General features: G+C 34.1%; 1 protein-coding gene and 2 long non-coding RNA genes across 3 annotated transcripts in view; 2 read left to right on the top strand and 1 right to left on the bottom strand.

Annotated features, from left to right (window-relative positions):
- LOC138705897 (uncharacterized) overlaps positions 1-341 on the top strand; it is a 13,622-nt gene extending 13,281 nt beyond the window's left edge. Inside the window, exon 2 of the long non-coding RNA XR_011333849.1 lies at positions 1-341. This exon is cut by the window's left edge and continues 983 nt beyond it. This is a non-coding gene — a long non-coding RNA (uncharacterized lncRNA).
- Positions 342-3,498: 3,157 nt separating this feature from the next.
- LOC138705898 (uncharacterized) lies at positions 3,499-9,615 on the top strand. Its single transcript, XR_011333850.1, has 6 exons — positions 3,499-4,162; positions 5,126-5,282; positions 5,389-5,639; positions 5,902-6,027; positions 6,249-6,456; positions 6,697-9,615. It is a non-coding gene; the product is annotated as an uncharacterized lncRNA (long non-coding RNA).
- Positions 9,616-20,005: 10,390 nt separating this feature from the next.
- On the bottom strand, positions 20,006-48,471 carry Usp5 (ubiquitin specific protease 5). The gene is made up of 14 exons (XM_069834644.1): positions 48,261-48,471; positions 45,933-46,058; positions 45,192-45,374; positions 41,289-41,395; positions 38,214-38,401; positions 37,222-37,367; positions 35,309-35,502; positions 35,084-35,155; positions 34,780-34,987; positions 34,105-34,316; positions 31,116-31,238; positions 26,280-26,665; positions 21,966-22,184; positions 20,006-21,112 (listed from the first exon to the last, which is right to left on the bottom strand). Exons 1-14 carry the CDS (start codon positions 48,363-48,365, stop codon positions 20,940-20,942), a joined length of 2,442 nt encoding a protein of 813 aa, XP_069690745.1. The 5' UTR covers positions 48,366-48,471; the 3' UTR covers positions 20,006-20,939.
- Positions 48,472-72,089: the final 23,618 nt, after the last annotated feature.

Below are 72,089 nucleotides of genomic sequence, written 5' to 3'. Positions count from 1 at the left end.
GTATGGAAAATTAAACTTATGTATCTAAATATAATTATGCAAATTTTATTTCATTATAGGTTACTTAGAAGGCGACAACAATGTTAGAATTCAAATATAGCAAGCTAAAATTATCTTAAATATTTCTTCACCTGTAGGTTCTAAAATGAATTACGAATTCACTTCAGTTATTGGTGTATGTACATACATGACTTAAGGTGAAGAATTTCGAGATCTCTTGTACAGCATTTGAAAACATAAATACAGAGTGTACAAAAAGACATGTCAAAACTTTAGGGAAACGTTTCTCACGTGTAAAGAATGAAAACATGTTACATAAACATGGATCCAGAAACACTCCACTTCCGTGTCACAGCCCATTTTCTACAACTCTTCCTACCCGAGTTTACAAACAAGAGCTTGTTTGTAATCTGACTGTAGTAGTGTTACTGCATATACCTAAATTTAATTGTATATGTTGTAGGTTGCATTGGCCCACTGCTACTAAGGAGTAATGATATGTTGCAGGTTGCATTGGAGCATCTTGCTAAGAAGTGAGATGCACGTAGAGTAGGTATTACAGAAATGGTAATGAATATTCTTCCTGAACAGATGCCCACTACATTAATATAGAAAACTAAAAGTAAAATTTCTGTATATCCTTAAATGTAATTATTGCTTATTCAACTGTCTGAAGACAGGTTGAAACCTTACAAGTGACACCAATAAGGTATCATTTATGGAGCAACTAAGCTAGGAGATAATGTGATAGGATGACCAGATCCTTTCCTCCTCCATTGCATACATCACTGACTAGTAACATATTTCACTAATCATACTTAAGATACATACGAATAAGTAGGCTATTCTTAATTAAAATATTAATAAGATATATATGGAAAGATTTAAAATGTACAGAATATCATAAAAATAATGAAAATATTAAAAATGTATTGGCATTAAGTTACACAACACAGAATTGCACGCATTGTATTCTTCTCCTGACATAATTAGGAACATTAAATCCAGACGTTTGAGATGGGCAGGGCATATAGCATGTATGAGAGAATCCAGAAATGCATATAGAGTGTTAGTTGGGAGGCCAGAGGGAAAAAGATCTTTGGGGAGGCCAAGACGTAGATGGGAAAATAATATTAAAATGGATTTGAGAGAGGTGGGATATGATGACAGAGACTGGATTAATCGTGCTCAGGACAGGGACCAATGGCAGGCTTATGTGAGGGCGGCAATGAACCTCCGGGTTCCTTAAAAGCCAGTAAGTAGTATCTTAACTGCAGTCTTCATTAAACAAATATGTAAAACTTTGTCATTTGTTTTTATTATTAATTTTGTTCTGGAGGCCTGGCTTGGGACCTTGCAGATTGAGAATGATCATGGAGTGGGGTAAAATTATGATAATGGTGAGGGAAAACGGAAGAACCCCGAGAAAAACTACTTGCACCTGCTTTGTCCACTATCAGGTGAGGATCGAACCTGGTTGCTACGGCAGAAAGCAGAGAGGCTAACCACTTGGCCAAGGGCGATTGCATAACCCTCTTGATTTCTAGTGCACTGGACTTATAAGCCAGGGTTACCAGATTCAAATCGTGATCCATCCTGGATTTATAACTTGTGTTGGTCAAGCTCGTGGTCCAGACAATACAGAGGTCTCCTCCAAGTACCCTGGTTCCCCTGTGACATCCTAACAATTCTCCATAATCATAATTCATTACGAGCGTACTGTAGACCATCATCTGTGGTGCACTCTGAATAGTCTGTGACGAACTACGTGGTCTGGATCTGCATATACACGGTTCAATCAAATACTCAATTTTCCATGCGCGTACCCATGCAATCTGGGAAGAATATTAAAACAATCAGAATTAAAACACGCGTTCAATTAAGATGCATGAAGATTTTGTATCTACATGGTGCACTGTTTTGAACGTCATCTTCACTACGTATACCTATATATTAATTAATATTAAATATGAATCTTGCATGTCTTGCTTGAAGAAAAGTTGAACCGTAGGCCTATAGATGCACCTTAAATGCTTCTCGGCACTAGCAACATCTATGAACCATGCTCGTAGACCTGGGAAGAATAAGGGCAAAACAAAAATCTTGTTCAACTTCATTATAGGGTTCATAAAAATTTGCACGAAATTGTTGCATCTCGAACATCCGCAATTTGCAAATCAGTCAAGCAAGTTTTAACATTTTCCGTCAAAATATATGAAAAAAATGTGTTCCATCATTAATGGTTTAATAATACAGCAAAAGGTAGCAGTAATTCTATGACGAATATTAGAAAGTATACGTAGAAACGTAAGTTTTATTCATTTTCTTGTTATTTTTCTTTCAGGAATCTGGTTTACTTTTCAGTTTTCTTTCATTTCCTTTTGCAACAGAATTCTGTCATCTTTTAATTAATACTAAACATGTATAATTTTTATTTCATTAACAGCATTACGAAAACAATGTGTAGAGACAAACTAAGAACAACTGACACTGTGAACTGACATAAACTGCGGGGGAAATGTGACGTCATTTCACGTGCTGAGAACTCCATTTTTTATTGGCATATTGTGTAAGGCGAATTATGGAACAATACTGCAAATTTAGTGACATTTCTGTGGGGAAAAGCAAGTTTTAACATAATTGTTCGCGATACATTTATTACCCGTGCCTTACGAACAAAAGCCAGAGACAGGACAATTACTGTAGTCATTTTTTTAAGTGGACAAGACAAGTTTCGGATCGAACTGTAACAGAAACTAACAGTAGTATGTGATATTTTAAACGTAAAACCGTATGTGCTTCATAAATTGAAATATACAGTATAAGTGAATGCAGTAGAACGAGCAGAAACTAGTTTAAAATCATTAAGTAAGAAGTCCGCCATGCTATCTCGCAGCATATAGGGTGAGAATGCCGAGTCTTGAAGTAGGGTAAGTTAATTAAATGGAGAATTTAATAAGATAACACTGAAATGTTGGAAGTGGGGTGCTAATATAAATGGTCCTATATGAAAAAAAATCACTTCATCCTACGCTGAGATAGTGCATTATACGAATATTTATTGATGTAAATTTGTTAAATCAGATAACCTATCTTTCTGTGATTAAAAACCTAATGTGTGCAGAAAACGAAAATGTTAATACCGGCACCTTATTTGAATGAAGTGATGGTTGAAGAAAATTGAGTATAATGAAAATATTATTGGTACAATAACAAAGTAGCCTACTGGGTAGGCCTAATTGAATAAAATTATTATGAAATGCATATAATGTACCGTAAAATGGGGTGAATAGGATCAAAACTTCATTCTTGGTTATAAAGTTTTGTTATAAACTGCAATTGAGCGGGAAGACGGTCATTGCTTACTATAAATGACGTTATATAAAATAGTTACTTACCTAGACGCATAGTGAGCGCTGCTGTGCTGTACAAAATTGAAACCCTTCGCGCATCGTCATCATTGTGGCAAGTGTGGTCACAGTATATAGGGAAGATCAGGTAACTTGATACCCTAAGGGTGAAACCTAACCATTTTTCCCCCATTACTACAAATGCTAGTGGATTATGGTGATTTTCTAGTTTGAAGGTTGAATTTTCTTTTGCCAACTTCGTTTCGAATTTCGATACTGACAAATACTATAAATGGTAGTGATTTTGTAACCGGTATGTTGGCAGCTGAGGCAAATATCGACAATGTTTGCCGGTACTGGAGTTCCATGAAATTAAAATTGTACTAGATTTCTCAGCCGGTTACTGGAAGATAGTGAAATTCGAACTTATTAATAATTAATTAATATTAGTATTAATATTAATACATAATAGTTATGTTATGTGTTGCGTTGTGGTTATAATTCAAGAATAGTCAGATAAGTACGAATGAATATAATATAGCCTACTTGGGCGTGATAATGCACGTGGGTAATGGATAGAAATATTATTTCAAATTTTAATGAATTTCTTTCGTGTTTAGATTTTTATTACTATGTGAAAAAAATGAAATAGTATTGCAGTGACTCCTCCAAGGAAGAAAATGTGTGGCATTCAGAGTACGCTTCAGAAATCTGTAGTTCACGTGTATAATGAGTTGAAGAAAGAAGATAATTAAGAAGGAATTATGCTAACGGAGACAGCAATTTCAACCAGAATAGGACAATTATTAGGAGTAAGTATTCTTAAGCATACATTTCAAAGTGGTATTCAGTTTTAGGAGTTTGCACTAATAATTTCATGATTGTGGTCAAACAAAACAAATTTTTAGGTTAGGCCTAATGTTTAATCAAGTCAGTGATTTTCATATTGCCAAACTAAATACATTTAAGATACTGTAATACTGCAGTAGGTGATAGCTTAAATACATTTACAAATTAGACGAACAAGTAATCAAACAGCACGAAAGTAAATTTCCAGTTTTCTCTTTTGGTATTAAATTAACCGTTCAGATCACAATTTACATGCCACATCGGCCGAAGAAAATACAAGTCATATTGTAATTATTAACTTGATATTGCAGCAAATATTACATGAATGTTGGCCTGTTATGGTGCTTAAAAATAATTCAGTTTTATATAATAACTATATAACATACTCTATAAAGCATAGGAACGTTGACTCTGGCTGAATAATTTATTCATGACTGGTTTAAGTAATATTAAATATGGTGTTTCTTCAGAAAAGCTACCCCACCCAAAGTACTTGTTAAGATATAACACTCGAGAGGACGAGGACGCACTACTGGGAAACTAACCATTTCTCTTCGTCCTGGACCTCTCGCATGTTATATTGGTAATTAGTAACAAGTTTGAGGGAGGGACTACAACAATGCATTAGAATATACAGGTAAGTGTCAAAGGATTTTTGTGCTGAAAGTATTTGTGGCTGTGCACTAAAACCACGTGTTCATCACTATGTAAATATCACAGAAATCAATTAAACAAAATAAAATTATGCCTTCTTTGGTGTAGCTTTTCTGGAGAATTACCTAAATATTAGCCTACTTAAACCTATCGTAGACCCAACCTAACATGTTGATCATTTTCTATTCATATAGCTGTAAATGTTGGTATTATGCATGAATTTTATGATATAACAATTTTTAGAAGTATTATGTTATTGTTTGTTATTACAGCTTGGCTTAACTACAGCCACGAAAGTGATAAATTCACACAAGGGGACCCCACTCGTGACACCAGGAAAACATAGACTACGTAAACATCCAGTGACTGATGCTGATGATTTTACGAAAGATGCAATTGCGAGATTTATTTATGACAAGTTACATAAAGGTAGGGAAGTTACAGGAATTATTGTGTTGATTTATGCAATGTAATTCTGATATTAGTCATAGGCCTATGTATAAAAATATGGCATAATTTTCATTTACTGTTACAGGGGAAGTACTAACAGCAGCAAAAGTTCTGGAACATATGAATGATGATTATGAAACATATTTATTTAGAGTATCCTTATCATCGGTGAAAAAAATTTTGAAAGAGATGAAATTTCTATGGAGCAAAGGGGATCCTTATACACATGTATGAGAAAGTGATGTTATTCGTTTTTAAGAGAATATATAAGAAATGTGGAGCGTGAGAACCCTAAACCCGTAGTATTCTTGGATGAGACTTGGATTTTTATGAATGGTAAATTTCAATGTATTGTGAGACATTGAGTGATTGAATTTTTTACTAACAAATAGATTAACACTTATGTGGAATATGAAATTGCAATTAATATAGGCTACTAGTAATGAATTCAGGTGGGAACAACATGTTTTGCAATTAATAGTTTCATATTATAACTAGAGGTTAGTTATAAAATTCTTGAACGGTTTTCCTGTCTTTAAAATTTTTGTGTCTCTTAGAGTGTCAATGTGAATTGCTTTTCTCTCTCTGTTTTTTTAAGTATGATCACCCACTTATTCATGAAATAAACCAGGTGAAGTTTCCAGTGACATGAATGGTGTTATTCATAGACCAACAAATGAGGGTGGAAGATTAGATGCCGGAATGAAAGGTGGATTTATACTCGGTAAGTTATATTGATTTATATTTTACATAAATTTGGCAAGAGTAATTTTTTAAATCAGGGTACAAAAATATAAAAATTGGTGACTAAATAAAAACGTGGGAAAGCCTTTCACCAAAGGGGATCTCATGTCATGTCATGTTATGTTATGTTTTATTTTCTTTATTTAAATGCTGTGAATTCATGTGACGTAATTATATGCCCAGGTATAATTTTTATTGCAGGTGCTGATTTAATTTTTTCATGCAATTGAAAGAAAAGTCAGGACTACCATAGTGCTATGAATAGCCCTGTAGTTGAGAAGTGGGTGCAAACACAGTTGTTGACCTGAGAACATTAGGGCAATGCGTTATTGTCATGGATAGTGCTGCATATCATAGCAGACTTGTGAAAAATCAGCCAACAACAAAATGGAGGAAAGAACAGCTACTGGTGATTGCAACTGAATATAATAGATTTATTGTACTAAATGATAAGAGTTGTACTAATTGATAAGAGTTGATGGTGTGAAATCACCTTTTGATATAACATTGCAATATTAATTTCCATACTTCACAGTCATTATTATTATTATTATTATTATTATTATTATTATTATTATTATCTTTACTACTACTACTACTACTACTACTACTACTACTACTACTTATAGATGCTACTTTTTTCTTTCAGGTGAAATTGAATCTACATAAGAATCCTAAAACAACAGAGCCTTGCCAATTACTGTTCTGAAGCGGCCTTGTCTTATGTGTTGTGTCTATATACAATTAATTCTTTCAGTTTTTTTTCCCCTTTAATGTAATGAAGTTGTTGGTTGATTGATACCAAGTGTTCAGCAGTTGATGTCATTTGTTATCTTGCACTCCAATATTTAACCAGATGATTGAAAGCTGTGTAAAGTTAAACAGTCAAGACAATGATCCATATCTTCATTGAGATTTCAGAAATGGCATGGGGAGATTCTGAAATATCAGTTCTTTGTAAATATTTGAGACAATCATGGCCTGTGATAATATGAGTACTGCCACTGTAGATTTTCATAGAAGTTCAGTTATTAAATTAGGTGTATTATTTTTACTATGTATTGTACTATATTTTTGTTTCGCTTAATTGATGAATTATATATGCTGTAAATTGAATAGTAGACTGTAGGTCTATAGCTTAACTGATGAATTGTATGTGCTGTAAATTAAATAGTAGGCTGTATACCACAAGTGATGAATTGTTTATGCTTGTAATGTGAAGTAATTTGCATGATATTTATTATCAGTTTCTGTATATTTCAACTGATTGAATTGTTTATACTTTTAAATTGAATTAACTTGCTTGCTATGTATTATATTTTATAGCTTAACTGATGAATAATTGTTTAGGTTTGTCAATTTAATAATCTGAGTGCCATGTACTTCATATTTTTAGTGGAGCCACCAATGTAGCTTAGTCGGTAGACTCGTTGGCCTGCAAATTCAGAGCTGCACTCGAGGATAGTTTGGATCCCCCATTTGGTCTGATTAGTTGGTTTCTTCTGAGGATTTTCCTCCATCGTGGAGCAGACGCCGGATGGCCTATTGCAATTTTTTCATTTGCTTTAGAATCATTCCGATTTTTGTTACCACATTGTCATGTTCTGATCTTGTTATTCTTTTAACAGTGTGGTAAGATGCAGGTATAGATAACCTTACAGTAATTTTGCTACCTTTCAGCTACCTCATTACCTCCCACTCCATAAAGTTCATGGATCCACGGAAGTACCAGTCGTCGATGTAATTCGACCATTTTGCTTAAAATATTAAAACACTGTAAAATATTGAGATTTCATGCTGTTACGTCCATTACTGCAGCAAGAACATCTGATTTTGAATCTGATAGTATGACAGCCTTCTCAGATTTATGAAGTCGATACTGGAGATTTTGTAAGCTTAAAAGTGTATCTAAATTTTCACTATCAAAATTAGTCAGTGTTTGAAGTTAGTTAGTTAGTTAGTTAGTGGCGTTTAAAAAGGGCGCGTCAGCTACTATGGCTATTTGCGCCCTTATCTAAAATCTTTCACTAAACACAAACACAATACAATAACCAGAATGTTTAAAAAGCTAAAAAGCGTTGTCACGGTTAAAATGGGGCAAACAAGTGTTTGAATATAATTCCCTGTAAAAGGGAATATACTGGTATTGTACTACAACACCACTACATCTATGGCTTGGTAAACAGGATCCATCTATAAAAAATACTGTATGTAGTCACTCACTGACCAGATCATTTATCGTTTCTAATGATTTTTAAAATGTCTGGAGAAGTATCACATTTCTTAACATCATCTGTTAAAGTTAACTTATATACTATTCATTTTGAAATAACTTGGGATTGTGTTTTATTAGTAAAGTTTCCCTTAATTGAGCAAGTTTGAGTTCTCCAAGTAGAGTCAAAAAGTCTGTTGGGATTTTGGCTCAGTTTATTAATATTTGTGGACTGTGATTTTTTGTTCTAGACAACCATATTATCTGCAAATGATGAGATTATCATAAGATCTATTTCTTTAGTTAGACCATCGACATTAATATTGGAAAATGTATTCCTGAAAACAACAATGTGGGAAGCCCAGATGAATCTGTCTCTATTTACATATTTGTGACAATGAATCAAATAATCAAGTCACTGACCCAGTGTAACACTTTATCATGGACACCCTAAGTTTGCAATTTCTTAAGTGATTTATATCTACAGAGCCATATGATCCTTGAAAATAAATTAAAATTGTTAAGTTGTTTTGTTTTCTGTTTAAAATATCTTTAATATCTTGACTAAAATTTAAAATCTGTCCATTTGTTTAATGCAATTCTCTAAAGTCAACCCAATAAAATGAAAGTTAGTTACTAGATTCCAGGAACCAATTCAATCTATGAAATCATCTCTTCCATAATTTTGGCTATCATACTAGTAAGTGGTATCTGTCGATAACTCGAAAAGATATTAGTTGAATAATTGCTTTTCAAAATTGATGTTATGATAGATTTTCTCCAGACAGATATTGTATTTTAGATGAGATTACAAGATAAAAGTAGTGAGTTTGCTTGTTTGCCAACATGTTTAAGAAAATCAGCATGTGTATTGTCTGGACTTGGAGATGTTTTGGGTCTTATGTTATTAAATTAATAGTAATATTCAGTTCTTGATTAAATATTGTTATATAAAGTAGATAGTAGATTTAATATTTCTTTCAGTTTTTCCTTAATAGTCTGACGTACACAGATAAAACTAACAACCACACCACCAACTAATCTAATAGAAATTAAAATATAATTAAATGTAGAAAAAGTAATTAAAATTATAAATACACGTAATAAACCATAACCCCCTAATTTCAACAATATACTATTTTATTCCCTTTTACAACTTGTAGATAATTATTAATTATAGTTATTACTTATTAGCATAATATTTATTGAACTTATTGGCTATTTCACTTCGTTTGAAAGATGTTATTGTGTACAAAAAGCATTTTTTGATGATCGTTTCATGCTGTATGTTGTGTATAAATCTATGATTTCTGGCCATCTGTTCTGTGTAATCCATCTTTTGTATAGAATTAATAAAATATTCTTTTGGTAGTAATTATTTTATTAATTGAGTATTTAATTTTCACCAGCTCACATTTCTTGAATCATTTGCTTTTTCTTATTTAAATTTAGGACACAAGAGCCAAAAAGAGACTTCACAGTTATGTATCATACATTTTTTCAATGACAGACGTGGAGTTGCAGAAATAATAAGTGTAAGTGTAGCATTATTAAGCAATTTACAAACAAATGAAATCTTTAAAAAGGTATCTAGAAGTGAAATTACTTATGGCTTTTAAGGACCAAAATTATTTTTGTAAGTTGATTTATTATTATTTCAGTTTTAGCCTAGTTGTATTATCCATTTCCTTACTAATTTCAAAAGATAATCAGAAGTTCATTCGAATTCCAACCAAAAGTCAATTGGTTATTAATTTATCTACCTTTAGGAAGTACAGTATATGTACGCTGGAATCTTTGAAGTGAAGTGACAATAATTTAATTGGTCTTGGAACAGATTTGATTCTTGAATATTATATACTATACTTTGTTGTATATTTACGTCTAGTAACCTATTAATGCTAATACTAATAATAATGTAAAGGAATAAAAGAATAGAACATAGCAATACATTTCTCATTATTATTGAAACTATTTAGAATAACCTTCCAACATTAAGGTAAAGTACTGTGAGTAAAGAAGTCATTCAGTACATAGGATCGTGATTTTACTACATGTGGTGATATCTGGTAACAGTTGGCAACACTGACAAGGCGGAAATATTTGCTGTTTGGGAACTGAACTTACGTGATCCTCACTATAGTATGTTCTCTATACTGTGGTGTGGTATTTAGCAGGTGGTTGTGATAGTGATTGCGAGCATATCCAGTGTGCATTTGATAAATCTATCATAATGATACATTCTTGTAAGGCTTGTAACTGCACAAATCGCTTCAGGAAAGTCTATAGCACTACTTTTCATGCGTAAATAACGATATTTAAATGCATCTAATAGTTTAACGTTCAATTAATAGGGCAATAAATAGCACTTTCATGTAGATTGAATTTATTCTGTCAGCTTACACTAAAAATATTTCGGCAAACATATTCCTGGTATTTTTTTTTTAAATATGATAGGGACATTATAATAAAATGTGTGTTATTTCTAGCTTTCCCCTTAAAAAAAAACAGAACTACTGTTTAGATGGTTATCAGCCATTAGAAGAGATAATTTTATTCAAACAAATTATCACACACAAATTGTATTCTGAACATTTCACAGAAGATTGCTTCTGGAAATCACATGAATGACGCAGTTTCATCCCTCTTCAATTTTCCGAACATCTTATGCGGATAGGTTCATTGTTGAAACAAGTCAAATTCATATAGATCTAATTTCCGTTGGCTTGAACTTCATCATTTAAAAGTATATTTATTAGTTTTTTTTTTCGTGGCATAATATTATTTTTAGATATAAAAACACCCTATGAGGACTCTGAAAAGTAGTAAGTTACTGGAATCAAAGGAGAACATACCGGACCCATACAGGAGAACCCGAACAAATACTGAAATTATGCTTTAGCCTACATGATGAACCTACGATTGTCGCTGAAATAAAATTACGAAGACTGCTGGTTGGAACATTTGGAACGAATGACAGAAGACAAAGCAGCCAAGAAGGTGTGGAGATAGAAGCCAGATGAAATAGCAGAAGAAGGCCCAGAGCAAGATGGAGTGGAAGCTGACCTCAAGCAGCTGGGTATGCAAGGATGGCGGAGGCGTGCTTTGGACAACAATGAATGGAGGAAGTCGTGCAAGAGGCCTGAAACCTCCAGAAGGTTTAGCACAGAATATAATGATAATAATTTAGAATACGAAGTGATAGTAGGTTTTTTTATAACACAGTCTCAGGTAAGAAATGTTTAAGAAAATTATATGACGTGATATTTCGTGTAGAAAATGCTTTCAGATTTGTGGCACATAGATCGCAGAAAACTGAAATTAGTAGTAGTTTCAAGGATTTTGCAGTTGTTCCCAACTTCCTGTTCCAAATTTGCTAGGTACCTCTCTCGATCTAGAGCATCTCTCTCCCCCTTGGCAGAAATAACCTCTGACAGCATACCATGATCTCCTTCGTCAACTACATACTTTTCTTTCAGCTGACGATCCCCAAACATTCTTTTAGTCCATCACTGTTGATTCAAATTCATAAGATGTCCAAACCATTTCATTTCCATCTGTAACGGTCTCATCTGCGATCATGTGAATTTTTGCAGATGAATATTTATTTTGTAGTATCAGGAAGTACTAAATTTACGATTCAGAAGGAAAAAAGAAGTTTTACAATTTTGAAGAAGGTGCATTAACTATGTCGTGAGGCTGAACCAGTATGAGTAATGTAGCAGCACTGCTGTGATGAAAAGAAATGAGTTAGTTGTAATTCTCAAACTATATCTTACAGTTCAGGAGATATGTTAAACACTCAGAATGGAAAAAATAAAATACTTTGAATTATAGTAATCTTAACGAATTAATTAAAATAACAGCTATGTCTTCAACAATTTACAAAATTCTACACAATGCAATACACTAGTGCTCGACAATTCAAAACAGTATAATTGTGCTTTCTGAGGGTTGTATGCATGCACTTTGTGGACAGTCTGTAGTTATGGCAGTTCGTGAGTTAAACAAGTAAGCAGTGGCAAACTTAATGCTATCAGTATGTCACAGAAGTTTACATATTTGTCATACTATGTTAGAAGATAAAATTGTTCTAACATCTGATGACAGAACTTGTCTTTTTTCAATAGATCTTGTCAAATTGAACTGTAAATTGAGCTTTCACCTCAAGTTCTGAAAATTAATCTTCAACAGTCAGGTTGCCAATATCCATACCCACATATAGTTTTTATGATCTGCTGAAAATTTCCCACTAATGGTTATTTTCTTCTGATAAATGGACATTTCTGTATATGAGTGGATGGAGATTTGATGTATCATAGTAGAATATTGAGTCCGCACAGTAATTTTCATATATATCTTACAAAGAAGTTCTAATAATATATGCCTATTGGTATCCTCATCACATAAAGATTTTAATCAGAATGTCATGTTGTGTGTATTTGCTCATGCTTAATTAAATACTACCACATACAAAAAAAAAAAAAAAGGTACAATAACAATAGAATAAAAAGTACAATAACAACTTAACGCTGACTGAATATGATTTTACCATGCTTCACCAGAAAGACTGATTTATTTCACAGCGAGATGCTGTTCACACATTTAACTTTAGATTGCTGTAAATACAGTGGAGACTTCCAGTGGTGGCTCCCTTTTTGTGATAATTTTTTCTCATATTGACCAAACTAAACTTATAATGAGAATGTCTAATACTGGTAGGTAGTTGTGTATATGAAACAAATTGATTGATAGGTTGGGGATGAAATGGAAGCTGAATAAAACTAAATACTGGAATTTTAGATTTCTACGTTTTCCTTTCATTTTGTTTTGTTATAAAATATAGGTCTAATATAATGTAACATTAGTTAATCCGTTTTACACACATGTGCTTCGTTGCGAAGTATGTGATACAAGAAAATGTAAAACATGATGACTGAATAGTAACTGTTACAGTGAATTTTACTCCAATTTTCATTAAATGATATTTACATAGTAGGTACTTAAAATGAAACAGACATAAATGCACTATTGGACCACTAGTGAAAATATTCCATGATCTTCTGTAATACTAGTTTTAAGGGATTTTTGGGCCCCTTTATTGCGTACTAATTGCCCAATAGTATGCACTATGGTCCGGGCAATGCATGAACTGAGGAACTTTTGTAGATGTTGAGATTTACATATTTTCATGTTCGCATATGTTTGTGAATCTGAACATGCAGTGTTGGAAGCATGCTGATGAAGCCTGACAAATCTGATGTATGGAAAATGTGAATAAAAATCACACAAACTTTTCCCTACACAGTAAGTCTGCAATTTGTAGCTGAAACTAAGCAGGAGCACAATCTACATCCACAGCGGATGGGTCTATGATAGAGATGGGGAAATATAACACAACAGTATTTTCGAAACAGTTTCCAAGAAAAGAACAGTAGATCAGAACACTCTGTTACAAAATAATGAGATTTTCTGACGGATTGTTCCTCATGGGAACTGGAGTACTGTATAATGTACTGCCCAACCATCTTGTCTCGAACACTCAAGATACTTTTTAGAGACTGTAACAGTCCAGCCAAGGTGTTCTTGGATGTACAGTAGTTCCTTCACTGGGGAATATGATGGGAGAAGCGCGAAATTTTGAACTCCTTTGAATGTGTGGGGCGCATTTCAATATTAAAAAATTGTTGCTAACTGAAATTAGTCTGATTGGCAAATCAGCTTCATTTACATTGTTTGATAATAATATAGCAACAAGAATAAAGAAAAATCAAATATTAAGATTGTGTCTGTTATTATTATTATTATTATTTTTTTTTTTATTATTGGGTTATTTTACGACGCTGTATCAACATCTAGGTTATTTAGCGTCTGAATGATATGAAGGTGATAATGCCGGTGAAATGAGTCCGGGGTCCCGCACCGAAAGTTACCCAGCATTTGCTCGTATTGGGTTGAGGGAAAACCCCGGAAAAAACCTCAACCAGGTAACTTGCCCCGACTGGGATTCGAACCCGGGCCACCTGGTTTCACAGCCAGACGCGCTGACCATTACTCCACAGGTGCGGACTATTATTATTCCAAAGTCATTGTTTTATTATATCCAATGGTGAAACGTATAAACATTTATGTACTTTACTGTATTGCATTATAAATTTTGTAGCTAAATGGTAACATAACAGTGCAAATGTAGCCCAACTAACCTCAATGTTTATTACAAATAAAATTATACAGCTTTAATAGAGATTAATATCACGCAGGCTAGCAGTAATATTTTTTTAACAGAAGGAATGATCAAACCATTGCAATGTTTTATAGTGTGTATAAATTATTGCACTTACAGCTGGCTGTAACATCTGTCGTGGTTCAAATTGCATTATGGTCTAAGATTTTGTAAACGGAACTAGTTCTGAAACAATATAATATTTTGATGATTAGTACATTGTATCAGACGCTTGCTGTTATTTCGGAACTGTTCTTTGAAACTAGTAGCTTACTTTCTTGGAACCAGAACACTCGGAAAAAATCCGAAAAAGGAACGACTTCTCCAATCACTAGGCTATGAAAATCTTAAAACCTGACTCCAAACATCCAAGTCTTAAAATCATGAATGAAATTTTCTCCTGAAGGAGCCGATGACCGTTGAGAAATGCTACTTCTATTCAACATTGCAGCTAGCTTCTGCCAAAAATTGCTACTGAACAGGAGACAGCATTGCATAATGCCAAGAATGAGGTAATGCCTGCTTGCCCTGCATGGGAGCAGTGTTGAGTGCCCACGCCCTCTATTGACCGAGTTGATGATCATTGGACTAGGCTATAATTAATTCCATCTCTTCCTAGGATGTCTCACATCTCTCTTGCCTTTAGGTTGATATTAGTGCTGGAATTCGTTCATAAGTCATTTGAGACAGGTGTTCCTTCAATTTTTGTCTACAGTCTTCTGTTATTATATAGTTAGTGTAGTTTATTTGTAGCATTTTTATTGAGTCTCTTTTCCTAAAATGAGTAACACATTGTGTACAAGTGCTACAGCATACTTGAGTCTTTGATATGCTGATGTTTTTATTAGCTTCCTCATTTGACTTGATAAAGTTTCTCACATTAAAGATTCATATACGATACAATACAAAAAGGTATAATATGCTTAAGATTTGTCTTGTAATAATACACAGGTATATTGTTACTGTTTCTTGTTCTCTAAATAATATATATATATACTAGCTGAAAGTACCCGGCATTGCCCGGGTTTTGCTTTCTGCTGGTTCTTAAATTTTCGGAAATTTCGGAAACCCAACTATAGACAACCAAAACGAATTTTTTTACTAAGCTTTCCTCGCACATAAAGATGAATCTTTACTTAACTTCACTTACATGAATTAATACTCCTTAGCCAAATGCCTGCGAAGTTTAACTAAATTTAAAACAATTGTAGATCAGGCACCGAAAAGAAAATATTTCATCATGTGCCTGACGTTCAACTTTGTTTTAAATTTATATATTTATTTGTTTTATTTATTTATCTCTGCTGGTCAGTTACCGCTAAATTTCAAGTGCTTTATCTTAGTCGTGGCTGTCAGCGTATTAAACAGCATTAATTTTTCTGCTGTCTCCTTTCTCCCCGCCACAAATGTGACGTTATACAGAGGCAGAGAAAAAATAATTATAAGAGCTGTACATTTAACTGAAGCTGTGCTGACATACATTTCACGTAATTTCATGTCTATGTGTGCTTTCACTTGAACTTCAGAGACAGCTGATGGTAATTAGAGAATTCTCTTGTTCCCAGTCTGAATCGTTGGGGTGTCATCGTGAGCCTAAATTTATCTATTGGTCGTACCAAAGAATCAATATATACGTATGTAATTCAATTTATATTGGAATATTTTTTACCCTTTGACAGCTGTACGCCCGCTTATATCATACCCGGCCTTTTTTTTAAATATTACTTGAGATATTAGCCAATATCTAACAAATTCAGAACATATTAAATATATTACTTTTTACTTTATATACAGAATGCAGGTAGAGTATAATTTTGCAAGAAGTCATTGTTCAGTATAAGTAATAATATTCTGAAAGACATCCTATGTTATAGAAAATGAAGTCACCGTTCTTTCCACAACGCTTGACATACTACACTGTCAACCTGATTACACAGATAAAATTTCGCAATAACACATTATTGGACATGGGCAATAATATTTTGAAAGATATATATTTTAGAATTAAGTAGTATATCGAAATGATAGCAGTCCAAATCTTGGATTTAAAATATCGGCATTCCAATCAATTCAAATGAACAAAGATAAAGAAAATGTAAATTAATGTCTTATTTTCAGTGGGCTTACGTATATTCACATACTACATTAGGAACATGACAAAAGTCTCATTGATGTGCATACAATTCGTTTTCCCGTCTTTTGTATAAATGTGTATATATGTTTAGGTGTGCTCACTTGAAAGCAAGTTACGCAATTATTGACAATGTGAAAAACACGGAGATTTAAGTGAATCTCTGCAACTTTGAGCGACTATCCTTGAGCTTTATTTTACTACGGTCATTACGAATGCTAGTTGCACTGAAATGGCAGTTGCTTAAAATCGAATGGCATGTTACTGGCTATCATAAGAATATGTGGGATAAAAACATCTTTTTCTTTCATTTTGCCAGTTAATACTGTCACTTCTATTACGTTTGTCATGAGTTTTTTCAAACCAATTCCTGCTCCATTGCATAATTCTTGTGGATCAATATTTCGCAATAGTACTATTGGTGATTCAATATTAAGTATTAAATTATGTGTTGGCAATCCTTGCGATTTCAAAGAATTTAAGAATTCAGTTTGATAAAACACAGTCTGTTCACTATCTATAACTGTCTCGAGAAACACATACTACGGTTCTAGACTGCATAAGGATACTTATTGCATGAATTGTCTAGATTTTGGCCTTCATGATGTATCTACAATGTTATTTTATATCGTTTTGCTTTTTCCATGGCCTCATGAAAGTGGATGTTGAATACAACAGACAATAATAAAGAACAATTAACTATAGAAGATTGCATTTTAGTATTATACATGAATGTTTGATCGTATTTATTTTTATTTTTTTAATTGATTTAACGTCCATTTTATCAATTTTAATATAGCCTATGTTCTTCTCCTGGTTATGAAGGTTAAATGTGCAAACTTTGGTACATATTGGTCAAAGCGTGTAGATTTGTATAGGAACATACATACATACATACATACATACCCACATTCACTTTTATATATTAGATATAATTTTCGGTGGATCACTGACTAAGCATCATTCGCCTCTATTCTGTGAAGACATAACAAAAATAAATATTCTGTCTCACCTGTTCAGTCTTGCTTTGTACTTCGTTTGTAAGAACTACGTTTTACTCAAGTGACCAAATTATTAAGCAAATCATTGACAAGTGAAGGAGTTTATGTTTTATGCAGTCTCTTGCCAAAATACATCCAAGTGAGGAAATGTTAAGACTTAACTTGTGAAGCATGGAGTGCACAAGGCCACTGTGTCTAGATTATTATATTTCCAAGCAAGGAAGTGTAAATCAACGTATGATCTAATACAAGGACTGAATGACAAAACTGGATGCAAAAACTCCAGGCCATTGAAAAATTTAGGTTTGAGGTATGTGGAAGGAAATGTACCTGATTTTATTTTTCAGCATACTGGTAGTTAAAATTCATAGAGTTTCATATAATACGACCAATATTAATATAATACTTCAGTGAATAAAAACTGCACACCAAAAAATGCCTGCCAAGATTAAAAAAAAATTGTTACTAAATTGTAAACAGCTTATTTTTGTCGTTTATAATCTGAAAGACAGTTTTTATACTATAAAATGGATATTTATGAATAAGTTCAATTTAACTTCTGATTTTCATTGGGGAGTAACTCATATAATTAAAAACTAGTTCTTAAAGAGTTTAATTCTTTACTAAGAAGGTCGTGGAATAGTTATTGATAATGCATTATTCAGTAACGATATTTCATAGACTGCCCAGAAAAGACGATAAAGTATATTCATAAACAGCAACAATACCAAAAATGATGAGCGCCTAGCCATTTCATTGGAATATATACATGTGTTTTCAATTTCTGAAGTGTGCTTTCAGGTGGCAGCACCATGCTATTGTTACATTCATGTCCATAACACTTTAGATATGAGTGTTGTATCATTCAAGTGTACACTTATTACTTCCTGGAGCAAATGGGCACCTGCTAAAGGTGTACTTTGCAGTAGAGTAATGGTTTTGTTCTGTAACATATGACGTTCCAGAAAAACCTCTAATTTAAATATGTTATACAAAGTCTGTGAATATGTATGGAAATCAGTTTATATTGTCCTCAATGGTACGGTGTTTACCATGCTTGTCATTTGATTCTTATTTGTGTGTACAAATCCAAGAGGTAGCATTTAATTTGTAAGAAAGGTAAAATTCTTAATATGGCTGCCTTCAAAGGGAAAGTAAAGCTGAAGTCCTGTGTTGTAGATTTACTGTGTAAAAAAAGAACTGATGTCCTTTAATGAGGGCAGTAGCTATTTGTCACCAATTTTAAAATTCAACTCTGGTAGTTATATCAGTGGGGTGATTCCTCCTTATAGGCACTCCAAATTCAGAAATGAAATTCAACATTGCAAGTCTTGGCAAGTCCATATCTGGAGGCAGTAGTAACAAACTACCAACCAATTTTAAGGCAAACTTCAAAATCGCGTTTTTAAATCAGTTCACCTGATGCAATGAATTGCACTTATTGTGGGAAATGAGTGTGCATGGAAGAGGTCTGCTTGCATGAACTGGATGAGTGCTATGTTACCAGGCTCAGCTGTTATGAAACAACTGAGGTATCAATTTTTTGTTTTTCATATGGTGATAATTTGTAGTTACAGACGAACAAGACATATTCATTGCATGTATTTTAATTCCATGATGTCCATTGATGTAGTTCAAGTAGTAGAGCATTTCCTTGGTGATCCAGAGCTTACTCAGGTATGGATTTAATTTCCACTTGGGCTGATTACCTGGTTGGGTCTTTTTTCCTCCAAGGTTTTCCCTAGCCTTGGTAATGCCTTGGCTTCTTCTGGCCAAATATTACATCATATGTTAATGTGGAGCCGGCTTGAAATAGATGTGAGCCATTTCCTATTCTCATCACTCTCACCTTCATTTCGTTAGTGACTGCTCAGGTACACTTAAAAACAACTGCAATTTCCATTGTTAAATTTCGTAGGTGAATTTTAAATCTGTTCCAGTCTTAAGTTTTGAAAATTTATAAAAATTCATTAAATCTATTTGTATTAAATGATTATTCCGTACTGTTATGAATAATTAATAAAGTTTTCACTTTTATTTTTATCACACTGTACACATATCATTATGAATCGTATTTACATTGTCATTTTGTAATGGTAAGTAATGTGTCATCTTTTTGTTGTTAAAAATATTGTCGTAGAATATAAAGACAATTCGTTAGTTTGTGAGTTGAAAATACGTAGCTTCTCACGGTGCTTACCCATTGCCCAACATCTAGCAACAAAATACAAACTAGTACTTACTGTTGGGAGGAGGGGACGGATCTGTACAGACCTTGTAAATATACTTACACTTTAAATACACTGAGATACTCTCATGTCTACAGTAAAGCGAACTTAAACTAAAACAAATCATTTGTAGCATTTCAATAACAAGCATATGCTAATGGACTGAGTTCACTCATCTAAGAGGGATGATTTTATTACCGACATGGTTACCACAAGCCAACTCACAATGTAACTGTGGAATCAAACGTTTTTAAAGAACAGGATTCCACTAACTGTTTCATTAACATCAACCATGTATCCTCTTCATTAAATTCGTACACAAACTTTCCGCACATGAAGATTAAATGTAATTTGTTCTCTTAATTTTTTACAAGACAAGCTAAATACCAGATTGTCAAGATAAAATTATTCACAGGAATATTTTTCTGTTCCACAAATAATCTACTTATAATAAATTAAAATATTCGAACTGAACTTTTCTTTATAAGACACTTGCCATAATTCTTTTCAGTAACATATTTTCAACCTGGCATGCTATGGATAGTTATTTAAAGACACATGAACACTATCATCTTAACAGTTGTCCTGCCCCCTTTCTGCACAACAGCAGCCACAGCATAAGATGTGGTTATTACGAAGTATTTTCCACAAAAGTGCTTCAACTGTAGAATCCGAGATTTGGGAAAAGCAGTGAATGCTTTATATTAGGTCAGTGGGTAAGGAGTATTACAAAAGTACAAAAATATTAATTTGTGAAAGACTAGCATCACAAAACTCTTGCTCCATTATTTGATCCTAAAAGCTATTAAATTTAATCGAATCTGTTTTATGATACAAAGCAATTTTATGGCAGTTAATCGTTTGTATAATTGAACTAACATAATTAGTTGAATCATAAAGTTAGGTACTATCAGCATAGTGAATTCACAAGGATTTAGTTAACATTCAGCAAGTGTAAAAATTTCTTACATGTACAATTCTTGCATTGATGACAAATCATTTCAAAAAACAATCTTTACATATTATCTTAAAAATTTTAGTTTACAAAATTATTACAAGAATGAAATCAAGAAAAATGTTTTATTTCTTTGCATATTCTATAATCGTTGGTACAAATAGAGGTAGCCCAATTCTTTAGGAGGATTCTCGGACAGAGCCACTTTATTATCATTGTAGATGACCCAATGTCCATCACGTAAAATATGACACACATAATGGCCGACCATAGTTGAAGTGCCCATATGAGAAATAAATGCTATTAATTGATATTCTGAAACAAAGATAAAAACCATAAATTAAAGTCTGTTTTGAAGCACACTACACTAAAATATAAAGATGCTAACCTTGCTATGTAAACATTATTTGCTTTAGATTATGTTAATTTAAATTGAGACGAACAATTTTCCAACTTAAAATTGACTTTCAAAGTGAACATTATCGTTAAGAATTTTGATTCATACAAAAGCACGAGATTATAAAATACTTAACTATACGAAAAGTACATAATCAAATTGTACTTATAAATTGATATGATTTCATGAAAATTTATACTGATCATCCAAGTCCATTTCTTATGCAAATCAAGATAAATTTTCAAATAAACATCTTTATCTTTCTGGTTATTGAACTGCAATTTTAACAGAGAAATGAGCAAAATGTAAACTAACTAACAAATGCTAAACCAAATGCACAATAATAACACTTTTAACACAGAATTGAGTAACATGTCAACTCACTAACAAACCTAAACTAAACTGGCTGGAGTTGACTCAGTGTCCATTTCATTCTGATTACACCTGAACTCTCACAGTAAGGAGCTGTGCTCTAACAACCCAGAATGATACTAATGCTCTCTACATAAACTTTATTTATTGAGAAGTAAATAATATTACATTTTTTTAATTTATTTAGAACTCATTAAGTAACTGCAATCTCTGCAATAATGATTTGCTTCTTAGTTTATGCATTAGATAACAAGAAAGTTTTGAAAATTACATCTTCCAAAAAAGTCTTCTCCCCCTCCTATTAGCTTTTAGTTCCAGTGTATAAATTTCTGTTCTGTTAAACATGTACCACTTTTCTATTTGGCGTAATTAGTCAAATTAGAATCTTTCTGAACTTACTACTGCTTCCATCCCGGAAAGCTGGTTCAGCATTTGCTGCCTGTGTGTCATCAGACTCTTCTGAATCCAGCTCAGCTTGGTGGCTAAAGATCCAGTCTGCAGCACGCTCAATATTATTGTCAGTAGCTTTTAGTGCTCGAATGGACTGTGCTCTTGTAAATCCCATCATCATGATCATTGACACAGCTTCTTCATTTGGAACAAAACTGCTTTTACCGCCTAAAACAATAATTAAATATATTTTAAATTTCTCAATGAACTCTTATATTCTACTTTCTCATTATACAAAGTATAAAGAGAACGTGTGATGTTGCAAAATATTGATTTCCGGATTTTCGCAGCCTTGGTATTAAAAAAGTGGTTCTGGCCATGCCATTTGCTTGTCCATGTACAGCAATTTCTAGCAAATCAGAAGACCGATTTTGTTTATATTCAATATCTACAAATTAATTTACTAATCTATTATAAACATGAAATGTAATAATTTTTAATAAAAATTATAGATCTTTATTTAAAATAAAAAAACAATATCACCATGATTCGAAATCCATATTAACGATTTTAAAATTGTTTTTGAATTAAAATGAAGAGGGAAACGAAATAAGCAGTGTAGTAGGTGCCCCAAGTTCCTATGCTTCATAGAAATTAATTATTACACGCAAATTATTTCTATTTTTTTTTTTTGTTGCGAATATTCAAAGTCCAAATAACTTCCACTAAATGGGATATTACTCGTAGATTAATAAGAGATTTTATAGTTGTCAGTGTTGATGAGATCCTTAGTTAAGTGGAACTCATTGTACCTCAGGTATGACAGTAGTAGGATTAGGATTTCTTTTCATGAACCCATCTGTTACACTCGTGGTCAGTTTCACCAACGTCTGTCAAAGCATAAGAATCTGCTGAAATCAATTTAATAGATGATTTAATGAAAAGAATGTCTCATCAACACTGACAACTATAAAATCTCTTATTAATCTACGAGTAATATCCTATTTTTGTGTTGTTGTATAGCAAGTAATTTTTTAAGACAGTGAAGAATATAAAAGAATTGTGCCAAGAATACATTATTATGTTAATTTATGCGAAAACAAATGTCTCATAAATATTGGCTGTGAGAAACTGAGCAAATGTGATACAAGAAATCCAAGTGGTTAGAATATCCTGCAACTTATCTAGATTTTAAGGATATAAAATTGTCATGTTGGGCTTTTAGAAGTATGTTTAAGGATTTTATTAGTTTCATTCCTTAGATATTAATTTGAATTTTATTATGTTATAATTATTTAACAAAGAAAGAAAACCTGTAGTACATCACTATGTTTAAGGCACTGTGTAGCATATCACATACTCGAATCAGTAGTTTAACATCTTTTGTACAGCCTGAAAAAGTTTTTGTTGTACGCAGTGGGTCACAAAAAAAAATACAAAATTTGAAGTACTATCCTAATATAAATACACAACATTCTTTACAATTCATATGCCATTCTATCACACACACATATTTTGTTTACTGGAACACGAATCGTAAATGAACATGGAAATTTGAAGATTAATAGAACAGGAACAGAATTCGTTCGAACCCCAGGATTGGCCCTCACAGACTGGATAATGCATACAGTTCCTGCTGCTACTGCTGCTTTGAGAATGCGATATATTTACTTTTTTGCAGGATGCAGGACATCTGAAATATTTGTACAACATACTGCATATAGTTTAGGTGCAATTGCATGCATAGTGAAATTTTACAATCTGGAGGAAACATAAGCAAAATCTACTTGGGATTTTAAAACTTTATGGGTCATATGAAGAGACAAAGGAAGGCAGAAAACAGGAAAGACTGGAGAATGCTGGGTTTGCAGTGAAAGACATGTCCTTGGGCAGAACACTATGAATGAATCTTTTCATTCTGTGAACAGGTTATATGTTTTTCTATACATAAATAATACTTGCATGTCATGTATGTTTTTTCATTGAGAATTAAATGAAAAATACTGTGTTCCTTAAACAATTTTGATGTATATACATCTGGTGCCTCCCTTCACCCCTGCCTGGGAATGATATTCATGTCCAGGTTATAGAATTTCAGAGATATACTCTCTGGCCTACGTGCTCGATGGCAGACAAAAGCAAAGATCAATATTGTGCATATATGGTTCGCAGTATGTTAGACTGTACAAAAACAAAGTTCCTGGCCACGACCTGAAGAATAAATCAAAATCTGGAAAAATGTATTTATAATGGAATTAAAAGTATTATGCATTCTTCGAAATCAGTCATATTTCACTCATTCATTGCGGTATAGCATTAATTCACATTAATGAAACTTGGCTTCAAAGGGTTGCAATTGGGGGGCGGGGAAGCCTACTTCTTACTTATGTTGCATTTATCACAATTGCGATATTTTCATGTCTCTATTTATTGATTATCGTAATATTGGAAATATTGAATAAAGATTTGCACTCACTTGCCATTAAAAATTCGTTCATTGGATTCGGATTTTTATTATAGTGTCACTCGTCTGCATTTCCGAATTAATCATCAAATAGTGTTGTAATTTACCACTAGAGCGCATTATTTCATTGTAGTGTTCAGAACTGAACCAGAAGTTTAATCATCAAACATAAATAATAAAACCCAAGTTATACCAGCCATATCTTTTACAAATTCATCATGGTTTAACATCAAGGACTGAAGAACTAGACTGAACAATTTCAAAGTGTTATAAATTAAAGGAGGAGTCAAAAGCAAGTCAGCTTGATCTCCGGTCATATAAACTTTCAGTGCAACAAGATGTTGGTTGGTTGGAACTGAACCTGGAAATAAAATGAATAGCTCTGCGACTTAAACTATGAAGGACATACTAGTTAATTTAGTATTTTCCCAATCTCATCCCATATGTTCTTTCTCCATATTACATTGCTATAATTCTGATTTCATAAATTATAAAGCTCTTCATACTGTTAGACTTAATAAAATAACCTTTGTGTCATCCATTTCATTGTGGCTTCAATATTACCACGATTGGAGACCTTGCAATCGATACATTTGCCATGACATTCTTTATTTCAATCTTGGACTGTACGGAAATCCCTTTAGAATTCCCTGGCAAGAATTCTGATAGGAATCCAGTCACGCGTACAGAGGCAATATGGCCAAGTGAGTGATGCTCCATTTAAAGTAATACAAAGAATAAAAATCCGAATGTGCTGTACGGATCAATTCCAGTAAGTGGGCGCCCACCTTAAGAAAATGCTACACAGTACATGTGCTATAGCATGACTCTTGGCTTATTATCTTAATACTGGTAGTATTGAATAAGACACTCACAAAACACCGAAAAATGATACTGAAATAGATTAAACAACATATTAAGTAAAAAAAAAGGGGGGGGGGAGACCCTGCCAATACTTGAAACCGAGTCTTTAAGGAAATGGACATGCAAGTATTGTAAACAGATATTCTTGATGCTGCGATTGATGCTTAATTCTTTGACTTAGAAATATTTTAGCCAAGCAATCCTTTTGCATATACCATTGTACATGATAGCAATTTTATGTAAATTTATGAAACATTAATTACATCTACTTAACAACACAGTTTATAAATTAAGTTAAATATCTTCGTTATTTCTGTATTTGTTATATCCTTCCCTCTTTCATCCCTTCCTTCTCTATTTCTGTTTTCCTAAAATATCTATTTCATATATATCTGTGACTGTGTACATTTGGAAGTGTTTGTACCTTTTGAGAAAGGTAATAGAGATTGAACGTACAGCATAATATAAGAGAGTTGTCATGTAACATAGACAGGAATGTAATTGATAACATGAGAACCTAGATTGTTTTGAAATACACAAAATGTATAACAGGCAAGAATGTACAGAGAGTTCCTATGCAGACCAGTCCAGGTAGTTATGTTATGTCAGCTTACTGACGGTAGTGTGGAGTGCCTCCCCCAAGGAAGCTAAGTGGTAAGGGATGGAGTAGGACCAGTTTATGTAGGGAAGCGTGCTTGGACCTGTCCATATGCTGATGTACGACCTTTCGCCGCCTGACAACAGATTTTGTTAGGTAGAAATTGGAATGGGACCAGTCTACATAGAAACACTATTTTTTTTATATCACGGTTTATTTTTCTTAGGTTTGTTGAAGTGCCAACATTTTGTACCCCTTTGTGATCCCAAGTATTTGCATTTTCCTCTTAAAGCAGAGTTATCACTACCGGCTGACTATGCATATCTTAATATTTAAATCTGAACATCTAAATATGGCAGTCTGCTTGTACACGTCTGTTAACAATGTTTCTCATTACCTGAAGTTCGATCTGTACCAGGGGGAACAAATGGATCGGCGAAGTCAGAGTCTCCAATATGTTCCATGACCCAGTTAGTAGCAGGCTCAAGACCCTTATTGTCAGTGAAATACACAGCCTTCTTACAAGCTTCTGGAGGAAAACCCATGTCAATCAATTGTTTGAGAACTTCTTGATCCAATACAGGAGAAGGAGGTCGTGCTCCCATAATCTCTGGCAAGGGCTCCTCCCCAGGTTGAGGACCAGTGCCTCTCAAGGGAGACAAATCCAATATATCAGGCATTTCCACTGCTACATCTAGTTTTATGGGTACCCAATCTTCTCTAAGCGTAAACTTCTTTAAGTGAATGAGGAGGTAGTCTGGAAATGATGCAAGGCGTGTTGTCCTGAAGTAAAGGGAGAAATGTTGAAGTTTTACATTTTACACATACAAACATAATTTACTGTATGTTTTAACCAGTAAAAAAGAAATGAAATCAGCCTATAAGTGATCAGTAACAGACAATATAATTTATGAAAAAAGTATCTACAATAATAACACTTTTCAATATAATTTTATACAGCCCATGTTGTTCTCAGTGAGCTAGTGGTTATCATCTGTACTTCTGAAAGCTATTATTATTATTATTATTATTATTATTATTATTATTATTATTGATTCAAATCCAGTTAGAGCAATACATTTTCAAGAGTAAATATCCTTAATTATGGGGATTCCTTTGAAGCAAGTTAAATGACAAAATAGTGAGACTGCATGGTGAAGACCTAATAAATTATAATGGAATGATACTTATTGATTCCTGTGATCAAAAACAGTGTCAAATATGAAATGGGTTCTATGCACATGAACAAATACAGTACATAAATACACACCAAGCTACTCTAAATTTAAAATCTATAATAGATTATATTATTACAAGACAAGAATCTACACTTACAACATAAAATGTTAGAGTAAAGAGAGGTTATGTATTGGAGCTCATTTCCTCCTTTTAAATAAGATTTACGTTAGTTCCAGAAAGCAACTGATTTGAAATTTAACTTTGAAAAATGACACCGCGGATATAATTAAACAGGGATTTAATTTACAAACTAGCTATATGAAATGAATCCACAGTTTATTTATATAAGAGGAGACTTGAAATGAAATTAGATAAAAAAAATGGTATATCATCAGAGGTGTACATGATTATTTTAAAAAGTGTGTACATGAAGCTGCCAAAGAAGATTTCAGAGCAGTAAATGATTTTAATCTTATTGATGGACGACTAAAATAGAAAATAAAATTGTAATGAAAAAATCAGCCTGTAAGTGATGCTAAATAAACGGAACTAATGTAAATTATTTTAAATATAGAGAACTTAATAGAGAAGTAAAAAGAATAATTCACCAAGAATAAAATAAACGAAGGGAAGATAAATGTGGTGAAATTTAAGGATATATTTGTGGAAGAAAGACAACAATAGCAGGGAAAACAATAGAAAAAGTATGTAAAATATGGGGGACAAAGTTGCTCATGTCCGCAGTGAAACTTAAACTGTATGTGTCCTCTGGGTGATGCCAAATGAGCAACAGCAAAGGCAAACGACATCTATATCACATGAAAATTTATAACTCTAAACACTGCACCATTTGCAAGAATCAAAGCACTAAAATGAATAGAGAACATCTACTTCAATGCCGAAAACTGGATCCTAATCTCCAGAAGACGAAGAACCTCTCAAAACTGTACTGGAATACCAGAAGACTCATGGATTGATTCCTTACATCTCACCATTAGATAACAACAACAGCATGCAAAATTCAAAATAATTCCAGTAGGATTCATCCTCTACCTCTAAAGGAATGGGTTGAATGTTATAAAAATTTATTTATATAAAAAGATCCTCATTTAAAATAATAGCTCAAGGACATGATGATGGGCATGATCAATCAGATGGCATTACTACCACAGAAATTCAGAACACCAATAAAGGCATGAAGTCGGGAAAAGCTCCTGGTCTGGGAAATATTCAGTGGAACTTTATTCAATGGAAGACATCATATTATATGTTCTTCAATAATAATAATAATAATAAAAATAAAAATAAAAATAAAAATAAAAAAAAGATAGCACGACAGACTGCAACAACTATAAATGCATCAGTGTGACAGTTGCTATCATTTAGTTTCAAGAACTGACTATCAGTTTGCAATGATAGTTCCCCAGAATGTGTGGGGAAAACTACTGATGCTGCAACAATATTACTGAAAAGATAAAGGTGAACCACTAACAAAATTACAAAATTTCACTGCATAATTCACTGGTAGGTCTTATGTTCAAAAGTTCTGCAGTTTGATCATCTGACTAAAGTAGTATTTGTTATCAACTATATTCGAACTCGAGGTCTGAAATACATGAAGAAACATACAGAGTATGGGTATATACCATTGCACATTGATCTATATTTACTGAGTCACTGTAAAGTTGGCATGCTTTGTCAGGGTCTCAAGAATATATATATAAATGATTTTCTCCAATAAAGGATAAAAATTAATCAAGATCTATTTTTCTTGTGTGAAATTTTGGGCCTATTCAATGACCTTAACTTGCAGATTCAAAGAGAAAAGGAGTTCGAGTTTTAGTTGATGTCTCTTATAAAAGCATTCAAACTTAAATTACATTACTTTGAAAATCAACTTGGCTCGGAAGATTCATCACATATCTCAACTTGTCAACAAAATATTTCATCATAATACCATGTACTGGTGTTGCAAAATATGAGAACTATATAACTCACTCACTCCTAAGTGAGGAGTCTGAAAAAGAATACAATTGAGTAATGAAGACCAAGGATGACATCCTTATTTACTTAAGTACAACTTAACTGGACTAGTCTAAGATTCAAGGTCTGAAGTGATCTGGCTGTTGGCCAGGTGGACGAAGTTGGGTTTGGCTTCCAATGACAATTTTTTTGCAGGCCTGATCTAAGCTGTTGGTGATGGAGATAGAGTAATGGCAAAGTAGTTGCCAGATTTCAAGATTGCTAAAGGTGAGAAATGAACATATTTGCCAACTTGTAGGAGCAGAACAAATGGTAACTGATATCACAAATAAGAAACGACTCTGTTGGTTGAGGCATGTTGACCAATGAAAGTTGATGGCCCTATAAGCTGTGGAAATAGTCCTCTCCTGGAAAAAGAAATCAAGGTCGTTCATGAAGTAGTTCAGCAAAACGAATGAGATGGAGTTTGGGTCTTAGGATGTGGCATCAGCTGTAACATGTCCGATTTCTTTTACACGTGCAATACACGTAACAGATGTCAGACTTAGATTAAGTAATCATATTAACATTTAACAATAAGATGGAGAGAGAGAGAGAGAGTGGGGAATGGGGAGAGAACATTTTTTGGGATAACATAACCAAATTAAATATCTCAATATATTCGTATATTTTCAATAATAATAATAATAATAATAATAATAATAATAATAATAATAATAATAATAATAATACAGTAAAACTTGATTTATACGTTTTTATGGGGTCTTAAGAAAAAAACATATAAATGGACAAAAACGTAAGAGTATAACTGAAATAGCATTTAATTACATCTCAAATAGCATTAATAATAATAATAATAATAATAATAATAATAATTAATAACAAGACAGTTACAAACATACTTCCTCTTTCTTCCACTCACTGGAATTCAAAAACGAACTGTCATATCAGGTTGAGTCTACTATCAATATTTTCAGTTTGGAGGGATGTTAGGATAGTTATAATGAGTGCAGTCACAGCTTTGGACCTAGATTCTTATTGTTTAACATGTTCCATTTCTCCTCTCTGTCAATTGATTCTCCCACTGGTGCATAACTGATTTACTGAAGCTTCCACGTAGAGAGACAAGAATGGGCAGGAATTTCAAAACTGGCCACATCTTAACAATGATCATATACTGTATTGGACCATATTTACGTACATGATTATAATACGCATCTTTTTTGACAAAATGTCTTCTTGAAAACTAGGGTGCATATTATATTTGCACTTAAACACTCAGTCAAACAAATTAAAATTAACGCTCTATTTATGTTACGAAATATAGCCACTGCGAGTTTGTGTCTTCTCGTCTTTTGCGCACTTTTCATTCGTAATTTCTTCTCCATTTTTAACAATCACTAATAAGAATTATATTTTTAACTACTTAGAATGATAACATTTTTTCTTTTATTGTGAGATTTTATGAACACAACCCTCAACAACTGCACGTCCATAATTAAACCAAAGGAAGTTACCAATAATTATGTTACTGACAGAAGAGTAGCATGACATTAGTTATTCTCAATGTTCTGATCTGGTGACCAGAAGTTCGAGTTATGATGCTGCAAATGAAGATGAATGTGATATATAGCTAGAGGTAAGGGAGTACCTTTATAACCTGTCTTGATAATAAAATTTTAATCTTGAGTGGTTTTTAGCACAGGTTAGTATTATATTCGCCAGTTTTTTTCTGAATTTTAGGATAAGAAATTGGTATGCATATTATATTCGATGGTGTAAATATGGTATTTTCGCGTTCTTACATTTCCACGTCAAACCTAATTTCAAGCAAAATTTAATTAGGACATATAAATTAAGTTTTGCACCTCTCGGGGTTTAAAATACGACCGTATAAGTGTGAAAACATATAACTGAAATAACATAGAAAATATAGGAATTTTTCCAGGACTTCAGAAAAAAAACGTGTACGTGTGAAAACTGTATAAATGAAGTTTTATATAATAATAATAATAATAAATGAGAACTGGAATATATAAAACAATCTAATGAAACTTGAACTGCTACTCACTTCCTGGCAGTTGTCTTTTCATTTAAAGCAGAGCTGTAAAACTGCTCCACTATTTCCGGTTGAGAGAATGCTTCCAAACATGAGAAGAGCTTTATCTTGGGCCGAACTATAAAACTTGGGTCTCTTGGAAAAAGAGAGAAAAAAGAACAAGTTAGCAAAAAATGTCAATAATACTGGAATATAAATATGAGTATTAAAAATAACTACATTGGTTATGGAGTTTATATGCCAAAGTTCTCATGGTTTTTCAAATTAAGTCAAGACAGTGAATGTCAATCTGCAGAATATTGAAAACAGAGAGGAATATGTTTAACTCCTCTGTGAACAAGTTCAGTTCAAATGAAAATACTGTACTTGCTTATATACAAAGAGAAGAGTTGAGTGATTTTCTACTAGCTAGTATACGTCTTATTGGTAAGCAAACTTTCAGAATTATAGGGACCAATCAGCTTAAATAAAACAGCAAATAACTTACGTACTATGTTACTAAATCAATCAATCAATCAATCAGTCAGTCTTCTTAATGTATCCAGCTGTTTGCTGACAACATGAAGAGCAGAAGCTCGTGCTCGGGCGCAGTTCAGATCAGGGGTATTTTGATGGTGTTCATTGTAGATGCCTGTTGCTGGTAGCTGGAGTTGGGGTGTAGTCAATTTAAGTTCTCTAGCTACATTTCAATGGACACACAGCCTTCTAGACTGTATTAGACTCGCATAGGTAATCGCTGACTACAGACACCACAGCTCAGGCAGTGGTGTCGAGTGAAGCAGAACAATAGCATAATTTCGTTACCCATGATCATTTGAGTCTTCTAAATTCGTTACATTTTGTTACTTTCATTACCAATTGCTTAAAAATAAGCTAATTTTGTTGCTTTCGTTATGGTAGATACCCTGAAAATAGTACTCAACAAAATCAACCAATGAGATTCTGAAACTGCATGCTTTAACTTTCCAAAAATTACCCATCATTCTTTGTAGTTCTTCCCTTCAAATAATGAAGGCATATATTTTCAATGATATTCTTTTTTCTGTTGAATTTCAAGAATTGCTTACATCAAAACAATACCTGTATGTGTTCTGGTAGAATCCTATTGATGATGGCCAAAATTATGTTTCCCCTCAGTTAACTCGACAAAAAAGAGATGTAAAATCGCTGTTACAGTCTATCAGCATTAATAACTGTCTAAAGAAAGTGAACCTACTACTTTCCCACTACAAATAGCAAATCATACTACTGCTTTTGAATAATGGAGTAGGTCATCAGATTTTTTACAACTCCAATATAGTCTTGACAATTTACGTTAATATTGGAAATGGAATCCTCATTAAAAATAGATTAAAGTCAATATCTTCTGCATGCACTAACAAAACCAATGCCTACATACAGAATCACCACGTTGTTCTCCATGCATAGTAAGTTTATAGGGTTTTGTCTTAATAATTCTGTAGCTCTGGTACAGAATCATATGCAATTACTGTCTGCTAAAGATGCCAAATAATTTTTTTTTTTGAAAAATTTTCTAGCAGTAAGCAGAGTTGAATAATTTCAAGGAAAAAATTGTTCCAGGGACAATTTTTCCCTTGAAATTATTCAAGTCTGCTTCACAGAGCTCTATATCTGAAAGTCAGATTTGCATAATATATACGTTATTGTAGGTATGTTAACAGAAAACCATAATTCAAGTCACATAGAGTTTCTGGCATCTTGTCAGCCCACTTGAGGTGTGTGGATATAAAGGGAAAAATTGAGACAGTGTTGAGTGTAGTTCCTGGGTATTTCAGATGGTAGAGCTTTGGTGTGTTAAGCCAAAGGTTCTGGGATTGATACCCGGCCCCGGAACAATTTTTCCCTTGAAATTATTCAAGTCTGCTTCACAGAGAGCTATACCTGAAAGCCAGATTTGCATAATAAGCAGTGTCATCCAACATTCTTCAATGAGGATTTAATGCTATAAGCTAAAATAAAGCTTCTGTATGTCACGAAATTTACTCACTAGATTACGAAGAAATGTATGACTCGGAACATTGTCATTCAGGAATCTTTCTTGATACTGTCTCCGAACTTCATGAGCTAACTTCTCTAGCATATAAGAATTTTACAAAACCTCTTCTTTTTTTTTTTGTAGAATAGATTACTTCAACCAACCATTTTACCTTTGTGGTTACACATTAACACAACTTGTAAGAAAAAACAGAAGTAACAGGAATGTAACCCAGTGGCCTACATATTAAAATACCAATCTATGCTACAGTCCTCATTGACTAGACAAACACTGACTAGAGGAAAACCACTCAACTCTTCAACCTGTAAAAGTTGCATCCATGTACAGGTTGCAATAATAAATTATGACGGAAAATTTTGAAATAAAATAACTTTCATATTGGCTACACTGCTCTATATGATTAAAAATCCTGAATAGTTATTGGAAGGAACGGCATCTTTTCCTTCAGTTTCTTTCTAGGAAATGTCAACAAGTTGGTCAGAATAGAATATGCTAATGAGTGATTAAGTCGAATGAGTTTGTTATGACATTATTTCTGTTGGACTGTGTCCAAACATTCAGGTGATGTTGGGTACTTTTCACTCACTATCATTCTGTCCAGTGGTAGAGAGTTGCTAATACTCAGTCAAGTGTACTGAATCACTACCTTTCAGATATATAAAAAGGTAAAATATAATTCTTTTTTCTCTAAAAATCTCGAATACAGATCTTTTATTATATCTCTGCCTCTGTGCAACATCACAGTTTGTGGTGAGGGGGAAGAGACAGCAAAACACTATGCTTTTCAGTACTGTGACGCCCATGACCAAGATAAGCCACATAAGGCACTTGAAATTTAATAGTCACTCACAGGCAACATCTGTATTTTCATTTAGCCAAACAGATTTACCAAAAAGTAAACAAAGAAATAAATAAAAGTATGACTTATACATAAACAAATTGCTAATTCAATCCAATTTTGATCTTTATTATAAAACAACTCACAATCTCTGTCCTTTAGCCTCTGCTTCTGCTTTGTGAGACTCATATGCAGTGACTTCCTCCTTGTTGGTAGCAGCTTCAAGAGGAATAGGTAATGGCAAGCTGTACTCAGTTCTGTATGTGTACTTCACTTTCTTTGACTTGCTGCACTGAAAGCGGTCCTCTACAGAAAACTTGAAGCAGTCAGCTGGATTATTCTGGTGACGACTGTTTCTCTGCAAGTGTGTAAAATCACTTAGTCACCTGCTACCTTCAGTATTTTGTTCATATAACACAACTTTACAATTGTTACAAGTTATCTGATAGCAAGTAGTTTTGAAGGATCATATGACAATAATACTGAACTGAAACATCTGTGAAGTCATATAATGTGATGAAGAAAGGAAATAGATTTTAAGTGTGTTACAGTGAAATTTGCCAAAACATGTCATGATATTAACAAACAAACAAAAGTGAAGTTCAACAACAAGATTGGTTTCAGTGGTCATAGAATAAGTTCATTTAAATTCCCACTTAAAGATAAAAACAGAACCAATTGTATTCAAGTCTGGAAAGTTAAAATCAACATAAAGAATAATGTTCAGGGAGTTGTAACAATATGATTATGCCAAGAAGCTGAAGGACAGAGAGGAGGGGCGATAAAATGCAGGAAGAGGAGTAGGAGGAATTTAATATTACCTCAAGCGTATTGATGAAATGTAGAAAGAATTCTTGTGCATCCTGTTGCCTCTTCGTAGAGAAAGATGGATGACCTCTGCCTATTAGGGACTTGAACATATGAGGGGAAATACCAGGCTGCAATTCTTCACCAGAATGTTTGGCATCTGAAGTTTCTGGTGGAGGTTTCGAGTATTTGCCACTGAGCAGACCCATTCCAAGCTTGCCCCTGATTATGAAGATAAAATTGCATGCTTATACTTTGAGGATTCATTATATTATACAAGGAGTCAATGAAAGGAAATATATTGTCAACAAAACTTACATCTGAACATTGAAGTCAGAAGCTGGATCACAAGAAGATGAATCAAAAATATTTGAAGATTGCTCCACAAATCTAAAGAAAAATAGAGTATTTTTATTAATAGTAAAATATGAAAATAGTAGGAATCTAAAAAACATTTCTGAACTAAAACATGAATCTTCATGGAAATATCAATAAAATGAAACAACATAAATTGAACATTTAAAACTACGGTATCCTACTTACCTTTTGACAAAATCTGGAATAACAAAGATAACTTGCATTATGCTATTCATGTAGCAAGAGTTGCCAAGGTTGACTAGGCCAGTGTATCCTGCACCATATAGAGGCTTCAGCTGACTGCCAGCCTCCTGAAGAGCCACCCATTCACCAAATTTCTGATTCAAGTCCAACTCCAACTCGACCATTGATTTATCAGTCTGAAAAAATTTTAAACAGTACAGAGGAATACAAAATAGATCATTTCTTCGGCTTTTAAAGAACATCACATAAAATATTTAAATCACAACAATGATGATACAAAATGCACCCAGTGTGAAGACTGTTGCATTTTTAATTACTAGAAACAGCAGATTTTATACCACTCTTGGCTTGTAGATCTTGACATAATAGTTGCAGTTTTTTTTTTTCGTAGTTCACAAATACACTCTACATCAGCTATTTTATGTTTGATCTGAATGGAGGGGGGGGGGGAGCAACAGTGAATTGTTCAATGATTGAGCTGTTTGGACTTTTTTCATTGCTAATATTAAAAAATTGTAGCACAATGTTTTGAAGAGTGTATCTCTCTTCATCGTCAGGTGAAAACCTACTGTGGGGATCATTACAAACAGCTAGCCTGTCTGACTGATTATATTTGTTGGTAAAAAAAAAAAAAAAGTTATGTTTTATTTAACGATGCTCACAACTGCCAAGGTTATATCAGCGTTGCCGGTGTGCCAGAATTTTGTCCCGCAGGAGTGCTTTTACATGCTAGTAAATTTACTGATATGAACCTATTGCAATATCAAAATACACCTTCATCTAATTAAAAACAGAAAAGTCTCAGTACATTTCGTTCCATGGATGCAGTGGTGTGGAGAAGTTCCGTTTCTGAAATATCTGATTAAAATTCATACAATGAAATGGGTTTTTTCACATACGGTATCACTGTATTTCAGTTGGAGTCTAAGTAAATTAATGTAACTGATAAAAAGTGTCATTATGTCATAATAATTAACACAGTACAAAAGGATGTTAAATTCGAGTAGATTATTATCATTTAATGATGTAAAGGTATGGTCACACGTCGCTACTTTTGCAGCGCTACTTTTATACTGCAGCTGCAAAAGTTGCGTGTCGTGTTCACACGTAATCCAAAAGTAGCGTGCTGCACGCTACTTTTCGTGCTGCGCAACCCGAGTGCTGCAAAAGTTGCAACTGGAGGTGCGAGTCTGTTCACACGCAAGGCACTACTTTTGCAGCCGCAGTCATGCTGCAGGTTCCCATCTCCGTGTTGACTTCTCAATATACATTTTGTGGTTATGTTCGCATTATTAAGAAACCCATGCGAAAGCTTCCTTATCTATTATTTGCATTTCTGTCGTATCTAGTATTCAGAAATTGACATTATTTTTACTATAAAGCTTTTAAAAATGCCTATATACATAAATGATAACCAACAGTATATTCACGTAATCAATGTTGGCAACCCTCCTGTTTGGAACTACGCTAGGGAAAATTTAAAAAATGAATTATATCGTCACCAATTATGTTCAGACTGTGTTGTGTATTTAATAACTGTTACAAATAATTTATTTTCATCACATTTAACATTAAAATATATCCAAACAATAAAAGTATCATTGACACATTTGGGTGGTAACACTGGTTGCAACCGCAGCAAAAGTTTCAACAAAACCGATATCAAAAATGCTGCGGCTGCAACCCTTAGAACCCTGTTCACACGTCGCTACTTTTAAGTTGTGCGCAGCATGGAAAAGTAGCGGGCAGCAGGTTCGGCAGCTGCTACTTTTCGGATTGCACCGTTGTTCACACATCGCAGTACAAGAGTTGCGCAGTTTTTTTGTACTGCAGCACTGCAAAAGTAGCGACGTGTGATCGTACCTTAAGGACTATCAAAATAACGGACTATTTACCTTCTCCATTTGTGCAATATTGATACCAAAATGTGCCAAGTGGGCAATGAGATTTGGGTCCTCCACCATGTCATCTTCATCGTAACTGAAAACATCAGCTTTTCCATCTTTTGTAATTGTACCAAGTTTCACAGCCAATGGATAACCTGAAAGTACACATTATTATATTATGCTTCATTGTCAAGTTCTGAAGATATAAGTACATCTGTGATTTTTCAGGGGGTTATTATTTGAGATATTTAAAACAAAAGTTTAATACAATTTTGCTCGTTTTTGCTTCGTAGTCGAGATAAAAATTGGTTTATATGAAGCATTTCATAGCGTGTTTTGAATTCCCAATATGCTCAATCAATTTAAGAGAGCAGTGTATTATAGGCAATCAACAAGGAAAACTTGGTGCGAAGAAACCAGCGGGCGTGACTGTCTCGCGCAAATGACATATGCTCCCATTCCCAGCATGTTCTCAAGCCTACTGCAGGGGAGTAAGAGAGTTGTAGCATGCGTGCCGCGAGGAGTCCGAGCTGAGTTTTGTTTGTAGGATACCTATATGATAATAGACGATTGAAAAAATGTTAGTTTTGTCCTTTAAATGTGCAGAAATTTGACCCGAACAAACATATCATTGTAATATTCCTTTGCAGAACGAAAATATACAGACACACACAATGTAAGACATGGTTTCAAAAAGTCTACATTGAAATGTATTCATTAAAGAGAAAATACTATTTAAATTTTAATGTAGTCTTAATAATATTTATCTCTAGTCAGTACTCTGACACAGTTTCGTAATACTGTATTATATGAAACTAAAAAGAAAAATAAGAAACATTACACTTTCACATACTGAAAAGAAAAATTTGAAACTTCACGTGCTTTCTCATTACAACATGTTAAATAACCAACAAATTATTTTTAGCACCACAATATTTTCTTTAGAGTTTGTATAATAGGGGACTAAAGAATTTATAAGATAATTTCAGTTAATCCATTACCTGTTATTCGATAGTGCTCAACAGCATGGTCATTGCCTCCTGAACCGTCATAAAATTTGCGTCCACACAAAACAGAGCCATCTGTAAGATTGAGCCACAGATTTTGAGTCAAGTCACACTTCTCACATTTCCAACCAGAAGGTGGAATTTTCTTGCCATTATTCAACTGCAGGAGATTCTCAGCATGCCTGCACAGAAGGTAACAATTGAAATGAAACATGAAAGAATGTGTAGTTCAGGCACCTTATCTACATTACATCATCAGTGTGAAATCACAAAATTCCATCAATAAATTATTAATAATAATAATAATAATAATAATGAATAATACTATCTATACGTTTAATGTTATATAATAAACTGAGTCCTACATAAACTCAATACATTTATAGCAAAGCTCCAGTCTTTTCAATATTATTAACATGTGTTATTCTATTCACGAAATTAATTGTGTAAATATTCTACAGAGCTATTTCTTTTGAATATAATGTATACTCCATTTTGTTCTTATAAACTTGAGCCTCCTGGAGGGTGGAAACACAGCACAATACAGTTATATCAAAGTTGTCATTAACCTAGCAATAGGATAACAGATATAACCAAAAAACTTTAAAATGATTACTCAAGCCAAAGAATCACTTATTAAAAAAAAACAATTATAAATTTCCTTGAAGTGAATACTTATCACAGCAAATTTAGCTTTCCAAAATACCTAATAATTCGATATTTATAAAGGTCGAGAATGCAAAATTGAAACAGCCGAAGCACCATCTAAACTTGCGACCCACATTAATACACGTCCCACAGTAACACAAATTCCTATAATCACAGATTACACAGACGTACAGATAAATAAGCACAACTCAACAAACTGAAACTGAAACTCTCAATCAAATACGTATTATTAGAATTCTCAATACAATATCACAGAAACTGTAAAAAAAAAAAAAAAAAAAAAAAAAAAAAAAAAAAAAAAAAAAAAGAGAGAGAGAGAGAGAGAGATGTACTAAATTACTGAAACACTCTAGATGACACTGGGAATATTGCAAATGAAAAAACTTAGCAAGAAGTCAGTCTTGTATCAATTCAGACATTACTCCATACTAGTATAATTATTTACCTATAACATTTCATATCATCTTAGGAACCACGGAGAAAAAAATTATACCAAATCACAAAATTATATTTAAAAAAAAAAGTAATTGTGGAGCATATAATGAATAATATTTTGTGCCATGAGTACGCAGCATATAATAAATCGGTTTTAGAACCTGTATCTTTATAAAGTTATGAATACATGTAGATTCATTTACAGAGCATGCAATGCAAATATATAATATATATTCATCAAAACAAGAAACAACGTCTGATAAACAGGAGTCTTAAAATATTACTATCTTCCGAGATGAATTTATTCATAAACATCATAGAATAGTGGTTCCCAACCTAGGGTATGTGTACCCCTTGGGGGTACGCATTGGGTCACCCAGGAGTAGGCCAAAGATAATTGTAATGGCAGACATTACATCTTGTTTGTTGCCTTGCGCCATGCAATATCTGATGATACAAAGATAAATCTGAAATTATCTTGAATGTGTTTCATAACTGTAATTCAGATACTACAAAATTTTGTAAAATTTGTATTTGATAGTATAACATTATAAAACACATTATTGAAATAATTATCAGAGTTATTAGTTTTCATTACATTATTACTTTCAGAATATTGTAAAATAAATATTGCTTTTTGTCAAGTTTGTTTCTATTATATATATATTCATATGTCATTGAATAATCAAGACTACTTTCTAAAAGTAGTCAACATGTAGATACCTATTAATGGAGAAAAATTTGTTCCGGCACTGGGAATCAAACCCAGGACCTCTCAGCTATGCGTGCTGAGCGCTCTTTCCATCTGAACTATGCCGAGACCCAATACAAAGGAGGACAGTTTGGCCGGCACTGTGAATCGGGTCTCGGCATAGCTCAGATGGAAAGAGTGCTCAGTAAGCATAACTGAGAGGTCCTGGGTTCGATTCCCGGTGCCAGAACGAATTTTTCTCCAATAGTAGGTATTTGTTTTTATTATTTTAAACTAGAAAAAAACTAACCTAGATATACAAAATCGTTTTATTATACCTTACAAAAGTGGCGTGATAAAAAAAGGTGTGGTGGGGAGTTAGGGGTATGAAAGACAAAAAAAGTTGAGAACTACTGTCATAGAAGATGTTCAATGTGACTTCCATTAAAAAAAAAGACATTCAATATTTTGAGAAGTGATAGATTCATCAAAACAAGAAAACAAAAAGTGTAATAAATACTGGTCCTAAAATTAATATCTTTCTTGATATGAGTACTTGTTCATCAGTATTATAGGAGATGCTCAATGTGATTTCCATTCATTGTAATGCATCCTTCTGCCCTACGTTTTCGGGATTCACGCACTCTTTGAAGAAGCACTCCTGGTTGGTCTCTGATTTGCTGACAGGCATTGGAGAGATGCCCCTGTAATGTTTGAACATCACACACATTAACAGAACTTCACCACTATTTGCTTAAGCAACTGCCTGCTACGAACAGCCGAAGGTAAAAGTTTACCGAATACTACCTCCTTCAGAACAGTGAATCCTTTTTTTTTAAATGGAAATCACATTGAACACCTTCTATGATGTTGATGAACAAGTACTCAGATTTCGGAAGATATCAATTTTAGAACCCATGTTCATTAGACTTTTTTTTCCGTGTTTTGATGATTTTTTTAATGGATATCATACTGAGCATCTCTTAAAATGTTGATGAAAGATATTAATTTTAGAACCCAAGTTTATTAGACTTTGTTATCTTGTTCTGATGAATACTACCACCTCTCAAAATACTGAATGTTTTTTTTAATACTCTGTGTATATGTATGTATTCATTCATTCATAGTCTCCTTCCCAAGAGCCAGTCTTTCACTGCAAACCCAGCATTCTCCAATCGTTCCTATTTTCTGCCTTCTATTCTATATTATGTATGTATTATGTCTCAAGATAAGGTACTGCATTTTTCACCGAATAAACTATAAATGAAAATTACTTTGTAATAACTCTAGCCTCGCCATCCCATGTTCCAGCCAATGCTTCCAATTCTGCAAGTTTTGTGGCAGAATCAGATTCTAGTATTGCTTTCACTGATGCATTCACCTGAAAATAAATATAAATTTTGTTATTACTGAATATGTTTTTGTTCTTGCAGATTACTTAATACATGTTTCATGCTTCAAATCTGTAGAGGATTCTAGGTTAACAAAAATCCATTGGGAATATGGAGCTACTCCATCAAATGACCAGTGACTATGAATAAGCCTTTTGGATATTAGAACTTAATTAGTTCCTTCTAATTCATTAAACACAATTGCATAGGGAACTAGTTTAATTTCATGTGCTATCATATCGGTACACCACTAAAATTATAATGTATTTAATCTGCGAGTAATGGAGTAACAGCAAAATTGATGGAATGGATTTCCCTTTCTTGCCACATAACCCTGCTGAGGAATTTAAAAACAAATTTAGTACAGTTGACGCTAAAATTTTATGCCGTGTCCCATAAAGGGCTAGGGTCTCCTAAGAAAGGGGAAGCTTGCTTATAACTCATGTGGTGAGCTACTCCACGTAATCAATCAATCTTCTTAATGTATCCAGCTGTTTGCTGACAACGTAAAGTCCACTATAGTCCACTGTAGTCTATTCAGTTGTTGATTTTCACGAGAAATGAGGGGTATTTTGATCGGTGTTCATTATAGATGCCTGTTGCTAGTAGCCAGAGTTGGGGTGTGGTCAATATATACTGCAGGGCTGTGTCTTCTGCAACTGGTACGGATGATTTTAATTTACTTCTTTTGTGGTTTATGGATGGACAGTATAGAAGGTGTTCCAGATCTTCATCATGATTATTACACCACAGACAAGTAGGATTATCAGAAATGTGAAATCGGTGTAGGTACAACTGAGTGACAATGTGACCTGTTCTGGCTCTTGTTAAAAATGTTTGAACATGTCTGGGCAAGTTTTTGTACATTTCCAGGTCATTTGGTTTCTTTTGTACAGACTGTAAAATTTTTCCTTTGTCAGAAGAGAGCAATTGTTGATCCATAGGTTTGTAAAATGAGACTTTACTGAAGCAAAAGCACTCTATATCTATCTCTACTCCACATAAGTTGATTATACATGCTACTTGAGTCTAACTACAGTGTTCGCTCAGCCAATTTCACAGTTTATTGTTCTGAGATTGCGTCCTAGTTCTTCCAAGCACAGCTGCACTAGACCAGTGAGCTCCTACAAGTTGCTTGAAGAAGTTTGCCCATCTTCTCAGCAGCCTGCCTTGGGTCTTCCTGCCTGTGTAGGGGTTCCACGTGGTGGTTATCTGTGCCCATCTGTCGAGTTGTTGTCTCGCCACATGTCCTCCTCACTTCCACTTTATGGCTGTACTCTGATGCCGTGATTTCCTGGAGCTTCCTGCTGGAGATTCTGTCTCTCAGCGATATGTCTAGTACCTTCCGTTCCATTCTTCTTTGGCATGCTTCCATGTTTTTTCGCTGTCTTTCTGTATAACAGTACTGGCAGGACACAAGTGTTGAGTGCCTCTAGTCTCAGTTTCTAGTTTAAAGCTTTGTCGAGGAGTTTGAATTTAAGTGACCAGAAAGCCTTCTACAACTGTATCGTTCTTCTTATTTCTTTGCCCATTTTGTGGTGGAACGATACAAGCTGACCCAGATATACATATTCGTCAACATATTGCAGTTCTGTTCCATCCACTTCTATTGGTCTTAGTGGCTTATTTGACATTATTTTGGTTTTGTTCTGATTCATTGAGAGGTCAACATCTTTGCTGAGCTTGCTTAATTCTTGGAGCATTTGTTGTAGTTCGTAAGATGATCTGGCAAATAACACTACATCGTCGGCGAATCTCAAGTTGGTTAATCTCTTTCCATTTATGGTTATGCTGTACTTGTCTCATTTTGTACTGTAAATGGTCTGTGTTTGTTATATAAAATACACAAAATTTAATTGTCATCAAATCAACAAAAGTGTTAGACAAGTAATTTAAGTTCTCACCTGATTCTACAATGAAGTTAATAATGGAAAATGGTTGCTGCACATAATCTTAAATCTGTATTATAAGCATTTCTTAACTCAATAAAATAACTGTGTTGTTTGACACAGTTTTGTATTATTATTATTATTATTATTATGTGTATCCAATGTCTACCCACTTCATTTGCATGATTCAGGTTCTGCATATTGTTGATAGCAATTTTCAAGTTCCACATCACTTCGATGGGCCACTCTATGCATGACGTGTATCTGTGGAGAGTTATGTCGTGTACTATGGTGAGTGTATGTATAAGTCTACATGTAAACATAGTGTAGGGAATGGGTGAGGATGATGATGAAGATGAGGAAGGGAGAAGGGAAAACCCAGTATCAGCACATATCCTACTCCTGTTGAATAGCACCAAAGGGGCTGCCAGGCTTAACATCCCCGTCCAACAGACGAATCATTATCAATAGTGATGCCATCTCTTCATATGCACTGTGGAGATTTGGGATTTAATCCAAGCCTATTGGTACACAATCTAGTGATTAGAAGTTGTGCACTACCACCTCTTTTAGTCCGAGGTAGAAATTTTACACGAAAATTTCTGAACCCCCTCACCTCTCAGGAATTGAATCTGGGCCAGCTAGTCTGGAGGCAAACATGCTACCACAAAGAGCTAACTTGACAGATTATTATTATTATTATTATTATTATTAGCATTATTGTTATTGGCATTATTGTTATTGCTACTTTTATGCCTATTTGTAATAGCAGTAATTGTCTGTAACTAAATCATGGTGATGGTGGCAAGATACAGTCTAGATAAAGTGATAAGAAAGATGGCACTCAGTGTATATGGTTAGGTGGAGAGGAAGAATCCTAGACAAAATGTGAATTGTTACATCAAAGAGTGCGCCGAAGCAACTGACATGTTAGTTTCTTCTGTTTTTAAGATTTGAGGCAAAATTATTCGTGGCTACAATGTGACTCCGAAAAAGAAACCTGACAATATTTTGTGTTGGTTCATCAGCACATTGTATAAATATGTAAGTACCAACAAAAAGGTTGAAACATTGTTTACACTGACGAGTCCTGGGTAAATGCAGGCCTAACAGTAGAAAAGGAATGACAGGACAAAACCATTCAGACGGCCAGAGAGTATCACGTGTGACAAACTTACGACAACAATGTACTTGTTAGAGATGAGTATCTTGCAGCAACAGTGTACTAGGTATGATTCATAAAACCAATGCTATTTTTTTTAACCTGGAATCCTCTATAACCACCTCTTCTTTGAGATGTGTTGAGTTTCTCCTTCTTTTGAGCGAATTCTCTCTTATGATAAGCACTACACACTATGTATTGTTTGATGTCACGATGATATAGGGCTCATCCACTCTTGTCATAATTACCAGTATATAATCCACTTCTTGTATAATGTACTCTTCTATGATATCAATACCTAAATTTCTATTAATGATATTTTATTATTTCAACCCATTTGATGTTATTTCTTTATTATCTGACAGATATTCAACAATGTGTACAAGATTTTATGTTTAAAACTTTTAGTCTGACATATTACAATTTTTTATAATCTACAATAATACAATTTTGTAACCCAAGTCATAAGTCCCATATAAGCACTTCAGGCTTATGAAACTTGCATGTAATCTTAAACGAGTACTCTAATTCAATGGAGATTCTCCTTTCATATTATCTAATAAATTAGCAAGTGATACATTTAAAAGACTGAAACTACGTAGGAATTTAAACTGTTGGCACAAATATAATGGATTATCCCCATGTTTATTTTCTTTGTTATGAGGGAATATAAAAACTGAAGAAAGTATTCAATGGAAAATTTATATACAGTGTTATAAACATAAAATAACATACCACTTCTGGAAGCTGGGAATCTGGCCATGGTACAGTGACAAAATTTGGCAATATCACAATTGAATATGACTCTTCGTACTCAAATTTCTTCTTTCCGGAGTCAGGATCAAATCCTCCTTCAACACCAATAGCAAGACGTGTTATTTTCTTCTCAGGTCCATCTCCTTGCTGTTCCACCGGAATCTAAAATATACTTTGATATTTAGCATGACTACAACAATCAAATACGTGTTACTTTATCCACAATTTTGCTTCTTTCATTCCAATATATTTACTTTAATTCACTGTTGTTAGAAGTCTGATTAGCATAATATGTTACTAGTCAGTGATGTATGCAAAGGGAGGGGGGGGGGGAAGGAACCTTATTGGTATCACCCTTGATCATATATATATATCAGATTGGCCATTCCCATGTTATGAAATGGCAACATATAATAGAGAATCACTAGAATCTCCACTGTTGGAAATGAACTTTTTGGCAACAACCGCTACATGGAAGTACTGGTACAAGCTATTATTCCATGCTATTCCATCAGAGTTATAACGTAACTTCTTTTGCAGTCGCTAGATGAGAGCATAATGAAACTGATAAAAGTTGTCTTGAAAGTGTATGAGGCTGATCAATTTGTTATATGTGGTCAGAGGTGTCACTTTTGAGGTTCAAATCTGTCTTCAGACAGTTAACTAAACAACAACTACTCATATTAATTACAAGCATTTTCTTTATATAATTTACTTTACCTCTTTCTTTTCTCGGCGAATGTGCAGATAAACAGCGTTTCCAGTTTTCCTGTAGTTACGTTCGACAAAGTCGCGGCCAAAACCAAGGAAGTTACTTAAACTTACATAAAGACCAGTCTCAGTTTCCTATAAACATAATATACATAAGGTTTATAAAGTAAGACCAAAACTTACAAGTTACCAGTACTACAATATACAATAGTCAAGTATATACTAACTAAATTATAAAAGAAACTGAACATTCTGAAGTTATATTGAGCTTAAATATTACATTAAATTTCCAAAACTTCGTAACTAATTCACATTTTCAAGCAAAAGATCATAAAAAATCTATTTTGCGAAAACAAGTCTAAAACCATAATGGGATACTATGTTTCCAGAACAAACATTGGAAATATCAATCCAATCTATTTACTTAAAATACAGTGAGTCCAAGCGAAAGCTCCTAGTGTTTCTGTTGGCAGAACAGCAGCAGGTGTTCCCCATGCTGCTATCGCTGTTTACATCCACAAACTAACAGTGCTTAAGCTTACTTACCCTCCTCATAATAGCTGTTGAAAATGTTGGCGAGTCCTCGGCCTCACCTCACTTCATCCCCGTTTGGTCTGATTACCTTGTTGGGTTTTTTCCGAGGTTTTCCCCAACCATAAGGCAAATGCCAAGTAATTTGTGGCGAATCCTCGGCCTCATCTCATCTCACTATCTCTCGCCAAATAGGCCTAATTGTAACTTTGTAAAATTTTGACTTGTTCCACATCTTAAAGCTTCAATGTTAATGTAAGATCATAAAATCAAATTATTTCATTTGGTAAAGAAGACCACGTGCTTTCGCTTTGACCTATGGAATACAATAAATGAAATGAAATGAAATCTTGTGTGATACATAATTCACATCATCGTAAGAAACTATCATTCTAGGACTAAGTCCCAAATCAGCTACTTCTTTCAGTTTTTCTTTGGTAAGCACATGAAATTGTCGTTGGTTTTTCCGGTCATTCACAGAACCTGTTTCACTAAACCTATTCACTAAATTTAGTACTGTTTTTCTACATGGATTTGGATGGCCAGAAAATTTACGTCTAAAGTTTTCCCTTGTTTTGATATGTTTTTTTCCTGCATATACGTTTCCAAACTGTGTAGGTACACATTCACGCACTGAATATATAACTACTGCAAACACAAAACAGTGTAAGAAAATAAACTAAAATTATTCTTCGCTGACTCACTGCACAGCTAACATGTGGAGTGATCAGCTTGCCAACTTGCAGCAAGCTCTCACAGATGCAAGCAGTGGTTGTAGCGGAGGGAACCTGCTGCTTGTCAGCTGACAGAAAAACAGGGAACGTTTACTAGTACCCATTATATAATTTGCATACCAAAATAAATATGTTATTGATACAGAGAAATATGAAAACATGAATCATATACTACGGACTTTTTCAGTTCTAGCTTAAAATAATGAACCCTTGTGAACATCTCACGAGAACTGGTAATACCGTATCCAGGACTAATATAGGCTATTTCACCATATTTTTTAAAGTTGCAGATACCGATATATTACTTATAGAGATCTACGTAGGCCTAACAAAAATAACCCTATACGAATGGCCTATGTCTGTAATCTCTTTCAGTCTATAGAAGCTCAATCTGGTCCAAATTAAACTATCCACTTTTATTGTCATTTTATTTCTTTCTTTGAAATTTTGTAATTATGTTTTACTTTCATATCTCAAACCACAAATGTGCAACCGTCAATACTTTCACATTTAAGTTGCTCGATGTTTATTCATATACCTAAATAATATTCGGCTCTTACCAGATGCAATCAAAAGTGCACAACCAAGTGACAACCGAATGGTGGTTCCGCTTTGGTATCTGAGGTTACCGGTACATTTTAGGTTGTCGTTCCGCTATGTTATTTGAGGTTAAGTGTTCATTTGACAGTAATAACTGAATTTAAATTCAATGTGTGGCAGCTACAGTAATTATTCTATCATATTTACTTTACATTGCAATAGACAAAAAAAAAATCAGTAATTACACTGCAAGCATAATTAACCGACAAGGTATGACAATTCAAACTTTCTGCCGTAGGCAGTGTCTTCAATCAATAGTCTAAATTACCTCCTTGGATCCTCCTTACCTTGTTTATATACACAAAATTGTATAAAAGTAAATGATACGCAAATCTAATGCGATGAAATATAAAAATAAAACATAATTCATGTGAAGATTGGTGCAAAGAAAGTATAGTCCCATTTGTCACATCGATTCTTCGTAAATTTCATACATATATGTATATATTTCTTCGGAATGAAATTAACTTACGGGAGTGTCGAACGAGAACACGCATTCATCTTTGTATATCTTCTGCGAATTTCCAGGAATTCTGATACTATTCAAATGTGGCGTTAATAACTCTATAGCAGCCATATCCCGATTTCTTATATTTCTCTTCGTGGTGATTTGGGTAACAGAAACAACCTACCACTTTGATTATGTCCGGCAACCAAAGATTCCGGTAACCTGCAACTCATCAGCAAGTTCTACTTGCTACCAAAAGATTGCACTATATTTCGATTTCAATTATCGAAACAAATCAAATTCGATACTTTGTGAAGACTTGTCAGCTAGTGCTATCTTACGGAGCGATAACATATTATTACAAAATTTTTACGCTCGATGACGTGCGTGAGGAAGGAAGAAGGGCGTTGATGTCTTGAAAGAAAACTTGATTTCAGTTTCAACAGAATGAACAAACAAAATACATATATTAAACAACCCTTAAATCCTTACCTAACTCGGTAACTATTATACATTATGTGCAGTATTTTTTTAGCTTAAATATTCTTACTCAGAACAGCGGGGCCAATATGCACTATTTCTGGTATTAAATGTTACTCTAATTATTGGTTCTATTACGTATTTTATAAAATAATACATTATTTACTGTTAGTAGGAAACAACGTTTTGTAGTTATAAAATTATATTACTTGTCGAAAGCAAATTACTTTGTCATTTTAACTTCTTTAATGTGTACTATGACCTTTAAATCAATAAAAAAGAGGGAAATTGAAGAGTCCGAATTTTAGATATTGGCGTATCTTAACTCTTTCAACACACTTATGTTATTTGTCGGGCATGTAATATGTGTTGACGGCAAGCAGTGGTTAGTAACGTCCTTGTGTTCTCAAAATACGCTTCATACTTGCTCACTGCCTGATGAGTCATCATGACGTCACTTTACCCAGTGGTGACGTAATACTGGTCGGCATGTGATCGAAACGTTATCCATAAATTACGTCACGCTTCAAGGGATGGTTCGGGATGATTCGGGGTCCAACCCATTTAAATTAAAGTCGCACAGTTGTTAACCTCTTTCTTCGTGATCCCCGCAGAATGTTGCACACATGGTTAGTTTATCTATCTGCCTGGTTTACCACATTTCCTCCCGGGCGCCGATTCATCTTTTAAGGCCTTAACATAAAAGTTAAAATTATGTGTAACTTCGCACTTCGTGAAAGAGCTGAGATTATACAGTATATACATCTGACATAAATAATTACAGAGTAGATTATACCAAAACGCGTAGTCACTTCTGAACGTAAAAACTTTCCGCGCATTTTCATATACGTATATTTATGATGTGATGACCTTTGACATATCTAACTAGATTGTTTGTGAACTGAGTATCACGTTATACGCTATGCGCAGGGTAAACTTTGATCTTGAAAGGCTAAACAGAAATTATATTCAATTTCATTAAAGGCTATAACTGATGTAGGCATGCAAAGTGTGTTCAAATTCGCAAAGTAATTACCGGTACTTAATCATTGTATAATTTAATTTAGATTGCTAATGTAGGAATATGTTCACCCATGAAAAGTTCTAAATGCCCAGTAATTTCGTAGCATTTTTTATACTATTAATTCTATCCCCTACTTCCGCTTCATCCTTAGGCCAGAGGTTGGACATTCTGCATACTACGTGTATATTAAATTAAGAATACAAGAGTAACATATTGACATTATTTACTATTTTCAGTTTGCTTATTGTCTTCATGCACCCTTCCTAAACATATACGTAAAATGTTTACTTGCTTTTACCGTACACTGAAAAATCAAGATGTGTAAAATTTGTGTTTCTTGTACAAACAAAAGCAAACGATTTAAAATCAGTGCGTTCTATACTTCATATAGAGCTCACTGTTTAAAATCACCTACGAAGATACACGTTTAAACAATCGAAAATTGTAAATTTATAGTTGAACGGAGAAGTAAAGGAACGATGCTTTTATGACTTCGCAGGTAGAAGAAAGAGGTCCATTTTAATTTCTTCAGTAGGCTTTTTTTTTAATCGTGGCTCAAAGAGGCACCAAACGTTAACTTTCTTAGATTTGTGAAATTTTTCATAAGTTCGAAGGCTGAAGACAAGTGCTTTTTTTAAGTTCGATTTCTCTTGCAGTTCACAATTCTCGTTACATTGTGGCGTCGATATCGCATAATTATCATCCTATAGACTGCTCGTAGCCCCTGTAGTTCACAAGAATCATTCAACATTTATACATAGAGAAAGAGCTCCACGTGACTTCGTCACAGTCTACTTTATACAGTCACGAAGCTTGAGTTTTGAGGGTGCTATAAACAATAGACTGTGCCGATACTATTTCGCATTGTCTGTAATGAGGCGATATTATCGATCCTAGTGGTGAGCAACTATCTATGTATGCATATTTACTACGTATTGAGCTTCGTGACTGTATATACTAGACTGTGACTTCGTCTTACGTACATATATTATATGTAAACAACTTCTCAACAACATGGCCTCTTATTCTTTCATTTTACGAAGTATAAAATAAGAGCGTATTATAATGTGTAAATAATAACTTTCCAGGTTCTCAAGAATATAGCATTCCTGATATTAGAAAAATAGTTTTCGATATGTCTACATGTACCGCACAGCGACTTTCTCCTAAACTGTTGGACGGATTTTGTTCGTACAGTAATGTATGATATATTCAGTATTTATGAGTTATTAAATCGGAAATGATATGAAAGGAATACATTCATTTTTATTAAAATTAATGTGCCTTTATTTGAAATAAATAATATAAAATGACCGTTCACTCCAGATAGGCCTATTTTTTTTAAAATTATTTATTACCTACGAAAGATTTCCGGGATTTTCCCTCAACCAACTGAAGCAGAATTGCTAGGTAACTTTCGGTTTTGGACCTCGGACTCATTTAGGAAATCATTAATTCATATACCATTATCATCATCTGTGGTCCGTACTACAACCCGGGTTAAGTTCACGGTGATGCGTGCTGTACTTGTAGTACAAGAGCGCAGTCGTTAGGCTACAAGTATCATTCACAGAACAGGAGTGCAGTGAAAGCCTTAGGGTCCCTCTTCCGTAAAAGAGAAAAAAATATATGAAAGATAGAGTAGGCTAATACAGGAAATGGTGTGGGTAGTAATCTGATACCCTTATGTATGTATTTCGGATTAATTAATCATTTTCATAATTGTAGCTTCAATCAGACACTCCTTCGAACAAGAAAAAGTTTCAAAATGTCTACTCGAATGATACCCTCCCTCAGAAAAAAATCAATTTAACTCTGTCACGAAAATGTAGCAAAATATTCAATTGTTGGCGAAAAATAATTAATATTTTAGAGTTGTATCTGAAATTGTGAACCTTTTAGGCCAATATTAACACACACACGCACGCATGGACACACGAAATCATTTAAAAAATCCTTGTGGCCTCAACCGTTATGGAAATGGAATAAAGAAGAGGCTCTATTTTTCTTTAACTCAGGCATGTCAAGAAGAAGAGCAAGGTTACGAACGGTTGTCTATCAGAGTGCACTTTGTGAGCATTGTGGTCTCAGTGAGAGTAGAGTCAATAGGGGGGGTTACGTTGTACAGGGAATAAGTTACTCTTAATAAAAATTATTTCACATTATAACACAAACAATTTGAAATATTACTATAATGTGAATGTCACTACCCATTCATGAATAAATCCGCAGTAAGCTATATCCTTGCACCTTTTTAAAATCTTTATACGAGTTTATTGAGGAATTTTTTCAAAATAAAACTAAAATAATTCAAATCTCTTTCGTTTTTATACATACACAAAAATACGGATTTGTCCTTATTCGTGAAAGTTTCAACCTTCTAAATTTTTATGATATTCTCTAGAAATAATTCTTTCAATGTCAATCTTGCTGGAAACTATCCTAATAATGGACTCTATGTGAGAATCTGTCAAATGTGGTCTTCGCCTAGTTTTGTTGAGATTCATTTGTAAAAAAAAATTGTTCGCACTGTTCTCAAATATTGACATTACTTCTGCAAACTTACGAGCGAGATGGAATTTAAACAAATAAATAATAAGCACATAAAAGTTTTATAATTGTTAACAACACAGTGTTGTAACTTCTACAAGTAGTTAGATTTTCAACATTTCAGTAAAATTTTGGACTACTTATAGCTTCAAATGTTTTTTTTAAATCGTCAATAATTTTCATCCTATCATCTTCCGCGACATTCTTGTATTAATGTGAATTACATACATTGTAATGTCCCTTTACATTAAATTTCTTCCAGATACTGTAATGTGTTTTTTACACATTATACATTGTGCATCTCCATTTTGATTGCGGCTTCAAAACTTGAATAACCAATCTTCATGCTAAGATTGAACAATAGCTACTGCTGATTCTAGAACTAGCAGTGCGATTTAAGTGTCAAATTAACAGTTCTTATAATTACACTGATATCCCTAACGTAATTTAATCGTATAATGAACAAAAATGGATCAGCTTCCCATAGATTAATATTATTTATTTCCTTCTCCATTATATTTATATTATTCAATTCTATAAATTATTTCTCATATACCCCAATTAAAATTTTAACAGAAAAATAAAGAATGTCAAAATCATAAATTGCAAATGATAAGCAATCTATTTTCAGTATTTGATCCATCAACAAATAAGTTAATTTATCATTAAACTGAATTAGTACTCAATTTGTTTTATTATATTTATTATTTTCTTTATTTTTAGAATTTTTTATTTTATTTTATTTTTTTAGGTTTTTATTTTATTCTGAGTGATATAATTTATTTTAATTGCTCCAGCAAGTATTAGTAGTGACAACAATACATTAATAGGGCTGTAATAGCTACGGCTCAGACAAATAGTACCTAACAAATTCAATGAAGGAGGAGCAACTCTATTACAAGATTTTTATACAAATCATCATATAGTTCTTCTAAGTATAAATCCCATCAAACTCTTATTAATTAATAAACTTCGTCTACCTAAACGCTCATAAGCAGGGAAGGAAGTTCATGCCCTAAAAACTTGAAGAACATGTATGAATTTATGCCGTAAAAATAGATAAATATGCTACAAAATATGCATTATCAGTCTGAGATTATTTTAACAGAATAATAAGGTGTAGGTAACTTACGTTTAGTCTATGGATTTTGAAGTGCTTGCCTCATTGTTGAATGCTACATTTATGCTGTTACAATTCACAACTAAGCAATGACGTATGTTTTCTGTTGTCATTCTTCGCCTGTTGTCTCTCAGCATAGCTTTGTAGCGCGAAAAACTTCGTTCTACGTCACAAGAAGTAAGAGGGGCTTGCACAAAAGCTGTGAGCTGTTCTATAGAAAATTTTGTCGGTTTTTGGGGTGTTTTTCTTTCGAGAATATCTTGAATTTCTTTAAGTTGATAATAGCCAGGGTTTTTGAAAAGAATATTTGCTGTTTTCTCGTTCACTTTATCTCTTACATTTTCTGGAACTGATGTTAAACTGGATATTGTTCTATCGAAATCTGCTAAAGACTGCAGTAAAGGAATACCAATTGCTAACTTGAGAGGCTCCTTATGAGGTCGTCATCGTTACGTTCAAAATTCATAAACATAAATTGGTAGTGCAAGTCTACCCGAACCCGGAACAATTTTCCCCTTGAAATTATTCATAAATTGGTCGTGTTTACGAGGTTACATACTTTTAAAAGTGAGGGAAAGACAAATAAACATACATAATATGCAGTTTCCCTGCTTCTTCTTCTTCTTCTTCTTCTTCTTCTTCTTCTTCTTCTTCTTCTTCTTCTTCAGTAGGTGCTACAACTTCGTCGAAGTTTTGACCTTCTCAATTAATTTACGCCATTCTTTTCTGTTATGAACAAGATTTGGCCAATTCTTTACATTCAGTGTTTTCAAATCGTTGGTTATGTTTTCCTTCCATCTACTTTTTGGTCTTCCTTTTACTCTTTTTCTGATGGGGTTCCATTTATATATTTTCTTAACTGTTTTACCTTCGTCCATACGATTGATATGGCCAAACCATGCCGTCCTTTGCGCTTTGATATAGTTTACTATGTATTGGTTTTGTATTAAAATATTTAACTCTTTATTATTTCTAATTCTCCACTCGTCGTTTGCATCTTTTATTGGGCCAAATATCTTCGTAATATTTTCCTTTAAAAACCCCGGAGCTTTTGCTTAGACAATTCAGTTAGGGTCCAGGTTTCACTTGCATATGTTACAATTGGTCTTATTACTGTTAAATATAGTCTTAATTTTGCATGTTTGGATGCGTATTTGCTTTTGAATAGGTTGAGATTTGCAAAGTATGCTTTATTTGCCATAACAATTCTATTGTTTATTTCTTCCTCGAGATTGTTTTCGTCGTTTACTATTGATTCCATGTATTTGAAGGAGTTTACTCCTTCAAAAATAGTATTATCCATCTGTAAGTTTTCTGGTTCATTATTTTTGGTTGAACATTTAAAACATTTTGTCTTCTTTGCATTTATGATTAATCCATATTATGCTGATTCTTCCATTAAAGTTTCGAGCTTTTCAATTAATGCTTTCTTTGATCTTGCTATTAGTAGTATATCGTCTGCATATGCTGTACATTGTACCAATCTTGTGCTTATATTACCTCTAATCTCTAGTTGTTTGATTATCAAGTCCACCACTAGTATGAACTGGGTTGCAGAAAGCGGATCTCCTTGTTTAACTCCTCTGTTAATTTGAAAACTGTCACTTAGTTTGTTATTTATTTTAACCACCGCTGTTATATTTGCTAGCGTTATGTTAATCAGTCTGATTTTTTCGGGGATATTTTATATAGTTGTAATTCTTCAATACTTTTGTTCCTTTTAACTGAGTCGAAGGCTTGCGTATAATTAATAAATACGTTGTATAATTCCATATTATATTCTCTACATTTTTCGAAGATTTGCCTTAGTATAAAGATATTATCAATTGTGGATCTTCCTTTTCGGAATCCCATTTGCGCGTCCTCCAAGTCTTTCTCTATGATGTTTATTACTCTATTATTTAGAATACAGGAAAATATTTTATATGCTGTATAGCATATTGGTCTATAGTTCACACAGTTTAGTCTGTCCCCATTTTTATAGATCGGGACTATTATTCCTTCAGACCATTGATTTGAGATCTGTTCTTTTTCCCAAATTTCAGTTAACAGTTTATACATTTTTATTTTAAGAGTTCTTCCCCCTTTCTTAATCAATTCTGGTGGTATACCATCTGATCCTGCAGATTTATTCGTTTTAAAATTATTTATAAAGTAACAGACTTCATTTAAGTTTCCCTGCATAAATGTTAAAATATGATGCTTTTATAAATAAAGGCAAAATATGCACTTTTATGCACAATAAAAGTAACATCATTGTATTTAGAAATTTGTGATTCATACAGATAATCTTTCAGCATATTCACACAACGATAGAGAACAAATATGCAAATGCATGAACTTCCTTTCCCTACTCATAAGAAATATTAGCCAAACAAAATAATGTCAGTGCCACCTCAATCAGACATAATAAAGTGAAATACAAATGATTCTGCGTTTATTTCAGGCTGCTTTGCAAGATGAATGACGATATGTTGTTAAATTTAATACATTTATTTGTTAATAGAGTGTGTCAAAATGTCAAAAATGGTGCTACAACTACCGAGAGATAGGTTTATGCGTTAATCCTAATAAATCAAATGCGAACCATATTAAAAAGGCAAACTCATGGAAGTAATGTGTCAGGTGATTTTGTCATTCCTGCTCTCTCTCTCTCTCTCTCTCTCTCTCTAAAAAAGATCAAGTTCATTACCTCGAAGCCACTTTTCCCTTTGAACTAAAATTCAACTCGACTTCTGTAAAAAAAACCTAAGCTCCAAATTAGAAATTCTTACTTCACTACTTTTGTTGCAGTCCGATCATAAGTTTCAAGTTCTGAACACTTGTATTTCACCATCTATGATATATTATACTTTCCAGACAATCCGTCCAGAAATGGTTCCAACATATTTTCTCAGTGATGTTGACAAAAAAATAAAAAAGATCCGTGGCGCTACAGCCCATGAAAGGCCAAGACCGATCAGCCGGCTGCTGGCCTCACGTCCATATACCGAAGCAGAGGTGGACGATCATCCAACCAGAATGGAGGTATCGTGTGGTTAGCACGATGATCCCACCAGCCGTTATAGCTGATTTGCGAAACCGGATTTTCGCTACCCATCGTAGCTCCCCAAGTGCATCACGATGCTGGGTAGGCACCGTCCCCATACACTGGCCGAAATTTCATGGGAAAATTTCTTCTCTCATGAGGACTCGAACCAGCGCGCATTCCGGAACGTGAGTCCTAGGCAGGATGCCTTAGACCACGACGCCACGGCGGGACGTGATGGTGACAAACTCATCAGAAAATTTCAAGTTTCAATTTCTGAACACTTGTATTTCACCATCTGTGATACATCCTGCAACATCTAGGACTTCAAGAGAGAGAATACTTCATTGATAAAGACACGCAACTATTGGCTACACGGTAAATAAAGCTGGAGCTTAGAAACAAGGGATATCATAAATGGTGCACTTTACCACATAAAGGGAAAGGAGTGGCTCTATTTAATGAATAATACACCTTGAACAGTTGGATCCGAAATCATGAAAGTTTATCGGTTAACGAATGGCGTGACCCATCATAACTTTTCATTCTGCAAAAGAATTGTTCGGATCAAATTTCTGCACATTTGAAGGATAAAACTAAGCTTCTTTTAATTTTGAATATTTATTATCATAATACACTGCTTTCTTAAATTGACTGAGCACATTGGGAATTGAAGCAACGACTTTACCAAAACATGCTACGAAATGTTTAATATAAATACTTTTGTCTTGAAAAGGAAACAAAAACGAGCAAAATCCAAGTTTTCGCAGTAATATAGCTACTTATAGAACTATAAAATTTCTTCGTAACTACTCACAGTCGGACTCATAAGAATTTAAAAAATCGAAATTATTTTAGAAATGAAATCTGCAAGTGTCAGTGTTCTGCATCTTCGTGAGTTATTCCGTACAATGCGACGTAATGTAACACAAACAATATATAGATAAAGTAAATAATATATCGATAAGTATTTGCAATGCAACTGTATTGGAAACACTTAGATCTACATTTCGTGCATCCGTATAATGTTAATGTGTTCTGATGTAGGCCTAATATTTATTATCGTGTTATTTATCAAATTTGCTAATATTACTTTTTTTATATTTAATTTGTTTAATGTGAGAACATAACGTAACTGCAGACCGAGACCTAAGTTATACACTATTTTCATATGCCAAGTTTCCCTGAATTGTTTCTATTTAAATGTTTGCGAATCATCAATATTAAACATATTTTTACTTATAATTAAGGTACTCCAGAAAATTGATCATATTCATAGCGAAAACAAGGTCGGAATAAGCGTGTTTACCACGGAAATATTCAAGAAGGGCAATATTATTACTCTTATTTCGATCCGCATTGAATTGTCAAAATTGCTATTATAGTAATTACGTGATTAGCAGAAAATGTTTTCGCGCACTATTTTACCTCTTCGAAAAAGATTTGAATAATGAAACGCTGAAAATATCCTACATTAATTTATATCAGAGGTTTCAGTCATGCCGACCATAAGCAAAGAAGATATATAAAATAAACCCACATTATAGTTTGTTACACTCGGTAGCGGATTTCCCATTTCTGATAACGGCAGTCTTTTACAAGGACAGCAGCATATCGAAAGCTTGTATAGTCGTGCCTGATTATGCATTCTTTGTCGAGTCGGAAAGAAAGTCCTCTCTTCTGTTTGTGTTTTATGTTTTATGCCATCTTTTTCATAAAACTGTTCAAGTACAGCATAAAAATCCTTGTAAAACAAAACCAGACATATCAAGATTTCAGTGGACTTTACAGTGTTTTAGTCTTGACTTAGAAATCAATAAACAGAAAGTACCAACATATTTTTAGATGCTTACATCTCCGTAGTAGAGCAGATTCGACTAATTTCGTGATACTAAGGTTTTAGCGCAAAAATAAAGTTCAAATTAAAAAAGGTCAGTGATTTTAATGTGTGTGTGTGTGTGTGTGTGTGTGTGTATGTATGTATGTATGTATGTATGTATGTATGTATGTATGTTTAGTCAACAGTCCGAAGACTTGTTGGAACATCACAAGTGATACCAATAAGGCATCACTCATGAGGCAAATAAGCCAGAAGATAATGGGTTAGGGTGGCCAGTTCCTTCCTCCCTCCATTGCATACATCGTTGACTATATTTCACTAATCAGACTTAAGATATACACAACAATTGTTCTTCCTCTGACACCATCAAGTCGTTTTGGTTACCTGTAACTAATTTAAGCTGTTTAAGATTTGTAGAATTCTGGTGTAGGGGAAATACAAAGCCGGGTTCCACCCTAGGCATTCTGTCAATCTATTATTTCCTCTTGAGATAAGAGGCATGGGCTGGGAACTGTCCTCGTTTGGGTGGACTCATTGTAGTACTTGAAATGAATGATGTGCATGCCCTAAGGCCCACCGTACTACAGACTCCTCTGCGGGCCACCCCCGAACTCCCCTACAGTCTGCAGAATCCCTTTTACCTTTCCACGTAAGCCTACTGATGACTTTGGTCGGAAAGCGAACCTCATTTACGCGTGCTAACTCCAACATTAAATTTTTAGTAGGTAATTTTACGACGCTTTATCAACATCTTAGGTTATTTAGCGTCTGAATGAGATGAAGGTGATAATGCCGGTGAAATGAGTCCGGGGTCCAGCACAGAAAGTTAACCAAGATTCGCTCATATTGAGTTGAGTGAAAACCCCGGAAAAAACCTCAACCAAGTAACTTGCCCCTACCGGGAATCGAACCCGGGTCACCTGGTTTCCCGGCCAGACGCGCTAACCGTTACTCCACAGGTGTGGGCAATAATGGAATAAGACAGACTGTTACAGTAAACGGAGAGCGCTACTACAGCATGTTACAGAACTGCGTCATCCCTAGACTGAGGAATCACGATATGGAAAACATAATCTTCATGCAAGATGGCGCTCCACCTCACATCTTTATCCCTGCAAAACAATTAATAACCAGATGTTTGGCGATCGTGTCATCAGTAGGCACTTTCCAACAATGTGGCCTCCGCGATCTCCAGATTTCAATCCGGCCGACTTTTGGTTGTGGGGTTGCCTTAAAGAACGAGTTTTCCTGACATTTCTAACAACCGTACTGCAACTGAAAGATGCCATCTCGCAAGAAATTGTCAATTTTCCAAGACATTTTCTGCAAAATGCTGTGCATGGTGTCGCAGGCAGAATGCTGTACGTTGAACAAGAGAACGGCGGACATCTTCCTAATGTTTTATAAACCCCGTTGTTTGTCCAACACTGTGATGTTTTTGTTTTTTCCCTATCTCAAATATTATAGTATTTATAGCGGTTTAATATTTGAACTGACTTTTGAAATACCCTACACAGTAAATTCCTATTGACATCACCATAATATGCTTTCTCATAATCTAAGAACAAGATGTACCTATAGCAGTAAGTTATACTCTCTCCCTTTTTCAACCATCTGTTGTATTGTGAAAATGACATCAACACAACTACGTCCTTTTCGAATTCCATACTGCTATTTTTCTAATTGTTCTTCAATATATTTAAGTAATCTCTTATTCTTCTCTAATTTCCACATTAATTTTTAGGGCCATTTATGTGAACATTAATTACTAAACCTCTTTCCGAGTCATGTGGTATTTTACTTTTACTACAAATATTATTAAACAATTACAATAATCGTACTTTCATTTCATTTCCTCCATAATTAAATAATTCTATAGTTAAATTACCTATACCCGGGCTATTCCTATTTTTTGTCTTTCTAAGTAGGTACTTCTTCTAATTAATTGTAAGACTCAACATATTTTCAACTTCAGTTTCTGTTCTCGGGCTGAGGCAGTACGGTCTACCTGTCAGCGTCGAATTCAACCAAGTCACCTGCCGGACTTGAACAATCATTGCGTATAGGGTCTTTTGTGAACATCTAGACACGCAAAGGATAAAATGATAATTTTGGGATCAATTTATGTAATTTTTATTCTAATTTTTTCCTCTAATATGTATGGATATGTTTTCCATACAATTCACATATCTGATGTCAAAGAGATCACTTTATATTTCTGTATTTAAAAAATACAAATCGATACCGAAGTATAAACTTCTCCCATAATGAGAGGGATTTGGACATAGTATGACAAACATATGAAACACTTCAAAACGCGCTATTTATAACACAAATTTTGCTCCTGAAATATACCTAAATATTGTATAATATTACTCACATTGGTCATATGTGAATTTTTCATCGGTGCTATTTTTCACTCACGCCTCGTGAAACCATTTTTGGCATTCTTCAACACATTGAAACCAAAGTTCTGTAGCATTGTCATCGCAATAATACGCACTATATGCTGCACAATATTTTTTGGATTATCCATATTGTTTGATGTACTAGTTTTCTCGTCATATAGCCTACCCCGAGCGTTTTTTTCCCCCTGCAATTGTTTCTTATAACGTCTGAGTCTTGCAGTTTTCTCGTTTGCCACCGGATGAAGTGTTAGCAGCGGAACTGGCGACAGTTACTTAAAGGAAGTTTCAGTAGGTGAGAAAATAGCCGAGCATAAATGTTCTTGCGCAGATGATGTCTGTGATGTTCTTGTGGGAGTGGTAATGTCTTCTTCAACGCGAATTTCACATCAATTTTCGGCTAAAACCAGATCGTACTCAAACATGTTATCCTGTAGTGTAATACGTCAGTAATTCTCTTACGTCATTAATTGTAAATCCCTATATCCTTTAGAATCAAGGCGAAGGATCTGCCGAACTAATTGGTCTTCCATGTTTGTATCGAGAGTTGTGACTTTCCCTATTTGCCCGATATCAGTGAAAATTAAAATATGAAGTTTAATTAAGATTGGTTCAATGGAAGATGAATAATTTCATACATGCAGGTAGACACACAGACAGAAAAATAGATAGATGGACAAAGTGACACTGAAAAGTTCTATGAAGGATTGCGAACTCTCCTAAGACAGACCTCTAGGACACCTAAGAAGGACCACAAGCGAAATCGACACATGTCGAAATCTCCCTACAACACAGTGTAGAAATCTCCCCGTGTTACACCTTCATTTAAAAGACGACAGCAAACCCGAAACAAAGATAACTTTTTTAGAATAATCACTTTGACTCCTTTACTAACTTGTAAAATGTATATATAATGATTTGTGCATCTACTAATATCACACATGTCCAGTCAAAGTATAATAAACTGAAGATGGTATATTATATTTCATGACCGAAAAGAAAAGTGTAACTCACAAATATTAGGGGAGAGTCGGGTAGTATCGGACATCGGGTAATATCGGACAGTGAGTTTCTTTCATCTACCACACGGTGATAGTACCTGATTGATATGGTTACGTTTCTGTGATGTCGCATAGAGAAACGTAACCATGACATTCAGGTACTACCATATGGTGGTAGATGAAAGAAACGCACTGTCCGATACTACCCGATGTCCGATACTACCCGACTCTCCCCTATGTTTATTGCTTTCTGTGAACGTTAAACATAAGTTGAGCCACGAGATTCACTCATAAGATATTACAAACAAGATCTCATATTGTTCTAACTTTTTTCACTAGAAACATAACTCATAATGCCTACTTTTCTTAAAAGTGTCGAGATGTCCCAAATGTCGAGATCTCCCAGAATGACCCTATAGCTATAGGAAGCACAATGGGCCAAAGCGTACCTAAGTGTACATATCCGTCCCGGATCCAGCCCTCGTAAAGCCAAGTCAAGCTAATACTTCTATCAGAGATTAGACTTCATCCAAGTCTATAGCTGAACTTTTTTCGTCGTAAAATTATCCGAACACAGCAACCTGGATCGGCACGTGGCCGGATTTCCATATAAGACAATCCAAGATATCACATTGACAACTAACATTCATACTCTAAGCGGGATTACACATACAAATCTGCGACCGTGACTTCAACACAGCATCAAAGCTGCACCTTAGCTACTTCGTATACCAAGGCCGCGTTCTGCACTATTTATTTGTAATGTGCTGGATACTGATAAAAGAAGCCAAATACAAGTCTGTTTTAATGTTACTGTTTTGAGTGAAACTTTAGGACTAAACCACACTGCATGAAACAAAACAATTTCAGGCTGATTGGAACTTATTCAGACGGTTTGCTACAACCATCTAGCCCTTGATAAGCAGGTTCGAGTCTGTCACATGAACGTGTCTCAGCAGAGGTTAATGACCATCCAACCAGTACGAAGGTAACGTGTGGCCAGAACGATGATCCCTCTACAGCATGGATGGGCATCGTGCCTCACTTGAGAAATAATGCCTCACTGACATTTACAGAGCTTATCGCTCTGAGTGACATCACCTTCACAGTCCCCGTTCCTCCCTTACGCAGCTCCTAGGCGTGGGCAGGTTCTATATCAGTTTCATAAGCAATATCAGTGGTGGCATAATGGCATTATCAAAGCAGTGTGTACGCGTTAGAAAACGATTATTTCATGAGCAATGGGAGGAAGAGTTTTTTTGCTGTTTAGAAGGGGAGAACATACGATGTATGTTATGCTCGAAAATCCTATTAGGTATTAATAAATTTAATATACAACAACATTACTCCTTATATCATAAAGAACATGCTGAATTAGAAGGTAAGACAAATTAAATGCTATTTTTCGTACTATTCCGAAGAAAATTTATGATCTTAACATTTGCATAGTATACTAAATACAACATTACACCTTAAACACGCTGCATTAAAAGGTAGCCTACGAGGAATTAAATGTTGTTTGTACGTATTATTTCCAAAATAAATTTATTTAAAAAAATACTAAATGTGCGTAGAAAACGAAATATGATTTTCTGAAATTATTTTAGGTCGAGAACGTGCAAATCTATTAAGTAATCTTGATAAACGCCAGAATATTCAAGAAAATAAACGTAGACAACGTGATGGAATATTATTGGCTAGTTACGCAATTTCTCACCTGTAATTTAAATCAATTCAATGATGGAGAAATAGTAAAGAGGTTTATGATTAAAGCTGGCGAATTAATTTGCCAAATTGAATCAAAGTTTTCGAGTCTCTCACGTTAACCAAGTGCTTTCCTAATAATTCGCCACTGACCGCCTTAGCGATTACGATAAGGTGACGCAGGTCACAACAGTTTATATTTTCCATCCTACTCTGCAGTCTCCTCTCGCAGTAATCAAACTATTTCAAATCAAGTGCCTCACGTAACCGAAAATTGTGCACATGTATGCTCTACAGTTATAATTGGCTTTCGAAACCGGATTTCGCTACTCTCTGTAGCTCCTCAAATTAATCACGATGCTGAGTAGGTATTTCTTCCCCCGTAAAGATTCGAAAAGCGCTCATTCCGCAGACAAGCTTGTCCGAAGCCTTATTATTTAGGGAGCTGCTTGCTTTCTACCATTTCGAAGGCAGTCTTACTAGGGATTTTTATTGATTTCATAAATACATGGCCCTGACCGAGTTTGAACTCGTGAATCTCGATTATAATTATGGCTAATATGAATTCTACTACACCAAATAGCAAGGACTCATAATGATGCTGCCGATAATGATGATTATAATGAAGATAAAAATACGATGAAGAAGACGATGAGCGCGAAATTTATAGTTCCATTTTTCCATTTTCAAGTACGTCTATAGCGTTATTTCCTTCCAGTTCCCAAATCACCTTAATAATAATAATAATAATAATAATAATAATAATAATAATAATAATAATAATAATAATAATAATAATAATAGCCTTGAAATCCCATATAGGGCAATGGCGTCTGCAATGGAGGACAGCTCTTAATGTGCCTACATCTGAGTCAGGAATGTGGGATTTTCCTATTTATATTTATTTTAGTTACTTTAGTTTTGCATTTTGCTCGTGTTTATGCCAAGTCCTTTTAGAATTTGTCTTTGGCATGCTTTCAGGTTTTCACTCTTTCCGTACACTTCTCTCACTGTTTTTTTTACACAGATAATGCTATAGGATATCGTTATCCTTACGTGTATTAAGGCTGGTTCACAATAAACCGGGAACGGAAATATTGTTAAAATAAATATATTTAACATTATTTTGTTGTCGTTTCCGTTTTCGGTTTATTGTGAACCAGTCTTAATACTGTATAGGGCTAGTTACGAATCTAGCGGGACTTGATTACGTGATGATATTGATTCTTCTTTAGTCATTTGTATGAAAGAAAAAATGTTTTTCTGCCGCAATGAAACTGAATATCTCGAAAGTCTCTTTAAGCTTACTACACAGGAACTCACACGTCCATGAGCTGCTCTATTTAACAGACATGAGGACCCAATCTGTTCCACTGAACATTGTACCAGAATGTGCTTGAAGGATAATCCGTCTTCGCAGAATTGAGACTGATTGTTTTATCATGCCACGTGATTGGGATTTAAAGGAAAATACAACCAACCACAAGGTACAATATCTCCAAGGCAGTTTGAAGGTCTTGTGATAAGCTTTAGTTCGTGTCAAATTGCTGAGTTTAATGAAACAAGGCGTCTTACATTATAGAATAGTAATCAGTACCTACAAACATTGGATTTTATACTTGTTACTTTCAGTACCTGAAACCTATTCATGCAATGAGATTGCGTTTAGGAAGTTACAAAGGGAAATTAACTCAATCAGTTATAAATACGAATTTTATTTGTTTAGTTACGTAATTACTAGAAAATGAGAGGTAAATTTTACTTACGACAGCGAGATGAAACTGAGGTGAATTGTAGAATATTGCGACAAATATATGGTCGGTTATCAAGATTCGAAAATTCCGCTGAAGATTATGTGAGGAGATGATAGAAAGAAAGATTCCTGAATCCGCAATAAACATAACGAGCGGTTCTTACTATTTTGCCTATTTTAGTGTAAAAATTGATCAGGCTTATAGGAAAATGTACGAATATGCAGATTTCAGATTTTCTAAAAAAAAAAATCATTTTTGGCACACTGTTTGAAAGAATTTTTTAAATATTTAATTCGGCAGTTCTCAGTGCTTGAATCATTTCCATGCTTGTCATTTTATCTTACGCCTACAGCTTCAAACCCTGTCCAAACGGTGGATTTTAAGTTAATATAAATTGTTAACATGGCCTTGTTTTGAAAAAAAAAAGTTTAGAGGCTCTTGACGTAGATTTATAACACATAAAAACTATATTCGTGAATAAGAGAGCTTCAGGCAAAATCGATTGGTCATTACCCGCTCATTTAACCATACCCGATTATTTCCTGGCTTAGTTGCCTCATGGGTGATGCCTTATTGTTGCCACTTATGAGGTTCAAACCTGTCTTCGGACAGTTGACTAAACAAACCCATTCACTTTACATTGATTGTGTATTAGTCTCCACCACTACTACGTTCTGGGCAGTACCAGAAAGTTGTCTGTGGCACAGGTTATTTCCATCTTGTATCTCTATAAAAACAAATCCAAGTTCCTGAATAACGATTGTTATTGTGGCGAGAGTGATGTTCCAAGTACAACCCCGAAACAAAAAGACTAAGTTCAGAGTGGAAGTCAGGAAACTTTCCCGGAGCTAAGAGAATTCACCAAGCAAGGTAAAAATTCAAGACAATGCTGATAACTTTTTACGATAGCGAAAGAATACTGCACAAAGAGTTAGTGCACAGCGACCATATAGTTATCTGGACATGTTGAAACGTTCGTTTCAGAGAGCCAGTATCGAAGAAAGTGCAGTTCGTTCCTGCTGCATTAATTATGGGCATCAGAGCATTAAAAAGCAAACTTCTGCTATCTGCTATCTCTCTTCCCTCTCACAGCAAATTGTGACGATGCACAGAGGTAGAGATGTAATAAAAGAATTCTAAGGAGTCTTTTGACCAGCAAATATTTTTTGCTGTTGCATCCACCGTATTCAGCGGAATTCACACACGAAACTTGCTTTTGCTAGTACATGAAACTTGCTTTTTTGCGCACAAAATTCAAAACACCATTGAAAGACTGCTATTACTTTAACCAGAAACCTGAACAGAATTCTACTCACGGCCTTCTGCCATTTCTTCAAGTTGCAACATAATTGTTGCGTGCAGTATGTAGGCGCAAAAGGAAGCTAAATGCTCAGATAATTCATACCTACACGGAATAATAATTTTTCCAGAATCAGGTATGGCACTGTATATATTATCATTATATCATTATCACAATTTTACTAGCCAGTGATGCTTTTGCTTAATAAACATAAAATTTACAAGTAGTAAAATTTCTTAGCAATAGGGTTAACATGTCGTAAGATATCGTCTACCAATAAGACCATACAATACAAATACAAGATAAGAGATAGCCACTTCAAAAGGAGGAGAGATAAACAGCCTATTTATTTGCCGAGAACTGAATAGGACTGAATTCAGGTCCGCTGAATTTAGTATGAGAAATACAATAATTTAAAAATTTGTTTAAGTGCTCACGCCACTAAAATGTAAATTAAATTAATATAGTTTAATGCAGAAAAATTATATATATAACACTGAAGGGTACAGTAAGAGAAAAATATGTTTTAATAGAAGTCACCTTGTTGTGCATTCCTCTGAATTGTTGGATTATGTTCCAGCACATAATGGTCATACGTAAGGTCATGTGACAAGTAACTTAAAAATAATGTGACTGTAATTTTAATAATTGTTTAGGCCTACCTGCCCTTTCAAACTATAGATATTGTTCACAGACCGTGAATGGAAAATACGGCAAAAATGAAGCAATAATTGTGAAATTTGGGTGGTAATTTCATTTATTTCATACCATACAATTTCATTAAATAAAATAGCACACATTTTTGGTAATACCAGATGGAGATCCGTTGTGTTCTAGAGCCTCTCCGAGACAGATCGTCTGACATTAAGTAGTCTAAGCTACGTTTTACACAGTAGAGTATTTCGTGATTCTGAGTTTTTATAAATAATAATTACAGATTAAAGCTGAGTTTTCATTTCCTATTAATCTATCCAGTATCCATCTTCGTATCTGTTTAGTATTTTCAATTGCTCATTTCTTTTGGACGTCTCCATCTTAAGTCTTTCTTTCTTTTTTTTTTTTGTAATAACTAATTTCAATTCATTCTGCGTGGAAAAACATTGTTTGTCTAGGAAGAATGATAATTTTCCTATTGTTTTACGTTGAAACAAGTAATTTTATTAAATAAATTACAATTATTATTAATTAAGAGTTCTAGCTCTATAGATAACGAGGAAGTATGCAACCAGTGTAGCTAATAAGAACCCAACACTTAAGGATCATATTGGTTCACAAAATTGATGTGACTCGTGTGTGCGCAAAACACTATCTGAACCGGACCGGCCTCGCTATACCTAACCATTAGAACTAGTGGGGGGAAGACGACTAGATGTGTAAGTATTACTTTTAGGCATGTCCCGGTGACTCATTGTTAGCTTTTCTTACATGCACTGGAGGAACGTGCGCTCGGCAAATAGTGATGCAGGGGTTAAAATTATCACCTTTTTTCCCACCGCAAGACGGAATCGGAGTTTTTTTTTTCGCAGTCGACAAGCAGATATTATTTAGTGAACAAGAGTGCATTTATCAGAAGGGATCTGCTAAATTCAACGTATAACAGGGTTGATACAAAATCAAGTACTGTACAATGTACTTTACATTCATTTAATTATTAGGCGTTCGTAATGCTTATTATTAGAGTCCACGTTACAAAATGCACTAGTTTACTCTTATTTCATATTCGGAAAGGCTAGGATTTATTTTGCGAGTCCGATTTTTACTGGACAGTACCAGTGCAGTTCCTGAAACTAGACCACTTACTATCGAGTAGTCTCACTTAAAACGGAAAACTTGTGCAATGTAGTGTTATTAACTAAATAAATAATTAAGTCAATATCTATTAGTAGACATGTTACATGCAAGAGAAAGTAATAGAATTAATTGAAGAAGAAGACTTTTTATTGTTTTATGAAACATTGAATACCATCAAGCAATAAAATATAACCGTAATGAATATTTACCCAAAATTGAGATATTGTTTGTGCAATTTAAATTATAATAATTATATTTGAATTTGTTGGAGGGAGAAGTAAGGCCCGACGCTATGGCTCATTGGAAAGCGTGTGCGCTTCCCAATCAAAGGGTGCGTGATTCGGTTCCCGATGTTGTCGGAGATTTATCTTCATTCTATGGAACTGGGTATTTTTATTGTCTTGTACTTGTCCTGTGATGTCTCCGCGGTGGTCCTGCATCATGCTGACCACACGGTGAGGGAACCCCGCACTATGAAAGAGTATTAATCCGAAGATAGGCCTACCCTCCACTGAACCGTATTAGATTGTAAGTCGGTAGAAATGGAAGAGGTTAGGTAATAAAATAAGATAAACAAGAAGAAGAACTGATGAGTAAGTCTGTAGTAGTTTTTACGCCAAGGAATATTTTAATACTATCAACCAAGTTCTGTAGCTGGCTTGAAGATTATGCCGAATTTTTTAGAACCTTTGAAAAATGTTAGTGTTTTATTTGTTCAGAAGAGAAGATAGCAAATAACGGCTGTCGGTAATTTATTGCTTTGCGTCCTTTTTATTCAGGAAAAAGTTATTTTACGTGCAATAAACCAACGATTAGAGACTTATCTTTTACTTCCTATCACCCTTAAAACCTATAGCTCTCGGCTAAGGATTCATCACCGGTGACTCTTATCGTTTCGATTTTTATAATAAATTATCGTAACTTGGAATAAGTGTTCTTAGTTTTATAGCTATATTGAGCTGTTTATTCTTCATGCCTTATTTATTATTATTATTATTATTATTATTATTATTATTATTATTATTATTATTATTATTATTATTATTATTACCACCTTCCCTGCTCTAGTAACAATCATAATATAGTTATAAATTCTCAAATCACAATTAAAATGTAAGCTCGATGAGCACTGTACTTAGTTACATAGGCCTATTATGTTTCTATAAAAATATATTTCTAGCTTTTCATGAAGGTACGTTTTCAATATATTTCATTCCGAAAAGCGATTTTTGAAATGAACCTCTTTCTGTTTTGTGTGTTTTTCGTCCGTCCGTCCATCTGTCTATCTCTTTGTATACGGGAATTCCTTCCACACGATTACACAGATATTGTTGACACCACGTATTTCCGAGAGATTTTCCTAAGTTTATACTGCGTTAAGCACATAATGGGAAAGTACGTACTATTTCAGAGTGTATTGTTTATTTATTTTTGTCTGCGTATCACAAAATTTGTTTTCTCGCCTTTTCCCCGCGATTGTACCCCAGTCTTTAAGGACGGCTGCTATTGAATTAAGATGGAATATCGGTTCTCTTGAACTATGACTCCTCTTCAGATAATATTTCTGATGAGTAGACGTGTGTTTGCCTCCTCGACATGATGACATCCAAGATTTTAATCATTATGATGGATGTGTACAAAAATGAGTCTTTTTAGTGTATAAAATAAGATATTTGTCATATAGCCAATCAGTCACATATGCAAGACAAAGATGGGAGTGTTTTCTGTTAAAACCCAAAAGGACCCGGTTTGAGTCACAGCAGAGAAATGTGTGTTTTTTTAACGTTGGCCTTACACTATATTGGCCATATAATGAAGGACTTTCGTAACTAGAGGATGTTTGCTATTGGTTCGTAATTTCAACTGAAATGAGAACAAATTGGTTCGACACAACTTTGAGCTGGGTGTTTAGCTGATTGTCTACACGTTCAGGTTTTGTCTGTTAAGATTTATCTGAACTCTGATAGTGTGATAGTGAAAATTTTCATTTTTTAGTTGGAAATAGGGGCACCAGCAAGGCAAAGTTTGCTATCCCCAATTAAAAAAATATAGACTATGAGAGCAGAGTTGAATTTTAACGTGAGTCTTTTCATTTAGGGTTAGGCTTATACATATAACATTGACCTCTCATTTTCATTTCCCTTTAAAAAAGCCACAATAAGGATTTTTATCGCTTTAAAATTCATCTCTGTTGCCTGGGTTTATAACCCACGGACCTTGGCCATACAGTAAATGTCAAGCATAATAGGCTGAGTACTCGGCAACAAATGATAATAATTAGAGTTCGGACCTTCAAAACAAGTCAAGAAAAAGAAGAAGAAGAAGATGATGATGATGATGGTGAGGTAATGGTGATGGTGGTTATGATGATGATGATGATGATGATGATGATTATGATGTTGATTAGAGCCCATATTTTATGTAATATGAAAATAAGAAATATGTAGCTAAAAATGGCAAAATATGTAGCTAAGAATGGCAAAATATGTAGATAAATATGTAATAAAAATGTGTAACTTAAAATCTAAGCTTTATTAGATGTATTTTTGCACACTGATAAAAAATTACAGGTTTACATGTGATTCAACTTCATTTAATTATTGTTTGGAAAAACAATTAATAATTAAATATTTTCCATATTTTCTGCGGTCACTGATTGTCTCGTCAATGGGAACCCATACGTAGGAATCGCAAAGTTAAAGCTGTAATCGTTTCCATTGTGTCAGTGTAACAGGAGTTCAAATAATTTTTCCGGAGTGTTGATTCATACGGAATATTGGAGTTGGAGTATTTGCGTAGGGATGCTTGAAACTTTGGCACTCCAACCACGGTACCTTTGCAGTAACCATTGCCATGCACAAATCTTTATTAAATTCACTGGTAGAAGACGAAGAAGATTCCAGCACCACTTGTGTAATAACTTCTTTTTTCGACGGAGCACGTTTTTTATTTGTGACATGAAGTTCAGTTTTTAAATGCGTTTGTCACTCACTTTGCATAACATGATTTTACCGTCACTAATAAAGGCATCGTCAATTGAAATCCAATCTTTGAATTTAGATGCTAACTCGAATGCGACTGGCGCCATAGCAGTAGACTAGTTAGCTGTATCACCTAATGTCAGAATAAGCTTCTCAAGAAAACACAGAGAACTACTGTTTTCTTTCGGAGTAACTTATTGGGGGTATTTGTGCCAAACAGTCATATCCACAGGATAATTTTCACTCTTTCCTTCACCGCGGTAGCAGTACAATGACCCACTCTTCGCATTGATGTTTGTTCCTACTTGTTACTTCTTAAGGGATACACAAAATGTTAGCATGAGAAAGGAATGTCCATTTTTGTTTTCAGTTCGTTATTTAGTTTCCTGTAGTTTTTTCTACTTTCTTCCGTGTTGATATTTTTCCATTTTCTCTTTTCCTTCATCTTCTCCAACATTTTCCCTGTTTCTGAATTCTCACACCTTCTCTATATTCTATTCTTTCTTCTGCTGTTATCTGTATACAGCAGCCTTTTAGATTAGTGAAATACTCATTACTATTCTCAGGTGTGGATTCTAATGCAGCGGCTTTTCTTGAAAATTTGCTTCAATTTTTCTTCATTCCTTCACGTTCTTCAGTTTTTTCATGTTCAATTTCTTCGTCACCTGTCTTCCTCTTATCTTCTTCAGACAAATATCTACTTCGCCTATAAGCAAGATATGATCTGAGTTAATATTCATTCCTGGTAATGTCTTCGCATTTTAAAGCAATATCGGAATCTTACCTGTACCAGCATATTATAGTCTATCTGATATCTATTTTCATCTCTTGGTCATGTTCATGTGAATCTTCTTCGTTTATGTTGTTGGAATAAT

The sequence above is a fragment of the Periplaneta americana genome, chromosome 9, assembly GCF_040183065.1.
Source record: "Periplaneta americana isolate PAMFEO1 chromosome 9, P.americana_PAMFEO1_priV1, whole genome shotgun sequence".
Lineage (NCBI taxonomy): Eukaryota > Metazoa > Arthropoda > Insecta > Blattodea > Blattidae > Periplaneta > Periplaneta americana.
Note: the sequence above shows the minus strand (reverse complement) of the source record. Positions and strands in the feature narration are given on the sequence as shown.

Bases quoted from the DNA above. Each gene is read 5' to 3' on its own strand.
- Usp5 (XM_069834644.1), bottom strand. From the start codon at position 48,365: ATGGCTGCTATAGAGTTATTAACGCCACATTTGAATAGTATCAGAATT. The intron at 46,059-48,260 runs GTAAGTTAATTT...TTATGTTTATAG, and splicing joins TGTTCTCGTTCGACACTCCC to GAAACTGAGACTGGTCTTTA. The intron at 26,666-31,115 runs GTGAGTAGCAGT...CCTTTACTTCAG, and splicing joins GAAAAGACAACTGCCAGGAA to GACAACACGCCTTGCATCAT.